This window comes from Lynx rufus, unplaced genomic scaffold (assembly GCF_022079265.1).
Source record: "Lynx rufus isolate CCGP_SWC_20201006 ecotype Redwood Valley unplaced genomic scaffold, mLynRuf1.p SCAF_3, whole genome shotgun sequence".
Taxonomy (NCBI): Eukaryota; Metazoa; Chordata; class Mammalia; order Carnivora; family Felidae; genus Lynx; species Lynx rufus.
Genome location: NW_025814845.1, coordinates 69609594 through 69681682, shown reverse-complemented (window position 1 = coordinate 69681682; position 72089 = coordinate 69609594). Strand labels below are relative to the sequence as shown.

Here is a 72089-nt window from a genome sequence, read left to right as displayed (position 1 = left end):
TGCTCAAGTGCAAGCTATTATTAGCTCTTATATCTTAATTATGATAAATGTTTTCATCTATTACAATAACTCACTTGGAAATTTTTGCCACGACTGGATTATGAGCTTCTTAAGACAGACGCTTGCTGCCTAGCACAGAGGATTCTCCAACAAATACTTCTTGAGCACCTATTATGTACCAGGCACAACACTAGGAGAGAATGCAGTTGGTGCAGCAGACAAACAGCCCAGCCCCGGGGGAGTTGCATTCCCTGTGGACTTGTTGAGGGACTGAGTGAACCTAGTTGGGTGTCATCATTTGCAGTCACACAGACAGACCTTTGATTAAGACTGGGTTTTCTAATTCTTCATGTAGAGTTCCTTTTTTTTTAATGTTTATTTTTGAGAGAGAGAGAGAGAGAGAGGGAGACAGGGTGCAAGCAGGGGAGGGGCAAAGAGAGAGGGAAACACAGAATCTGAAGAAGGCGTCAGGCTCTGAGCTGTCAGCACAGAGCCCCACACGGAGCTCAAACTCATTAGCTGTGAGATCATGACCTGAGCTGAAGTTGGATGCTTAACCAACTGAGCCACTCAGGCACCCTTTAGACAAAGAGACAATAAATTTGTGAGGAATTGACAGGATAAAGAAAACAGATGTTTAGGAACTTTAATTAACAAGGAATTCTAAGTGGAATTTGGGTGAGGTAGTAGATTAGAAAAAAAATAATGAGGTTTTTGCTACAGCTTTCTCAGCTTTAAAGTTTCTATCTCTGGTGATGTCTTTTTGCCTAGTACAGGAAGGGTACCCTTTTTTAAAAAGTTTATTTATTTATTTTGAGAGTGAGAGAGAGAGTGTGTGTGGGAAGGGCAGAGAGACAGAGAGAGAGGGAAAGAGAGAATCCCAAGCTGTCTCCATGCCACCAGCAGAGAGCCTGTTGTGGGGCTTGAACTGCGAGATCGTGACCTGAGCCAAAGTTGGTCACTTAACCAACTGAGCCACCCAGGAGCCCCAGGAAGGATTTCCTGCTTTCAGGGGATGGAGAAGTTTCTGAGTGTCCTTGTACCCTGCTTTTTATTAAGTAACTTTTTAAAAAAATAATCAGTTCTCCGAAGTGCACATTTTGGGGTGGCTTGCCCTTGGCCCCTACAGTATTAAGTCCGTATGAAGGCTTTCAACACAAGAAAGGATTGAGGCAGAGAGACTACTCAGGCTGGCATGAGAGAGGAAGGTAGGCAGGGCTAGATCATGGAAAGTCTCAGATGCATGTTCAAGAGTATAGCCTGTATTCTATAATTAATAATGATAATAGTGTGTCTTCATTTATAGTGTCATTCATTCATTCATTCATTTAGAGTAGGTTTCATGCCCAGCATGGAGCTCAATGGGGGGGCTTAAATTCATGACCCTGAGGTTAAAACCTGAGCTGAGATCAAGAGTCTGGCACTTAACCAACTGAGCCACCCAGGTGCTCCCCCCTCCTTTTTTTTTTTTTTTTTTTTTTTTTTGGTTACAGTGTCAGTTATTTAAAACAAAATCTGAAACATTCTTTTAAAGACCATACCATTGTCTCCAAAAGAATTCAGACGGACCAGGGCACCTGGGTGGCTCAGTCAGTTAAGTGTCTGATTTCGACTCAGGTCATGATCTTGCAGTTCACTGGTTAGAGCCCCACATCAGGCTGTGGGATGACTGACAGCTCAAAGCCTAGAGCCTTCTTCAGATTTTGTGTCTCCCTCTCTCTTTGCCCCTCCCTGCTAATGCTCAGTCTCTTAAAAATTAATAAAGATTAAAAAAAAAGAATTCAGACTGGACAAAAATGCATTCACCCATAGATAATTCAGAATTAAATGTGTGCTTAACACAAGTTTTAATTACAAATTATCACAAGAAATGTGATTTTTTAAAAATTCACAGAATTATTTGTGTAATATAACTTGGATGGTATTTAATGCACTGCATCCTAAATCCTACATTCTAGGACTTTCACTGCGAATTTAAATCTTCATCTTCATCAGCCCTCCACCAGCCATGCAATATGTTTCCTGCTCAAATACGCATTCACTCTTTCTGGCTTACTAATGTTCTCTTCTGTGCTTTGTCGTTGACATGTTTTTCCCCTTCGGAGCTCCTTGCCTTTCCTCTAGCAGACCTTGAAGCTATAAATTTCTCTCCCTTACCACAGAATTCCTTCCTTTAATATCCATCTTAAAACGCTGTTTTTCATAAGAAGTTTTCCTTTATAAAATAAATGAGGTGCACACACTCATAATTTTCTTCACCCAGTTGCCACAATCCTATTGCCTATTGCCATATTATAATATTATTATAATATTATATATTACAATAATCTACAGGGCCTGAAATATTGTGTGGGGCAGATAACAGAGCTGGATACTATTTGGTTTTATTTCATCTTCATGGTTACGTTCTTCTGGAACATGTTATACAAACCCCATCTCTGTCTCAGTGCCGTGGTGGCCGTTTAGAAAAGCCATTTAAAAGGCAACTTTACAAACAGTGCGGTCTGATTCAATGCTTAGTATTCCCCACACCTCTGGCTTCTGTATTATCAGCCTTGCCTGTTTGTTTCCTGTTTTGCTTTTATTTCCCCATGTGAACAGACGAAGCAGACACAGCAGAAGGACCGTTGGTCCTGCAGATTCCACCTTCCAAAGGAAATCCAAAAGGAGCCTCTGGCGTGTGTGGTGTTGCTTAGCAACCCACCCAAACAAACATGTTTCCCTCTCAATTTTTTCCCAGTCCTTATTTATTCAAGAGCACTGTAAAATAAATTTTTACCACTTGACATCTGAAATCATTAGAAAAAAATTTGGTGTTTTGGGCTTTGTGAGAACTGCTAAGCATACTGAAAATTTTACTTGCTTTTATTTCTCTATTTACTGCACTACTAATACAAGGCTAGGGTTTGTGCTATTCTTCTTCATGTCTAGAGTTTGGTTTGGATATGTCCCTTCTTCTGTGGGGGCCTGGTTACCTTTGCACTGTTGTTGGGTAACACTGTGATTTTGATGACCTAACTTCTCTATCTCAGTTGCCTTCTGTGATAATGTGGTTAAATATCTAATTTATGAATTCCCACAGAATTTTGCTGAACATATGATGAGGGAATATTGACAAGTTCATCCACTAGACACCAGGCACCATGTTACGGGGGAGATCCCAAGGGGGGAAAGGATAAGACATAATTCTACCTGCAAGGGGATAAAATCTAAGTCAGAGATGCCTGGAAACATCCTTACATCGTTCACAAGCCCTCTTCTACACCTTGTAAAGACTTAAAATCTTTCTGGACTCAGGCATCGTCTCCTTCTGGAAACTTATGTACCCATAATCCTGGCCCCTAGCTTGAATTTACTTGCCCCTCTACACTGTAAATCTTTATCTCAACATTTGTCATTTTATATTACAAATATCTGTGAACAGTTGTCTTCCTGAGTAGAATGTAAGTTCCTAGAGAGAAGAAGAGACCCTGACTTTTTTGGTTGGTTTTTTTGGCAGTTCAGCAGACGTTCCCCTTTCTTATCAAAACAGTAATCAGGTTTTCATGGGGGAACCACGCTCCCCTGTTCTGAGTCCATGCATGCCTCAGATGGGGCTGACACCAGCACTGGCTCCTAAGTGATGAACGTGGAACTCAGGCGTGCCAACCAGAGCGTCATGAACTCTTGGCCCCTGTGAATGGTATTTAAGAACAGGTGTGGGATCTGGTTCTGTTCAATGGAAATCAGGACAGAACTTTTTTTCAAGTTGTGGAAAAGAAAAGCTTTTCTTCCTGCTAGATTTAGAGTCAAAGGATATAAGTCTAGACAAGCTGGCAGCCAAAATGTTGATACTCATGGGAGAAATGGAGCCAAAAATATTATACATACATAAAAATAAGTATAGTGTGAGGGCCGGAAGAACACCAAAACTGATCTAGTGGTAATGTTTGGGTGGCCATGCTATTCAAGAACATTGTGAAATACATTTTTATCATTTGACATCTTCTGGTTTTGTCAGTGACAGATATGATATTTATCATCTATATCTTTATCCAAGTTCAAAAGAATTTTGAACCATGTAGGGCTAAGAATAGAATGCTTTGGAATACTGTGTGAAGCTTTTTTCTTTACCAACTCAAATTTATTCACTAATTCCATTTGGATGTAGTTGTTAAAAAACTTTGAATCCCACTGTATTTTCACTAGCCCAGATTTTCCAAAAGGATATCAGAATTTTTTTTTCAAATGCCTTTTGATGCTGACATGAATGAGACTTACAGCATCCCTAGATCTACCGGAATTTACAGATTACCTGTTAAATATCCATCGAGCACAATCTTAGATGATATAATTAGGGTGCAGAGGAAATTGTCCTTGCATGCAAGAAACTTGTAATTAAATTGCAAAGACAAGCTATTCACAGATAACACAATTACTGATAAGTGCTTTATGGTTCTCATCTGGAAAGGGTTTTTTTGTTGTTGTTTTTAAGATTCTGGAGTCCTAACTCCTAAGGATTCTGATTTATTATGTCTTATGTGGGTCTTAGGAGATGAGGAAAGACCAGCTTCTGATGGTATCATTTGAGCCCCTGAACCAGCACTAATTGAAGGCAGATCTAACCCTGGACTTCATTAGCCCTAACATTTCCTTTCTGATTAATTTATTTTAGGTTAGGATTTCTGTCCCTTGTAATTAAAAAATTAACAGATTTCAATAAAAGTGAGCCATACAGACTGTTAAGACTCATGTTAGTTATGTGCATAAGATGCTATATGACCACATGATCAGGCCCCTTTGTCTGAGCATATAGGGTGGCTTGTTTGGCTTCCCACTCTGCAAGAGTTAGGAGATTAGCAACTTTAGAGGATGTTAAAACTTACCTTTCTTTTTTTATATAATTAAATTACAGCTTTGAAATCTTTGCTGTAACATTCCAGAAGTCCTTTTAAAAATGCCTTTTCAGGGGTGCCTGGGTGGCTCAGTTGGTTAAGCATCCAACTTCAGCTCAGGTCATGATCTCACAGCTCATGAGTTTGAGCCCCTGTTGGATTCTGAGCCTGGAGCCTGCTTCAGATTCTGTCTCCCTCTCTATCTGCCCCTCCCTGCCCATGTGTGCTCTCTCTCTCAAAAATAAATAAACATTAAAAAAAATAAAAATAAATAAAAATGTCTTTTCATTCTCAGTATTTTTCAATAGCAGTTCTTATTTTTGATGAAGTTCAGTCTATAAATTGTTTCTTTTATGAATTGTACACTTGGTGTCATATTTTTAAAAAAATCCTTGCTTCAGGGGCACCTGGGTGCCTCAGTTGGTTAAGTGTCCTACTTTGGCTCAGGTCATGATCTCACAGTTTGTGAATTCAAGCCCCACATCAGGCTCTGTGCTGACAGCTCAGAGCCTGGAGCCTACTTTGGATTCTGTGTCTCCCTCTCTCTCTGCCCCTCCCCTGTTTGTGCTCTCTCTCAAAAAAAAATAAATAAATAATAAACATTAAAAAACAATTTTAAAAAATCCTTGCTTCATCCAAGGCCATGAACGTTTTCTCCTATCTTTTCTTCTAGAAGTTTTTCAGGTTTTACATTTAGGCATATAATCCATTTTGAGATAATTTTTGTGTCTGGTGGGAGGTATGAATCAATTTTTTTTTCTTACATATGAATGTCCTGTTGTTCTAGCATCATTGGTTGAAAAGACAATCCTTTCTCTCTTAAATCATCTTTGCACCATTTTTAAAAATTAATTGACCATATATGTGTGAGTTGATTTCTGCATGTTCTGTTCTAGGATCTAAGTGATCCTAGGTGAAATGATAAAAATTTTCACTACTATTATGGTTTTTCCCCCATATTTAAAGATTTTGCTTTTTTTTAAAAAAAGACATTTATTTATTTTTGAGAGAGAGAGAGAAAGAGAGAGAGAGAGAGCAAGCAGGGGAGAGGCAGAGAGAAGGAGACAGAGAATACAAGTGGGCTCAGCCAATGACGGCAAAGAGACTGATGTGGGGCTCAAACTCATGAACTGTTGGATCATGGCCTGAGCTGATGTTGGATGCTTAACTGACTAAGCCACCCAGATGCCCCCAAGACTTTATTTTTTTTAGAGCAGTTATAAGTTCACACAAAATTGAGGGAATGATACAGAGATTTCCCATGTCCCTCGTGCCCTCTCACATTCATAGCTTTCCCCATTATCAACTTTTCCCGCCTGAGAGGCACATTTGTTACATCTGATGAACCTACACTGACACAACATCATCATTCAGGTTACAGTTTACATTAGAGTTCACTCTTGGTGTTGTACCTCTGTGGGTTTGGGCAAATGTATAGTGACATATGTCCATTATTATAGTAATGCTGGCATTGTAAAATGAGTTTGGAAGTGTTTCCTTCTCTTTAATATTTTAGAAGAGTTTGAGAAAGATTAGCATTAATTTTTCTTTAAGTGTTTGTTAGAATTCACCCATAAAACCATCTGGGCCCGAGGTTTTTTTGGGGGGAGATTTTTGATTACTCATTCAATGTCCTTACTTGTTATTGAATTGTCCATATTTTCTATTTCTTTATGATTCAGTCTTTGTGGGTTGTGTGTTTCTCGGAATTTAATCATTTCTTCTAATTTATTCAAATTTGTTGGCATATAATTGTTGATAATAGTCTCTTATGATCCTTTATATTCCTGTGGTATCAGTTGTAATGTCTCTTTTTTCATTTATAGCTTTATTTTATTTGAGTTTTCTCTCTCTCTCTCTCTCTCTCTCGGTCAGTCTAGTTAAAGGTTTGTTGATTTTGTTTATCTTTTCAAAAAACCAATACAGTTTTGTTGATCTTTTCTATTGTTCACCTGGAGAGTATTTCATTATTTCTGCTCTAATCTTTATTATTTCTTTTATTCTGCTAACTTTGGCTTAGTTTTTTCTTTTTCTTTTTTTTCTAGTTCCTAGAGGTGTAAATTTGGGTTATTTATTAGAGAGCTTTCTCTTTTTCTTAATTCAGGCATTTTGCTATGAACTTCCTTCTTAGAATTGCTTTTATTGGATCCTATAAGTTTTGGCATGTTGTTATTCCATTTTTATCTCTCTCAGGATTCTTTCTGGTTTCTCATTTAATTTTTTCTTTGACTCATAAGTTGTTTAGGAGTGTGTTGTTTAATTTCCATATATTTGTGAACATTCCAACTTCCCTTCTGTTATTGATTTCTAGTTTTGTACCATCATGATTGGGAAAGATTGATATGATTTCAGTCTTCCTAAATTTGTTAGGACTTGTACTGTGGCCCAGCATATAATCTATCTGGAGAATGTGCTACTTGTGCTTGAAAAGAATGTATATTCTGCTGCTGTTGAAAGTAATGTTCTATAAATGTCTGTTATGTTCATTTGATCTATAATGTTATACAAGCCCACTGTTTCCTTATTGATTTTATGTCTGATGATTTATTCATTGTTGAATGTGGAATATTGAAGTCCTCTGCTATTGTTTTATTGCTGTTTATTTGTCCTTTCAGTTCTGTTAATACTTGTTTTATATGTTTAAGTGCTCTAATGATGAATGAATATATATTTATAACTTTTATATCTTCCTGATGAATTGATAATGATTTTACTTCCTTTGGATAAATATACAGAAATGGAATTTCTGGATCATATGGTAGTTCTGTTTTTAATTTTTTGAGGAGACTCCCTACTGTTTTCCCAATTTATATATTCACTAACAGTGCACAAGGGTTCCCTTTTCTCTGTATCCTCACCACACTTGGTATGTCTCGTCTTTTTGTTGATAGTCATTCTAACAGGTATGAGGTGGTATCTCATGTGGTTTTGATTTGCATTTCCCTTGATAATTAGTGCTGTAGAGCACCTTTTCATGTACCAGTTGGCTATCTGTATATCTTCTTTGGAAGAATGTCTATTCATTCCCCTGTCCATTTTGTAATTAGATTGCTTGGGGTTTTTTTTGATATTGCATTTTGTGAATCCCCAAGTATTTAGGTCATTTTTTTTGGTCAGCATTTTGTAACTTTTAGCATACAGATTTTATACATATTTTCTTAGTTTTATATCTAAATATTTCTCTTTTTTTGGAGCAAGTATAAATGGCACCATTTTCAATTTTGGTTTTAACTGGTTTACTGTCAGTATACAAGAATTGAATTGATTTTTGTATGTTAATCTTAAATCCTACAGTATTACTGAACTCATTGTTCTGGGAGCATTTTGTAGGTTTCTTGGTATTCTGTACACAGCAAATAGTAGTTTTATTTTTTCTTTTCTAATTTGCATGCTCTTTACTTTTTAATGTAATTTAATATTATTATTATTATTATTATTGCCTATTTTAGTGACTAGAAATTCCAGGGCTATATGTTGGATAAAAATGGTGAAAGGAGACATTCATTCTTTTTTTCCCATTCTTAGAGTAGAAGCATTCAGTGTTAAGCATTCCTCCTTAAAAATGGTATTAGCTGTAGATTTTTCCAGATGCTATTTATAAGGTCGAGGAATTTCCCCCCATTCCTGTTTTTCTGAGAGTTTTTGTCATTAATGAGAATTGGATTTTGTCAAACACTTTTACTATATCATTGATATTACTATGTGATTTTTTTTTCCCTTTGGCTTGTTAATATGGTAAAATACATTGTTTGATTTTCAAATATTGAACAAGCTTTGTGTACCTGGTTTGAAATGCACTTGGTCACAATGTACTATTGTTTTGTTTTGTTTTGTTTTTTTCTCAACTTTTTTTTTTTATTTATTTTTGGGACAGAGAGAGACAGAGCATGAACGGGGGAGGGGCAGAGAGAGAGGGAGACACAGAATCGGAAACAGGCTCCAGGCTCTGAGCCCTCAGCCCAGAGCCCGACGCGGGGCTCGAACCCACGGACCGTGAGATCGTGACCTGGCTGAAGTCGGACGCTTAACCGACTGAGCCACCCAGGCACCCCTGTACTATTGTTTTTACACATTGTTGTGTTTGACTTGCTAACATTTTGTTGAGGAGTTTTGTGCCTATATTCCTGAAAGATATTGGTGTGTAATTTTCTTTTTTGTGTGTACTGTCTTTGTCTCCTTTTGATATCAGGGTAATATTGGTCTTATAAGGTAAGTTGGGAGGTGTTCTGTCCTCTTCTATTTTCTGGAAGAGATTATGTAAAAGTAGTGTTAATTCTTCTTTGAGTGTTGGAGAAAATTCTCCAGTGAAACCATCTGAGCTTAGATATTTCTTTTTCAGGAGTTTTTAAATTGCAAACTGAATTTCTTTAATAGCTGTAAGAATATTCAGGTTATCAATTCCATCTTTAAAAAAAATTTTTTTAAGTGTTTATTTTTTGAGAGAGAGAGACAGAGTGCAAGCAGGGGAGGGGCAGAGGGAGAGGGAGACAGAATCCGAAGCAGGTTCCAGGATCTGAGCTGTCAGCACAGAGCCTGACAAGGGGCTTGAACCCGTGAACCACGAGATCATGACCTGAGCCTAAGTCGAATGCTTAATTGACTGAGCTACCTGGGCGCCCCTATCAATTCCATCTTGACAGAGTTTTGGTAGTTTGTTGATTTTGAGGAGTTGCTCTATTTCTTCCGAGAAATTTCTTCTTTATTTATTTCTTCTATTTCTTTTTTTTTTTTTTTTTAATTTTTTTTTCAACGCTTTTTATTTATTTTTGGGACAGAGAGAGACAGAGCATGAATTGGGGAGGGGCAGAGAGAAAGGGAGACACAGAATCGGAAACAGGCTCCAGGCTCCGAGCCATCAGCCCAGAGCCTGACGCGGGGCTCGAACTCACGGACCGCGAGATCGTGACCTGGCTGAAGTCGGACGCTTAACCGACTGCGCCACCCAGGCGCCCCTATTTCTTCTATTTCTTTACCCCTTAGGAAGGTAAATTGTTCATAGATGTGCCAGTTTGCTAGTGCTGTTGTAATAAAATATCACGATCTGGGCGGTTTAAAACAACAGAAATGTGTTGTTTCACAGTTCTAGAGACCAGAAGTGTAAAATTACGGTATCATTAGGGCCTTGTTTCCTCTTGAGCCCTATAATGGAACTCTTGCTTTCCTTTTGCTAGTTTCTGGTGGTTTGCTGGGAACACGTGGTATTCCTTAGCTTGCAGCTGTATCACTTCAATCTTTGGTGTCACAGGGTGACCTGTGACGTCACATGTGATGCCTTTGGTGTCACATGGTGTTCTCTCTGTGTGTCTCTCTGTCTTCAAATTGCCTTCTTATGAAGACATTAGTCATGTTGGATTAGGAACCCACTCTACTCAGTATATCTTCATCTCAACTAAACTAATGACATCTGCAATGACCCAATTTCCAAACAAGGCCACATTCATAGATGTAGGAATTAGAACTTCAACATACTTGGGGGGGGCACAATTAGCTCCTAACAGTAGTATTTCTTTATTACCCTTTGAATGGCTGCAGGATCTGTTGTAATCTCCTATTTGATTTTGACATAATTTATGTCTTCTCTTTTTTTTGTGTCCATCCTGCTAGAGGATTTTCAATTTTATTTCTTTTTCAAAGAATCAGCATTTTGTTTAATTACTTTTCTCTATTACTTTTCTGTTTTCACTTTCATTGATTTCTGCTCTTATCTTTATTATTTCCCTCCTGCTGCTTGTGTTGGGTTTGTTTTGCTCTTGTTTGTCTAGTTGGTTAAATTAGGTTAGATTATTGATCTGACACCTCCAGAAGGGCTTTGGACACACTGCCAGGGAGAGTCTGCCTGTATTCTGCTTGACCCATCTCAAAATGCTTTGAGGCTGGAGGATAGGTGCCACAAACCAACTGTTTGTATGCCTCCCTCCCTGACCAAATTCATATGTTAAAATCCTAATCCCAGTGTGATGGGATTTGGGAGATGTGATTAGGTCAGGAGGGTTCAGCCCAGAATGACCGACCTCATAAAAGAGGCTCCAGAGAGATCCCTAGTCCCTTTCACCACATGAGGACACAGTGAAAAGATGGCTGTCTATGAACCAGAGCTCTCACCAAACACTAAATCTTCTGGTGCCATGATCTTGGATTTCTCAGCCTTCAGGACTGTGAGAAATAAGTTTCTCTTATTTATAAACAACACAGTTTGTGATATTTTTGTTATAGCAGCCCTAACAGGCTAAGACAATGGGGGACTTCTTTTAGAAGAACATGTCAGCCTTAGCACTTAATCCCCTTCCTCTCTACCATCAGTATCTAGAATGAGGGGTGATGTGTGGAGAAAGTCAGGTATTTGAGTTTTACCTAGGGGTAGGCCTCCCCTCACCCTTTCTCACCTTCAAGAAGTTGGATATATCATTTCCATGCAAAACTTCTGTACTTTTACTCAATAACATCCAAATAATAACTTCAAAGTATCACCTTGATATGATATAATTGGTGGTGGTAATACTTAGGTCACCTTTAGGACACTTCTTTTGAATATTCCCTTAGGTCTGCCCCATATTCTTTTGGTAGTTTCTCAAAGGCAACTGAGCTTTTGTCTATTTAGTTGCTGACCTTTGCTTTCAATTTGACTAGGTGAGTATGTTCAGCCTCATGGATCTCCCACATTTATTTGTTTGCACTTGGGGGTCGGGGGGGCGTATATTATTGGAGATTTGGACCTAATATGCAATATGTAGCTGCACTTTGGATTAAAACAAGCAGATTAGCTTAGTCAGACATGAATCATTAAGGTGTTTGGAATAAAATAGATGAAGTCAAAGAGACCGCGTGGAAACAATACTGCAGTTGAACATGCGATGTGTTAGAGAATGTGTACTCTGGTTCTGGATGTTGCAAGTGGAGAACACAATACATAATGCTTTAGTACGTGAATTCACTAAATTGAAGATGTGTAAAAAACTGCCTCATGAAATTGTGAAGTAGAAAATAGTTTTTTCTTCAATCTCTACAAACAGGGTTTTAAAGTCCTTTTTTTGCCTGCTGAGTGCAGATCCATAACAGAACTGCTTTAGTTATTTGCCTGGGCCCTGCTCCACAGGGGAGACTGACCCCCCGGGGAGTTTTGTTGTTACCCTTATAATTACAATCAAACATTCTTTGCAACCACTGTTACTAGAAACCTGAAAAATTGAGTATGAGATGCAGGAAAAGGCTGTGCCAGGGACCAGTAAAAAATAGTTCCAACTCCTGGTTAGGTTATGCTATTGACATGGAAAAAGGATGATAAGATTGTCAGATTGCATCCGAAGTGAGTGTCTACAGGGTTATTAATGGATACGTATGTGATGGGACACAGTTTTAACAGTTTTTTTATTTATAAAAATGTATTAATTCCTTTTCCTTGACTTTATGTAAGAAGTAAGCCATCAAGGAATTGCTCTAAAACTTTTGTATCAATGTATAAGATATTAAAAACTTTTTTTAATATTTATTTTTTTGAGAGAGATAGAGAGCCAGAGTGTGAGTGGGGGAGGGGCAGAGAGGGAGGGAGACACTGAATCTGAAGTAGGTTCCAGGCTCGGAACTGTCAGCACAGAGCCTGATGCGGGTTTCGAACCCACGAACTGTGAGATCATGACCTGAGCCAAAGTCAGACGCTTAACAGTCTGAGCCACCCAGGTGCCCAAGAATTATTTTAAGGACATTATTCATCATAAATTTTTCTATTCTGCTAGCTCTTTCCTCCTACCCTTAATTTTTCAACATTTCAAAACCTTGAGAAAAATTGAAAGAATAATACATTTTACTACATTAGTTTCTCTATCCTGTGTACTGTTTTTTTTTTTCCTGAATCAATGGAAAGTAAATTACAAAAACCATGGCACATCACTCCTAAATATTTCATTTATACATTTCTGAAGAATATGGAAATTCATTTCATAAATATGATGCCATGATCACACCTAAGAAAATTAACAATAGTTCCTCAATATCATCTAATGCACTGTGTATATTCAAATTACTGTAATTGTCCCCAAAATGTATTTTATAGGCTTGTTTCTTTCTCAGTCCAGCTGCCAACAAAGTTCAGGTTTTGCCCTTGGTTATGCCCGTTTATGCTTTTAATCTCGAATAGTTTAACACCCTTCTTTTCCAGGATTGAAAGATTTAGAAAATAAAAATACAGAATGTTCAGTTAATTTGAATGTCAGCTAAACAATGAATCATCCCTTAGTATAACATATTCCATGCTTACACTAAAAGATGATCTTGTCATTCATCTGACATTCAAATTTTTTTTTATATATATGAAATTTATTGACAAATTGGTTTCCATACAACACCCAGTGCTCATCCCAAAAGGTGCCCTCCTCAATACCCATCACCCACCCTCCCCTCCCTCCCACCACCCATCAACCCTCAGTTTGTTCTCAGTTTTTAACAGTCTCTTATGCTTTGGCTCTCTCCCACTCTAACCTCTCTTTTTTTTTTTTTTTTCCTTCCCCTCCCCCATGGGTTCCTGTTAAGTTTCTCAGGATCCACATAAGAGTGAAACCATATGGTATCTGTCTTTCTCTGTATGGCTTATTTCACTTAGCATCACACTCTCCAGTTCCATCCACGTTGCTACAAAAGGCCATATTTCATTTTTTCTCATTGCCACGTAGTATTCCATTGTGTACATAAACCACAATTTCTTTATCCATTCATCAGTTGATGGACATTTCGGCTCTTTCCATACATTGGCTATTGTTGAGAGTGCTGCTATGAACATTGGGGTACAAGTGCCCCTATGAGTCAGCGCTCCTGTATCCCTTGGATAAATTCCTAGCAGTGCTATTGCTGGGTCATAGGGTAGGTCTATTTTTAATTTTCTGAGGAACCTCCACACTGCTTTCCAGAGCGGCTGCACCAATTTGCATTCCCACCAACAGTGCAAGAGGGTTCCCGTTTCTCCACATCCTCTCCAGCATCTATAGTCTCCTGATTTGTTCATTTTGGCCACTCTGACTGGCGTGAGGTGATACCTGAGTGTGGTTTTGATTTGTATTTCCCTGATCAGGAGCGACGCTGAACATCTTTTCATGTGCCTGTTGGCCATCTGGATGTCTTCTTTAGAGAAGTGTCTATTCATGTTTTCTGCCCATTTCTTCACTGGGTTATTTGTTTTTCGGGTGTGGAGTTTGGTGAGCTCTTTATAGATTTTAGATACTAGCCCTTTGTCCGATATGTCATTTGCAAATATCTTTTCCCATTCCGTTGGTTGCCTTTTAGTTTTGTTGGTTGTTTCCTTTGCTGTGCAGAAGCTTTTTATCTTCATAAGGTCCCAGTAATTCACTTTTGCTTTTAATTCCCTTGACTTTGGGGATGTGTCGAGTAAGAGATTGCTACGGCTGAGGTCAGAGAGGTCTTTTCCTGCTTTCTCCTCGAGGGTTTTGATGGTTTCCTGTCTCACATTTAGGTCCTTTATCCATTTTGAGTTTATTTTTGTGAATGGTGTGAGAAAGTGGTCTAGTTTCAACCTTCTGCATGTTGCTGTCCAGTTCTCCCAGCACCATTTGTTAAAGAGGCTGTCTTTTTTCCATTGGATGTTCTTTCCTGCTTTGTCAAAGATGAGTTGGCCATACGTTTGTGGGTCTAGTTCTGGGGTTTCTATTCTATTCCATTGGTCTGTGTGTCTGTTTTTGTGCCAATACCATGCTGTCTTGATGATGACAGCTTTGTAGTAGAGGCTAACGTCTGGGATTGTGATGCCTCCTGCTTTGGTCTTCTTCTTCAAAATTCCTTTGGCTATTCGGGGCCTTTTGTGGTTCCATATGAATTTTAGGATTGCTTGTTCTAGTTTCGAGAAGAATGCTGGTGCAATTTTGATTGGGATTGCAGTGAATGTGTAGATAGCTTTGGGTGGTATTGACATTTTGACAATATTTATTTTTCCAATCCATGAGCAGGGAATGTCTTTCCATTTCTTTAAATCTTCTTCAATTACCTTCATAAGCTTTCTATAGTTTTCAGCATACAGATCCTTTACATCTTTGGTTAGATTTATTCCTAGGTATTTTATGCTTCTTGGTGCAATTGTGAATGGGATCAGTTTCTTTGTCTTTCTGTTGCTTCATTGTTAGTGTATAAGAATGCAACTGATTTCTGTACATTGATTTTGTATCCTGCAACTTTGCTGAATTCATGTATCAGTTCTAGCAGACTTTTGGTGGAGTCTATCGGATTTTCCATGTATAATATCATGTCATCTGCAAAAAGCAAAAGCTTGACTTCATCTTTGCCAATTTTGATGCCTTTGATTTCCTTTTGTTGTCTGATTGCTGATGCTAGAACTTCCAGCACTATGTTAAACAACAGCGGTGAGAGTGGGCATCCCTGTCGTGTTCCTGATCTCAGGGAAAAAGCTCTCAGTTTTTCCCCGTTGAGGATGAAAAGCTGTGGGCTTTTCATAAATGGCTTTTATGATCTTTAAGTATGTTCCTTCTATCCCGACTTTCTCAAGGGTTTTTATTAAGAAAGGGTGCTGGATTTTGTCAAATGCCTTTTCTGCATCGATTGACAGGATCATATGGTTCTTCTCTTTTTTTTTGTTAATGTGATGTATCACGCTGATTGATTTGCGAATGTTGAACCAGCCCTGCAGCCCAGGAATGAATCCCACTTGATCATGGTGAATACTTCTTTTTATATGCTGTTGAATTCAATTTGCTAGTATCTTATTGAGAATTTTTGCATCCATATTCATCAGGGATATTGGCCTGTAGTTCTCTTTTTTTACTGGGTCTCTGGTTTAGGAATCAAAGTAATGTGGGCTTCATAGAATGAGTCTGGAAGTTTTCCTTCCCTTTCTATTTCTTGGAATAGCTTGAGAAGGATAGGTATTATCTCTGCTTTAAACGTCTGGTAGAACTCCCCTGGGAAGCCATCTGGTCCTGGACTCTTATTTGTTGGGAGATTTTTGATGACTGATTCAATTTCTTCGCTGGTTATGGGTCTGTTCAAGCTTTCTATTTCCTCCTGATTGAGTTTTGGAAGAGTGTGGGTGTTCAGGAATTTGTCCATTTCTTCCAGGTTGTCCAATTTGTTGGCATATAATTTTTCATAGTATTCCCCGATAATTGTTTGTATCTCTGAGGGATTGGTTGTAATAATTCCATTTTCATTCATGATTTTATCTATTTGGGTCATCTCCCTTTTCTTTTTGAGAAGCCTGGCTAGAGGTTTGTCAATTTTGTTTATTTTTTCAAAAAACCAACTCTTGGTTTCGTTGATCTGCTCTACAGTTTTTTTAGATTCTATATTGTTTATTTCTGCTCTGATCTTTATTATTTCTCTTCTTCTGCTGGGTTTAAGGTGTCTTTGCTGCTCTGCTTCTATTTCCTTTAGGTGTGCTGTTAGATTTTCTATTTGGGATTTTTCTTGTTTCTTGAGATAGGCCTGGATTGCAATGTATTTTCCTCTCAGGACTGCCTTCGCTGTGTCCCAAAGCGTTTGGATTGTTGTATTTTCATTTTCGTTTGTTTCCATATATTTTTTAATTTCTTCTCTAATTGCCTGGTTGACCCACTCATTCGTTAGTAGGGTGTTCTTTAACCTCCATGCTTTTGGAGGTTTTCCAGACTTTTTTCTGTGGTTGATTTCAAGCTTCATAGCATTGTGGTCTGAAAGTATGCATGGTATGATTTCAATTCTTGTAAACTTATGAAGGGCTGTTTTGTGACCCAGTATATGATCTATCTTGGAGAATGTTCCATGTGCACTCGAGAAGAAAGTATATTCTGTTGCTTTGGGATGCAGAGTTCTAAATATATCTGTCAAGTCCATCTGATCCAATGTCTCATTCAGGGCCCTTGTTTCTTTATTGACCGTATGTCTAGGTGATCTATCCATTTCTGTAAGTGGGGTGTTAAAGTCCCCTGCAATTACCACATTCTTATCTATAAGGTTGCTTCTGTTTATGAGTAATTGTTTTATATATTTGGGGGCTCCGGTATTCGGCGCATAGACATTTATAATTGTTAGCTCTTCCTGATGGATAGACCCTGTAACTATTATATAATGTCCTTCTTCATCTCTTGTTACAGCCTTTAATTTAAAGTCTAGTTTGTCTGATATAAGTATGGCTACTCCAGCTTTCTTTTGGCTTCCAGTAGCATGATAAATAGTTCTCCATCCCCTCACTCTGAATCTAAAGGTGTCCTCAGGTCTAAAATGAGTCTCTTGTAGACAGCAAATAGATGGGTCTTGTTTTTTTATCCATTCTGATACCCTATGTCTTTTGGTTGGCACATTTAATCCATTTACATTCAGTGTTATTATAGAAAGATACGGGTTTAGAGTCATTGTGATGTCTGTATGTTTTATGCTTGTAGTGATGTCTCTGGTACTTTGTCTCACAGGGTCCCCCTTAGGATCTCTTGTAGGGCTGGTTTAGTGGTGACAAATTCCTTCAGTTTTTGTTTGTTTGGGAAGACCTTTATCTCTCCTTCTATTCTAAATGACAGACTTGCTGGATAAAGGATTCTCGGCTGCATATTTTTGCTGTCTAGCACCCTGAAAATCTCGTGCCAATTCTTTCTGGCCTGCCAAGTTTCAAAAGAGAGATCAGTCACGAGTCTTATAGGTCTCCCTTTATATGTGAGGGCACGTTTACCCCTTGCTGCTTTCAGAATTTTCTCTTTATCCTTGTATTTTGCCAGTTTCACTATGATATGTCGTGCAGAAGATCGATTCAAGTTACGTCTGAAGGGAGTTCTCTGTGCCTCTTGGATTTCAGTGCCTTCTTCCTTCCCCAGTTCAGGGAAGTTCTCAGCTATTATTTCTTCAAGTACCCCTTCAGCACCTTTCCCTCTCTCTTCCTCCTCTGGGATACCAATTATGCGTATATTATTTCTTTTTAGTGTATCACTTAGTTCTCTAATTTTCCCCTCATACTTCTGGATTTTTTTATCTCTCTTTTTCTCAGCTTCCTCTTTTTCCATAACTTTATCTTCTAGTTCACCTATTCTCTCCTCTGCCTCTTCCATCCGAGCCGTGGTGGTTTGCATTTTGTTTTGCATTTCATTTAAAGCGTTTTTCAGCTCCTCGTGACTGTTCCTTAGTCCCTTGATCTCTGTAGCAAGAGATTCTCTGCTGTCCTGTATACTGTTTTCCAGCCCAGCGATTAATTTTATGACTATTATTCTAAATTCACTTTCTGTTATATTATTTAAATCCTTTTTGATCAGCTCATTAGCTGTTGTTATTTCCTGGAGATTCTTCTGAGGGGAATTCTTCCGCTTGGTCATTTTGGATAGTCCTTGGTGTGGTGAGGACCTGCAGGGCACTTCCCCTGTGCTGTGGTGTATAACTGGAGTTGGTGGGCGGGGCCGCAGTCAGTCCTGATGTCTGCCCCCAGCCCACCGCTGGGGCCACAGTCAGACTGGTGTGTGCCTTCTCTTCCCCTCTCCTAGGGGCGGGATTCACTGTGGGCTGGTGTGGCCCATCTGGGCTACTTGCACACTGCCAGGCTTGTGATGCTGGGGATCTGGCGCATTAGCTGGGGTGGGTAGGCAAGGTGCACGGCGGCAGGAGGAGCAGGCTTAGCTTGCTTCTCCTTAGGTGATCCACTTCAGGAGGGGCCCTGTGGCCGTGGGAGGGAGTCAGATCCGTTGCCGGAGGTTTGGCTCCGCAGAAGCACAGAGTTGGGTGTTCACGCGGAGCGAGCAATTTCCCTGGCAGGAACCGGTTCCCTTTGGGATTTTGGCTGGGGGGTGAGCGGGGGAGATGGCGCTGGCGAGCGCCTTTGTTCCCCACCAAACTGAGCTCTGTCGTCCGGGGGCTCAGCAGCTCTCCCTCCCTTTGTCCTCCAGCCTTCCCGCTTTCCGAGCAGAGCTGTTAACTTATGACCTCCCAGACGCTAAGTCGCGCTTGCTGTCGGAACACAGTCCGTCAGGCCCCTCCGCTTTTGCAAGCCAGACTCAGGGACTCTGCTTGGCCGGCGAGCCGCCCCTCCGCCCCGGCTCCCTCCCCCCAGTCCGTGGAGCGCGCACCGCCTCGCGCCCTTCCTACCCTCTTCCGTGGGCCTCTCGTCTGCGCTTGGCTCCGGCAACTCCGTTCTGCTAATCCTCTGGCGGTTTTCTGGGTTATTTAGGCAGGTGTAGGTGGAATCTAAGTGATCAGCAGGACACGTGGTGAGCCCAGCGTCCTCCTACGCCACCATCTTCCCCTCTTAACTCTGACATTCAAATTTAACACAGTGTCCTGTATTTTATCTGGAAACTTAACTTTTTGGAAAGTTCAGACCAGTTGCATTGTAGAGTAACTCAAACTCTGGGTCTGTTTGTTTTCTTATGGTTTGATTCCGTTAGACATTTTTCTACATAAACGTTTCACAGGTGATGGCGCATGTTTCTTACTGCATGACATTAGGACACATACCCAGTCGTCCCATTTGTGAAGCTAAGTTTGATTCCTGGATGAACGTGGTGACCACCAAATCTCTTCTTCCTTTGGAATTACTAATTTGTGGGATGATCTTCTAAGACCAGGTGATAATCTTGTTGCCAGTGACATTTTGTGCAATTATTTTAACCTTCATTAGAGGTCATTTCCTGAATCAATAGTACACTGTGGGTGGCAAAATGATTTTCAAATTTCATCATCCTGTCTACATTTACTATTAGCTGGCATTCATCTGTAAAGATCTTTCCTTCTTCTATGCGTACACTATAGACTAATGAAACTAAAAAAATTTCGGTCTGTTAGAATTCATTTTTGCCATTATTCTTTTTATTCTCAAATTACTCCAGTTTTGGCCAATGGAAATCCTCAAGTTGGGTCTTGAGTCCCTTGCTTGTGACCCCATTTTGTGTCTGAGGTCTCCCTTGCATTCTATCCTTGAAGAGATTTCCCTGGCTCATTTTTTACTCATTTTACGCAAGGAACAGGAATCAGCTTCCCGCCACCCCCCCCCCCCCAAGCCTGTGACAGCTATCAGTTTACTGCTGTCCTGCTTTGTAATACTAGAATTGGACCCTATAAACATGCTTCCTTTGCCAGCTGGCACAATGGGAAGCTTTGTCAGTAGATGGCACTGGAGGGACACTGCAGGGAACAGGCTTCTCTTGCTGGCCTGTGTCCTCTCTTTTTTGCTCCTCCTGTGCAAGCATTGTGCAAGAACGCCCAGTGGCAGTCACTCTCCAGTTAGTTTTTCTGGCACCTTGGCCTGCAGTATTTTGCTCTGCAGTGGTGGCCCGTGGTTTCCTGCTTGCTGGCATCAGTCTCCTGGATCTCCAGTGGGAAGTGTCCTGTTTGCCAACTTCAGCCCACCAGCTATGGATCAGCTGTAGCAAACTTCTCTACCATCTCCTGGGCTATAGCTACATTCTCTCTAATGAAGTCTGAATCTCAGTTTTAGGGAGAGGGCCCCTCTTTGCAAATTGTCCCTTATTTGGGTACTGTTAGCCTTGTGATGCTGTTAAGGCTCCCTTTTATCTCATCTGGTTAATATTCTGTTTCTAGTTAATAATGTTTTATGTTAAACTTTCCCTGTTCAAATTACTAGTCTGTTTCCTGTTTTCTAATTGAACCCAGACTAGTAGAGTTGAGAGAATAGTCTTTGAATGATGCCACCATTCAGAGATACAGTTTCTGAATTAAGTCGGTATGTGTTTGGATTTGAGCATAGTGTTAAGCTGCTCGCCAGTGGGAAAAGGGATGCTTGTATTTGGTCAGGCAGGGACAACACAATTAGTAAAGCTATTACCTGTGGTTGATTGTGATGAAGTGCTAAATGAAGCAGGTTCCAAGGGACTGCTGTACCTCACTAATGATGGCTTCAAGGATGGTGGGGTCTTAGCCTGTTTGAGCTACTGTAACCAAAGTACCAAAAAGACTCAGTGCCTTATGAACAACAGATATTTACTTCTGACAGTTCTGGAGGCTGGGAAATTCAAGATCAAGGCATCAGTAGAGCTGGTGTCTGGTAAGGGCCTGCTTCCTGGATCATGGATAGCAATTTTCTTCCCTTGTCCTCCCATGGTGAAAAGGGCCAGGGAGCTCTCAGGGGTCTCTTTAATAAGGACATCGATCCCATTCATGAGGACTCTACTCTTATGACCTAATCACCTCCCACAAACCCCACCTCTAATACCCTCATGTTGGGGATTAGGTTTCAACAAATGAATTTTGGAGGGACACAAACATTTAGTTTATAGCAGGTGATAGGGGATTGGGTCTTCTCATAGTTAAAAAGCTTTTCCCACACCCAAGTTATAAAGTAACTCCCTCATGTATTTGTCTAATGGTTTTATAGTTCCCTTTTATTTATTTTTTTAATGTTTATTTTTGAGAGAGAGCGCGCACACACTAGAGAGAGAGAGAGTGAGTGTGGGGGAGGGCTAGAGAGAGAGAGGGGAAACAAAAGATCTGAAGAGGGTTCTGCGCTGACAGCAGAGAGCCTGATGCAGGCTCAAACTCTAGAACTGCAAGATCATGACCTGAGCTGAAGCTGGATGCTTAACCAACTAAGCCACCCAGGTGCCCTCTATACTTTCCTTTTAAATTTACATCTCTGGTCTATTTGGAGATTTTTCTGATGTACAGTGTGAGTTATGGACCCAATTTTATCTTTTCCCAAATGGGTATCCAGTCACTCAACATCATTTATTTAAAAGTCCATCTTTTCCCAAGTGATCTTAGATGCCATATACTAATTTTCATAGGTACTTGGGTCAGCTTTTAGATTTACTACTCCCTTCCCACTCTATTTGTTTGCCAGTACCACAGTATTTTTTTTTAATGTTTATTTATTTGTGAGACAGAGAGAGAGACAGAGCATGAGTGGGGGGGGGGCAGAGAGAGAGGGAGACACAGAATCTGAAACAAGCTCCAGGCTCTGAGCTGTCGGCACAGAGCCCGATGCGAAGCTCGAACCCACGAACCGTGAGATCATGACCTGAGCTGAAGTTGGACGCTTAACCAAATGAGCTACCCAGGTGCCCCAGTACCACAGTATTTTTATTAGAGAGGCTTTATAGCCTGATTTAATACTTGTTAGGGCTAGTCCTCTCTTACTGCTTTTATTTCTCTTCCATTATTGTATGTTTATTTTTCCACATGAACTTTAGAATTAGTTTGCATAACTCTAGGAAAAAGTTCACCTTCATTTTAATTGGAATCACATTTATATATTGCATGGGGAGGGTTGTCATCTTTGTGGTATTCAGTTGTCCTATATGAGAACAAATGATGTCTTTCCATTTATTCAAGTCTTTTTTGGCTTACAGAAGTGTTTCACAGTTTTTCTAATATAGTTTTTTTTATTTTTTTACATTTATTTATTTTTGATAGGCAGAGAGAGACAGAACACAAGTGGGGGAGGGGCAGAGAGAGAAGGAGACACAAAATCCGAAGCAGGCTCCAGGCTGTCAGCGCATAGCCCGACGCGGGGCTCAAACTCACAAACCGCAAGATAATGACTGGAGCTGAAGTTGGACGCTTAACCGACTGAGCCACCCAGGCGCCCCTGGTTTTGTTCTGATATTAAATGACATATCTTTAAATGGTTACTGTTTGTATTTTGGTATGTGTGTTTCAGGTACATTTTATATTATGGTACCTTACAGAAATTGTTCAGTACTGGTTCTGTTTTCTAGGTGTAGTATTACATGATCTATATAGAGATATAATTTAATTCTTTCTCAAATCTTATGCATCTATATACTTGTGATCATTGGCTCTTATCTCCAATGCTGCCTCTATTGTTTCTCCATTAAGTGTGATGCTGGTTTTTGAGCTGAGATGTGAAACATTTCATCATGTCAAGAAAGTATCTCTTAATTTTAATTTTATTTTTATGAAATTAAGAATGAGTGTTAACTGTTGGTGGGAATGCAAACTGGTGCAGGCGCTCTGGAAAACAGTGTGGAGGTTCCTCAAAAAATTAAAAATAGATCTACCCTATGACCCAGCAATAGCACTGCTAGGAATTTACCCAAGGGATACCGGAGTACTGATGCATAGGGGCACTCGTACCCCAATGTTTATAGTAGCACTTTCAACAATAGCCAAATTATGGAAAGCCTAAATGTCCATCAACTGACGAATGGATAAAGAAATTGTGGTTTATATACATAATGGAATACTATGTGGCAATGAGAAAGAATGAAATCTGGCCTTTTGTAGCAACGTGGATCGAACAGGAGAGTGTTATGCTAAGTGAAATAAGTCATACAGAGAAAGACAGATACCATATGTATTCACTCTTATGTGCATCCTGAGAAACTTAACAGAAGACCATGGGGAGGGGAAGTAAAAAAAAAAAAAAAGAGGTTAGAGAGGGAGGGAGCTAAAACGTAAGAGACTCTTAAAAACTGAGAACAAACTGAGGGTTGATGGGTGGTGGGAGGGAGGGGAGGGTGGGTGATGGGTATTGAGGAGGGCACCTGTTGGGATGAGGACTGGGTGTTATATGGAGACCAATTTGAGAATAAATTTCATATAAAAAAAAAGAATGAGTGTTAAAATTTTCAAAAGCTATGCTACATTTTATTATGTGTTCACAATTATTTCTTTTTTCCCTTCTTCTATCATGATATATATTGTTGGGAGAGAATACTTACCTATACACTGGTTTTGGGTTTGAGCATGTGACTTGCTTTAAATGATGGAATTTGATCAACAGTGGTAGTTTGTCAAGTTCAGATTCCAAAGCATCATATGTTTCTACTCACCCCTTTTGTGTTTCTGTCTCTACCATCAGAAAGACATGCCCTGAGTAGTTGATGATCCAAATAGAGGAGCATATGGAGTAGACCTGAATCCGTCCTGCAGCCTCAAGCATAACCACCCTTGCCAACCCACAGACTGGAGAGTGAAAAAAAGAAAAATATTTGATGTGGTAAGCCACTGAGATATGGGGGGTGTTTGTTACTATTTTCACAGTAGTAGTAGCTCACTAACACAAAATCCTTTCTATCATCTACACATCTAATCAACATTTTTCTCCTTAGATCTAACTACATGATGAACTGCTAATGTATTTACTAATATTGAAGCTTCGTTGTCTGGGAATAACCTCACCCCTCAATTATGATACACTCCTTAAACTTGATTTTAGATTCTGTTTGCTGACATTTATTTGGGATTATTCCATTTCTAGTCATGAGTGAGATTGCTTTATAGTTTTCTCGTGTGTGTCTATGTGTGTTTGCGTGTGTGTGTAATATTTACCAGGTTTGGGTGTTAAAATTATACTTGTTTCATAAAGATCATATGAGAGTTTTCCCTCTGTGCTACTATTTAAATGATATTGGGCTTATCTGGACTTTGAAAATTTGATAGAATTCCCCTGTAAAATCATTTGGGTCTAATTTTTACTGTTAGTTGTTTGATAACTTCTTCTCTTTCCTTTATAGAAATCTGTCTATTTATGCCTTCCATGTATAGCAAGGTCAATTTTGGTAAATTGTATTTTCTTAGAAAATAATCCAATTCATGTAGGTTTTCCATTTTATTTGTATGAGTTGTAGTCTTTTGATATTTAAAAACTTACCTTTCATTGGTTATCTCCTTGTTTTTATTTCTTATTTGTGCTTTCTTCCTTTATTGGGTTAGTTAGTGGTTTTTATTTTTTTTTACTTAAAAATTTTTTTTAATGTTTATTTTTTATTTATATTTGAGAGAGAGAGACAGAGTGCCACCAGGGGAGGGGCAGAGAGACAGAGACAGAATCTGAAGCAGGCTCCAGGCTCCAAGCTGTGAGCTGCAAGCTGTCAGCACAGAGCCCAACACAGGGCTCGAACTCCCTAACTATGAGATCATCACTTGAGCCGAGGTCGGATGCTTAACTGACTGAACCACCCAGGCGCCCTGGGTTAGTTCATGGTTTATCTATTATGTTGTTGTTGTTTTTCACAAACAGAAAACATTTTGATTTATTAGTTTCTACTATTTTTCTGTTCTCTACCTCTTTACCTTTGCTCTTTTATTTATTATCTCCTTCCTTCTGGTTTCTTTTGCTGTTTTCAAATTTTGAAGATGGGAGCTCAATTTATTTTCTTTTTTCAAATGTGTTTGTAGCTGCAGCAATTTAAGGCTATGGATTTTCTGTGATCACTGATTTAACTATACTCTATTGGTTTTGTGTTTTCATACAATTCTTTTTTATAAATTCTTAATTTTTCCTCTTTTGTCCTAAAAATTACCTAATAAAGAATTTTTAAATTTCCAAATGGGATTTCTAGTTTCAGAAAGAGCAGAGGAGCAAGCCATGGAACTAAAAATGCTCAACTTCAGGTTTCCAGAACTTTTAGTTTTGAATGAAATTGAAAATCTTGATTATTACCTGAAACTGCATTTAAGAATTTTCCAGTACAAGGGAACTGATTGTTATCTACAAGGGATCAAAATAGCTATGGGAAAAAATAGCTATGGAATCTATCAGGGTTTCTTCCAAGGGCAAGAAAGCAATAAATTTGCTGAGCAGATTAATGGTGAGTGAGAGAAACAATAAAATTGATTTGTGATTGCATATTGCATCCAGGCTTTCATTAGCTTTCGTATCAGCTTTGTGAAAATTAGAAAAAGGTGCTCCATTGGGTGTATGTGGCCTGTGGAGTCCTGCATAGTTGGAGAATTCCTGGCTGAATATCACCCCCCACTTGAATTCTGTTACCTTAACTAGGAACTTTAGCTCAGCCAGGAACTGTACAGTTAATCCAGAAGACCCTAGATTGCTCTCTACTAAGTTTAGCAGGTTCATTAAAATAGTTACACTTGTTAACGGCTAGGCAATTGTGGGAAAAAATAAAAATAAGAAAAGCAACCGATTGCTAAGACAGTGCATCTTAAACGCTCTCACCCAAAAAAGTGATGATTATGTGATAGGATAGAGGAGGTGACGAGATAGAGGTGTTAACCAATGTTATGGTGGTCATCATTTTTCAGTATATAAGTGCATCAAATCATCACGTGGTACACCTTAAACTTACACAATGTTATATGTCATTTTTATGTCAATAAAGCTGGGGGGGGGGAGAAAAGCCACAGATACCACCAAACTCTCATTATACTTGAGGTATAAGATTTATTCACACACACAAAAAATAATCACAACCAAATGTACACTAATTTAAAAAACAAAAGATTATAGTGACATAAAATTTTATATTCTCTTTTATAAGTGTGTAAAAGTATTTTGTTTGCTTCTACATAAATTTCCATTCATAAAAGAATAGCAAACATTAAAATGCGGTGATAGTTTGCATTTCTTACATGGAAAGAACATAGACCAAACCCTGGAGCTTTAGTTTACAAGGATGTTACCATGAAGCGACACACTAAACTAATGATCAAAAATAGTATCTATTTCCAGATCCATATACATATACATTCACCAACTAAGCTGAGAAATAAGCATTTCATATTGTCTCCCATCTTGCTATCATGTATTTTTCTTCTTTTTACTAAAAGCAGAGTAAGAAACTGCATTTTCTCCTTTTAATTGACCTCAGAAGATGCACTATCTAATTCATGAGAAACGCGAAATTTCAGGTGTTTATCTTGTTCCTCACTCTCAGGGTGTTGGACTAGCTCCTTTTCATTGCTTTGAACTGTTTGGCCAACAAGCTCACTGCTGACATCAGAACTTTCCTGACTACCAATCTCATGGGAATGCTTATTGTTCTCATCACTTGCCTTCAGCTTATACTCTTTGGAGTGCTTGCGGCTCTTGGTTTCCATACTGTGGTCATCCACCTGACTCGTTTCCTGACTGTCCTTCACATGGCTGTCCCTGTCAGCAGACCGCCGCACGGTGTGGGAAAGGAGGACGGCATTGAAGTCATCTTCCATACTCTGACTTTTCACAAGTGATGTGAAGTCCTCCTCTGTAGAATCAGGATACTGAATCACAGAACAAATGGAAGAAAGATGAAATGAATAGTCAGGGATGGGCGCGTTGTAATTCTGCTTCCTAACTTTTAGGCCAATTTATACTGAAAATTGTCTAAATTTGGCCAAAGCAAAAACCGGGACTAGCATGTTACTTTGCATTTTGCCAAGCCTTTTCACATATTCATCTCCTTTAATTTAACAGGTACATCAATTATGCATATGATGAAGACTATGAATTAGGTCTCATTATCCCTGTTTTACATAAAGGGAAAATGAATTGAAAGTTAAAAAGTAAAATGAATAGTAAATGGCAAGGCTATGTGTCAAATACAGATTCTTCCACTACACATTTAGTGTCATTTGCCACTCTCCAATTCATCTTAGGTATTTAGCTTCAAAACATGACCATTATATTGTGAAGATAATTGCTGTTTTCCAAAGTTTTTTTTTCCTTTAATCTAAAAAAGTGAATAGAATAAATGCTTTATAGCCAGGATTTGGAAAAAGAGCATTGTGATTGAGAGGCAAAATTAGGGAGAAATAAGCATGGCCTTAAACATAAAATCACCAATGGGAAAAATATTTGTGTTCTAGAGTCATAAATTAATAATGCTAACTGAATGAATGAATGTGCATATGCACAGCTGGAGTTCCTAGAACTGGGCTCTAATCATAAATATCTGATGTGTCTGTTAAAGGATTTACCTGGTCTTCATATCTGTGGGACTTCTTAGATTTGGACCTCAGTCCATAAGCCACACTATCACCTCGGCCATCATATGAGTCTCTTGTGGGGACAGCTGGGGTGAAAAATTGGGTTGCTGGAACATCGGTGGGAAAGTCAGTGACCAGTTCATCAGATTCATCAGACTGGTTAGAGTCGTCATCTGTGTCATGGGAATCAACGGAGTCCTGGCTATCTACATCGTCTTCATCATCTTCATCATCCACATCATGGCTTTCATTGGACTTACTTGCAAGGGTCTAAAAATCAAGATGGCCAGAAAAATTCGGGTAAAGGTTTTTATTTTCCCTTAGTCTTTACAGTGTCTTTCAAACTATTTTGTTTTCAGAATCTTTGCATTCAGAACAATGTACTCAGTGACTTTTAGGAGCAAATGTGAGTATCTTCCAATTTTGTTTTAACACAAGGATAGTGGAATCATAATTTGAGGTGTGTTGCTTGATTTTCCATAAACAATTATTTTCATAGACAATTTCAAGCAATATATGTGAGTATGACATTTAAATTAATAACATTGCTTTTCCTCGTTCATATTAGATATTATTTAACTGACCAAATTCAATGATGAAATAAATACAGATACATAATTGTGAGGTTATTTGTTCTATTTGAAATAAGAATTCTCAGGATATTGGAGCACCCATATGTTAATGCATGCACCGAAACCTAAAACCACCTCCTTATTAGCATGGATAAACAAAAGGTGGATAAATTGCAGCTCAAAGCTGTCAATTAAATTAACCAGTTAATGTCTATTAAACTTCTGATTCGCAAATATACTGGGTTATTTATGTAGCTTTCCTAATTAGAGATTCTTAACATATTCAAACAGATCTTAAGGAAAACAAATTTAACTTATCTCTCTGTTTTGCAAATATATTAATAGTCCTAATAAAAAGAATAGTTCTCACATAAACAGTTATGTTAGGAACAGTAATGTTCCTAGAGACAAAATCTTGGCTTTCATAGGCATTAATTAGGTGCTTATCAGATATTGGAAAAAACATCTTCAAAATACCTTAAATAAAATGTTAAGAGGCTTAGTATTTCAAATAACAGACATTGGCAAACACTTCCTGCCACCCTAAACTTATCTGAAGAAATCCGATATTTCTGCCATTTGGTAAATACGTGTTTTTCTTCTGAGCAAGTTTTAGATTGGCAATTTACTGGGAAATTTGCTAACAGAATCTTGTCAGACTTGAACCTGGGCAATGTCATTCAGAGGAAGAGTGGCTTCTTTCATCTCTCTAAGGCATGGTCAGCCTCTGATTCGAGGTGAGAACTTACCTTTTGTTTGAAGTCATCAGTTTCTTCAGAGAGCACAGCATTCTGAAGAAGGAGGGACACATATCAGGCAGTGAACATCAAACGTGCCTAACATTTTAATTCAACAGTCAGCCTTTGCTGTCCCAAGCAGTTCTCAGTTTTCAGCCTCAAAAGTGGGTGGCTTAAAGTGGGAGGAAGCCACTTGACCAGATCAATTGCTAGCCGAAGCTCACATGTACCCAAGGGCCGGAAGGCTCCATTTAACTGGCCCAAATGGCCTGCATGATGGCTACTTCTTGTTGCTGTTTTCTAATTGTGAAAAATTTAATTTTTACAATTAGTTAAAATTAAAAATACCTGTAGTGCTAGGAAAGTCTGCTTCTGAGATGGGTCAGGCTTTGGCCATGTAGCTACAGCACCTGGGTATTTGTTGTAAAGCTACAAAAAATGTTGCATATTTGTCATTATTAAAAAAAGAAACATAAAGGATCTCTAAGAGATAAGCTGAAAAAAACAACTACACTTCACTGACCTTGATGGATAAGAATAATATGCATGTATATGGTCAACCAGAGCTTTAGATACCTCTTTTAGCATTTATTTGCATTGCAGATTCATTTAATATACTCTTTAAAAAAAATTTTTTTTAGTGTTTATTTATTTTTGAGAGAGAGAGAGAGAGTCCAAGCTGGGGAGGGGCAGAAAGAGAGGGGAACACAGAATCTGAAGCAGGCTCTGAGGTGTCAGCACAGAGCTCGACGAGGGGCCGGAACCCACGAACCGCGAGATCATGACCTGAGCCAAAGTCAAATGCCCAACCAACTGAGCCACCCAGGTGTCCCGAGATTCATTTAATATACTCTTACATAGCACTTACTGTGGGCCAGGCACTCTTTCAAAGTGATTTACAAATATTTATTCATTTAATCCTCTCAACACCCTGTGAAATGAGTATCATTATTATTCCCATTTTACAGATCAGGAGAAACTCAACCACAAGGAAGGTTAGTGGTAGAAAGTGGCAGAGCCAGGGTTCAAATCCAGGCAAACTGGCTCTTTGCACTGATGCATTCTGTGCATACTGAATACTGCGCAGTCCTGTGCTTGCTAGCTGAAATTTCCTCTCAGATAAAGCACAGCTAAAGCAGAAGTTCCTTAATTAGTGGTGATCTTCATTGTTTCCTCTATGGAACAAGGGGGAACTCTCTAAGGCTGTGCTGTCTGATATGGTATCCTCCAGCTATATAACATGTGGTTATTTAATTAAAATTAAGTAAAATAAAAATTCAGTTCCTCAGTTGCACTAGCTACATTTTTCATTCAATAGCCACATGTGTCTAGCTGCTCTCTGAGTGGACGGTGCAGAAATAGAATATTAACATCATCACACAGTTCTGTTGCTCTAAGGTGCCAGAGACATGAATGGTTTTTCCTCTAGCCAAGTTATTTATCTGGAAAATGATTATCCTAGTGCAGAGGAACGGAAGTTGCTCTGAATAAGTGTCATCTGATGGGCTGTATCACCCAGAGCCAATCCCTTCACATCCCTGTCATTGAGAATGAGAATCCTGGTGGTTCCACAGAGTCCCTTTCACAGCCAGCCACCGAGTGGGGGAGGGGCGGGGAGGCAGCCAGTCAGGGGCACTTGGGGTTTCCCCAAGGCCGGCTGGCTCTAACCAGAGCAGATTCACAGTGGGCTTCTCTCAAAGCATTTGCTGAAAGAAGGGGTTCCTTGCCTAAAAACGATATGAAAACTACCGGTCTAGATGAGTTCAAGTTTCCCTCTTGGAAAGATTATATACAAATATGTATATAAAGATTATATACAAATATGTTAGAACTTACATATAATTAATAATTAATATATATATTTCCTGATGAGACATGTAATATGGGCTCATAGAGAATGTATTTATAAGTTCAATTTATGATTTAAAACAAGGTAATATGGAGACAATATAGATGAACAAAGTAAGGAGACTAAACCCCCTAATAGTCCTAACACTCACAAATAACCAGTGTTCCTCTCCAGAGGTGTTTCCTATTAACTTTCCCATATTTCCTACTAGTTCTAAGGTTCTAGGATTCTGGAAGTTTGAATCCCCTGACATTTAGTAATTTGTACTGTCACAGCTTCATGTACCATATTTGTTCTCTTAAAAGCACTAATTCTTGCCTCAAATAGTGTGACCTTTATCTTTTCTGGAAATGTTAATTTTTCTGGCTTATTATTGTAATTCACTACTTGTTTTCTTAAATCAATTGGACATGCCTATAACACCTACTTGCACACCCAAATGTGCATACAGCAATATTTCTCTAAATGTCTTCATTAAGCAATCTATTCTCAGTGACCCCAGGCAACTCTCTACGGCCTTTATTCTGTTCATCTGGCATTGAGCTCTGTGCCTTTTTGTCTGAGCTCCTCAGGACAATGCCCATTTGTTGTTTGGCTGGCACAGTTTCACCTGTTTTGGAGAGGCACATACATCTATGGTGCTGGTCAAAAAGCTATAATAAAGGGTTTGATTTGGTCTTCTGTTTGGGTAGAGAATTGTTATCTAAAGTCAGCTGACAAGATCTAAACAGTGTAAACGACTTTCTTTTTATAATGGGCTTCTTAGCAAATATCTTAGAAGATATTTTGAATATTAGAGTCACACAAACTATCCAGTATATGAGACAAATTTTAAACTTACTAAAGGGTGGAGTTTTCTACGTCTAGCATGGTATGTTGACTCATGGAAAGAAAGTCACATGACTTCATAGAATTCATCTTACATAAGTGATAATGGCCTAGAGCATTATTTTATTATATAAAAAAAATCTAATTTGATGTTAAGAGCATATACTTACTAAAACCTATCCAACTCTTTCTTAACTTGCAAAAGGGCTATGTCCCAATAAACCCATTGCAGGTTGAAATATGGTGGGTCATACAGAGATGCATTGAATACACCTAACCTACCGAGTGTCATAACTTAGCCTAGCCTACCTTCAACTGCTCAGAATGGTTACATAGCCTGCAGTTGGGTAAAAGCATTTAGCACAAAGCCTATTTTATAATGAAGCGTTGAATATCTCATGTGATGTATTGAGTACTGTACTGAAAGTGAAAAACGGAATAGTTGTATTGGTGCAGAATGGTTGAAAGCATATTGGTGATTAGCCTCGTAATCATGTAGCCGGCTGAAGGCTGCAGTTCACTACCACTGCCCAGCATCACAAGGGAATATTGTACCATGTATTGTTAGCCTAGAAAAAGGTCAAAATTCAAAATTTGAAGTATGGTTTTTACTAAATGCATATGGCTTTCTCACCGTCATAAAGTTGAAAACTTGTAAATTGAACCATCATAAGTTGAGGACCATCTGTAACTGTACTTAGTACTGGCCTAGGTTGAAAGCAGGCAGTCAGTACTTACCAATTAACAGCATGACTATGAAAATAAGTAAAATGGCAACAAATATGTTTGTGGTGCCTCCTGTACAACTGCATAAGTAATTTAAGGACATGATAAACCTAAAAGATGCTTACCTGCTTTTCCTCCGAGCTCCCAGAATCAGTCTGTTTAATCTTTGAAACAGAAAAGATGAAGAAAGATTACAATGTGAATGTGTTCTTAGCACATGGGAGCACACAATTCATGTATTTTGAGAAATTTCCTTTAGATTCAGCTGTACTCACTGGAATGGCGTAGGCAATGCCCAAGAGGCAAAAGCAAATCACTGCAATTCTCATGGTTATTTTTCCTGCAAAACATTTTGTAAGGAATATTTAATCTCTTTGTAGGGTAAAACGGTGATACCTTTGTTTGCTACCACATTACAAAATAATTACAAATAAAATATATTTTTTGTAGAACATTTTCTTCCTTTTGGAGAAAACTTTTGTTTCATTCACTATGGTCTTTTGAGTTAATATTTGTAATGCCACCTCTATTCTCCATCTCTCACTATTAGGTAAGGGAGAGAGGAATGTTACGAGTCTATATTTAACTTTAAAATTTAGAGTTCCAGGGATTATACTAATACTACCTGATATCTCCAGCTGTCTAAACCTACAAACAGATCATTAGTAATTTAATTAAAATAATAAGCTAGTGTTAGTATACTCATTTCTTAGAGAAGAAAAACACAAAAAGAACATAACACTACAGAAAGAAACTTGCTTTCTCCATTTTTCAAGCATGCATGTTAAATGTGATTCTTAAATTATTAAAAAGATACTACTTAGGTAGAATGAAGCCATCTCAAAACTCAGTTATTTAAGAAAGACATTCTAGAAATTTGAAACAAAAAACAAAACACTGAAAACAGTCAACAGCTTTTCTATTCATGATAACAAGTCTACATAGTGTCATACAAGTATTTTGGTGAAAAATTTAACGGCTAAATACAGAAGTAAAATATTCAGGGAGGTTTTTTTTCCCCCTTGAAAATAGGATGGATACATTAAATCATCAAAAAATAGCATTATTATTAGCTTACATTACCACTAAAGATCCTTTTCCTTTTAAATGCTTCCACAACCATCTATCCATTAAAACTAATGTATATGTAATCATTTGAAAGGGGCATAGAATGTTTATTTTTTTCTGATTGGAAGAAATAGTGTTAGTTCTTTTGAGGATTCAAAGTGCTTCTGAGTTATATATACGACTGGCTTTCAAAACAGCCAGTCACCTTTCCTCCAGGAAATCTGTAATGTATCTGGCATGCTCAATGAAAAGACAAGAACAAGTCTGCATAACAGCTTTACAGTTAAACTCTTCCTTACCACTTGCCCTTCGCCCTGAAACGAAGCTGAGTATATAGGACAGTGCACTGCGGGCTTACCTTGGTCTGTGGCTGCTGAGAAGAGAGCCCGGTCCCGGACAGTGTGGCAGTCCTGGCCTTCTCTTCTTGCTGCTGACAGCCAGGACCTCCCAGAATTTAAATGCTGCTCCAGACATTCTCCACCAACACAGGGAGGCGGAGAAATGTGTCATGAGGTTTTTTTGCCACTGCCCCACCCACTTGCTCCCACACTTCCCCCTCTGGTTTTGTGGTTAGAAAAACAAAGAAACAAACACACAAACTACTCTGCAGTTAAAACATTACTGACGTACAATATCATTAACTAGATTTTTCATTTATGGGATTGTCATTCAGCGTCGTGGAAGGGCATTGAGGGGTCCTCTAAAAAAGTGGGGAGGAATGACTAGTTCTTTTAAAGAGTTTTATCATTTCTAAATTAGAAGAAAAATTATTAATATGAATCAGTCCTAAATAAAATGAAATGGAATAGATTTTTGTTTCTTTTGGGGTAAACAACAGATTAAGGTAATATATACAACCACATGTGCCTCACAATTATACTTGTTTAACAGCTGCAAGGCTACTGTTGAGGTGTACGAAAAGTTCAGAGAGGCTCCTTCCATCCTTCAGTACTCAAGCTCGGTTCTGTGATTTCAAGTATGTCACAACTTGTCATTTAGACAAATGACATTAATAACATTAAAAACTATGTTTAGAAATCTATACCCATTAAGTTGGATTCACAATGACCTTTCAAGGACGTGAATTTTTGTCGCACTGTTTGAATTGTTTGGAGGTGACGAATCTCATAATTCAGTAGATAAAATAGAGGAATGGTAATTTACTCTATATGCTACAGAAGTAAGGCAGTTTCTGACTGGGAGCAGTGTTACTGCTTGAGAATGCTGCTTCTGGGGCCAGAGTGTGGCTTTAACTGCCCCCTGCCACCAGTTAGCTGTTTGGCCTTGGGCAGATCACTTAGCCTCCGGGATTTGTTTCTTCATCTGTCACATGCACACACTATTACCTAGCTCATGGGGGTTTTGAGAAGTTTAAATGAATTAGTATGTGTAAAACTAACAATGCTTGTCACATATTATATGCATATTTTAAACACTTTGTGTGTTAACTATTACTGAAATGTTTAGGAAGAGCAAGGAGTCATGATTTTAATGTCTTTAAGTGGAATCAGTTATTAGAATGAGGCTAGATGTAAGGTCTTTAAACTGTGTACATCAATAGGGTAATTTGCACATCTCTACAGGAATGGGTTGACTTATGAATTATCTTTTTCTAGTTTTTCTCCCAGGATGTATAAAGTCGGTTACTTAATAAAATTAAAAACATTTTTTATATTAAAAAAAAACTTTACTGGGTGGGTATTTAAAAGGTGTTTAAATGAAAGAGAATTACAGATGAAGCTTGAATATTGGAACAGAAATGAGAGGTAGCAAAGCTTTGAGTCCATTTTAAATATTTAATATTGCTTTGAGATTACTTAACTACTTCATCTGCCTTTCTCCCTTGTGAAATGGGGATTGCACTATTCATTTATCTCACACCTCCACTGTAAGAATTATGTGTGAAATGATATTAATGATAAATGGTCCTTTTTATTATTAGTTCTATCTAAGGTATCAGCTCTTATTTACTAAATGCTGCTTTTAATATAAATATGGATTAAGTACTTTCTTGCAGTGTTATTAGTATAACCATAATCCATAGGTTTTGTGGACATTTGGTGGGGGGGAGGGTATGTCTATTTTGGATGTCTCCCAAATGAATTGATATTATTGATTTGTGGGCTCTAATCACACATTTTAATAATTCAGCTGGCAGCTATCTCTATAAAATATAAAGCACACAGCTTATAAAGTTTCAAAATAGACTTCTTATTCCTGCTTTTAAAAATTGTTTTTTCCCTTTAAACATATTACACACATAAATTTGTCATATTGTCAATTTTGTGAGGGGAAGTTCACAAATTCTAAAAACAACAAGATTTCCACAGATTTCACCATGGTTTACTCTCTGCCCACGGGGATGATTTAATATGAACTTAGAGAGTTATAGGAATAGATTTCGCTGGAGACTAGCCAGGTTGAGATGAACCATATGACCCACCACAGGACTCTTCCGGTCATTGCTCCAAAGTGCCACACGATGGCGTTTCTAAAAGGGATTTCAGACCACAAATCTGGTTCTATCAGTTTTCTTATTCTGGCTGGCTAGGACATTCCCGTATTTAATGACAGAACTATAAAACAGCTGTGGGGCCTTCCATTTCTTGGAATGCCAGACGAGAAAATATTTCCCAACAATGCTCTGCGACACAATAACCAGGAACACAGAGGCCAAGAGAACTGAAGCATTCCTGTTCTGCTCTGTCATTGCTTTCTGCAGCCCCAGGTAGACACTATTGTCTCCTTCCCCACTTCCCACACTCACTCAAAAGGTTACTGATTCCGAGGAAAGACTAGTGAATTCACAGTTAAAGAATGCGTCTGGGATGCTCCAGAGATGAGAAGATAAAGTGGTTTGTAATGGAGGTGAAGTATGAAGTGGATGGTGTGCCATTCCGACTTTTGAAGAGGCTCGTTCTTCTTGCTTTTTGCAATTAAACATGCTGCTGATGCTTATTTTTTCTGAATAAGATTTTTCAACTATCAGAATTAACATGTTAAATGATTGAGGTCAGCGAGGCTTGATCTGTAGGCTTTATCTATTTCCGTTCTTGATTAGGTTAATGCCTGGTTGTTAGAATCAAAAGGTCAAGTTGGTCAAATTCCTTGTAAATCTTGTATGTGGAAAGGAAAAACTTTAGTTGTTAAACTGGAATGTAGACAGTGATTTGTGATTTTAAGATATAGACACTATAAGAGGACATATAAAGACTATAAGAGGAACATATAAAGAACGTGATATTTTTTTCTTGAATTACATGAAAATTCCCATATAATGGGAAAATTTAAGTGTCCAGATGTCACTGTTTTGTGGAATTTTTTAATACTGACTTCCAGCTTATTTGGATATTTCTAATTATATTCTTAGAAGGTATAATCAACTATTTAAAAATTTTCAGCTCTGCAAATATTTTTTTTCCCCCTGAATCAATGTTCAAATAAAAATCTGATATCTTGGTACCATCATTAATCTGTCATAGAGAAGTTGGGAACTGTAGCCACAATATTCATCATTTTTAGTCTAAGGAAGAGGGGCATTATTTACTAGAGGAGAGGACACAAGGGTGGAAGATAAGAGGAAGCTATTTTTAAGTTCAGATATGAAATGAAAACATTTCATAAATATAAGAAACAAACATCATAAAACTTTTAGCCCATTGCTCAATAACTTAAATAACGAAATTCAGCTCCTGAAAAAGTGGTCTCACTATTGTCAAACGTTAGTTTCACTTAAAACAAAAGAAAAATTTTCATTTTAGATGCACAGAATTGTTATAGAGTAAATAAACATCAATAAGTTGTTAGTGATTAACTATTCAAGTCTCCATCCTTAATAAATTCTGAGCACATAGTTTGTGCTTCTCAATTCAATGCACTATGCTTGCATTCATAGTATATCGTATACTGTTATCTAATATTTGCCAATACTCACCAATCAGATAGTGTTTTTCTGTTAAAGTGTTATCACAGACTCTGAGGGCATTCTAATACTCTTTAAGTGATACATTCTTTAAATTTTTTTTAGTGTTTATTATTTTGAGAGAGAGAGAGGGAGACACAGAATATGAAACAGGCTCCGGGCTCTGAGCCTGTCAGCTCAGAGCCCAACATGGGACTTGAACCCATAGAACATGAGGTCCTGCCTGAGCCAAAGTCGTATACTCAACTAACTGAGCCACCTAGGCGCCCCTAAATGATACAGTGTTTAAAGTGGACTTAAATTATTGATTTTTTTTTTCTTAAAAAGACACCATTATTACCCTCATGGAGCCTCATGGAGACTTTTATTCATGAGAATCAACTAAAAAATTTGGAACTTGTTTAGCCAATGAGATTAAGGGAGTGAGGTTAAATAGTAAACTCAGTGGGACCGTGGCTAGGGAAGTCATATGTTGGAGACCCTGTGTCTACACTAGAATAGGATGGGTATTTTGGGATTGGTCTCAAACAGGAAGTCTCTCTTTCCAGCCAACCTCAATCACAGCAGCATTGAAGGCTATACCTGCAGCAGTATGGGGAACAATATAGAAGCTTGTAGTTAGAGAGGACCCAAAGAGGGCTGGGGACAAAGCTGCAGAAATGTACAAATAAAAAGTCTAGCAGCTTAGGTTCCTGTTGGTATGGAAGATGCATTTTGCCACAATTAGCAACCAGTAATTAGCATTCTGCAGAATGAATGTGAGGGGAGAAAAGCATTCTTTGAAATCGGTTTATGAAAATTTTTATTTAAAGTAAGGTATTTGAGTAAGCTTTGGTAGAAAATCCATTTTAAGGTTAATATGAAAAAGTGACCATTTTAAAATAGAACAGAAGAAGAAAATCTGAAGAAATAGGACAAAAGCTGGACAACAAAAAAAGCAGTTAAGGGGCACCTGGGTGGCTCAGTCAGTTGAGCATCCGACTTCGGCTCAGGTCATGATCTCACAGTTCTTGGGTTCAAGCCCCACCTCAGGCTCTCTGCTGTCAGCACAGATAAGCTGTCAGATAAGCTCCCCTTATCTCTCTTCTCCCCCCCCCAATAAATAATACTTAAAAAAAAAGGAGTCAAATCAGTTATTTTTCTAGCCACACCTGACTAAGGTTTTTTCTTTTGTTTGTTTTGCCAATTCCTATTAAGGAAGAGCTCACACTGATGTTTCTATTCCATGGCATAACATTTATGGTTTAAAAATATAATTTAAAATAATTAGTAATTAAAATATGGTCCTTTAATGTTTGAATTCTATAATAAAATGAAAATCCATATGTCATCCCATAGTTTTGTGCCAACAAATATTTATTCAGTGAATGGAAAAAAAAACTCTATTGTAAAAAATATATAATTCTCATGTAAATTGAGTCATTCCTGATTATTTTCTGTTGCCTTTTTTAAAATGTCTATTTGTTTATTTTTGGGAGAGAGGGAGGGAATGTGAGCAGGGGAAGGGCAGAGATAGAGAGGGAGACAGAGAATCCCAAGCAGGCTCAGCACTGTCAGCGCAGACAGAGTTTGATACAGAGCTCAAACTCACAAACGGTGAGATCATGAGCTGAGCTGAAATCATGAGTCCGATTCTTAACCGACTAACCAACTGAGCCACTCAGATGCCCCATCTGTTGCCTTTTTAAAGTCCCAAGTTGAACATCTCTTCTAGGTCCTATTAGAAGTCACTATCAGGCAGAATGGATTACACCTAACTACAGGCAAGATTCCTATAGTTAAAAAACTACAAAGAGGGCCAGCCAGGTGAATGCTATTTTTTACAGACCATGAGGTCCTCTGAGGACTGGCGTTCTCCTGCCTCTACAGCCTTATCTTTCACTGACTCCCTTCCTTATACTCCATGCAACAAGCACACAGAACCCATTGGAGCCCCTAAAGTACTATGCTAGGTATAAATTTCCACACCTTTGCTCACACTGCACGGCACCCATGTCTAGAGTATCTCTTTAGTCCCCTCCACACCTGCTTGTGAAGTATTTTCTTTTCAGACTTAATTCACATTAAACATCAAGGCATCCCCTATAACGCCTTTTTTGACCTGAATAGAAATAACCACTTCCACTTTTGTACCCCTAATGCACCCTGCTCATGATACTTTATTGCCATTACATGCTTGTCTCCTTACACTAAGTGAACTCCCTCCAGGCAGGGGCTTGGTCTTATGTTTGTATCCACCATTTCCTGCTAGCAACTCAGTGAATGTTTGAGGAACAAGTGAGCAAAGGGGCACACCTTTAATATAATGCTTAATCCCAAAGGGGCACCTGGGTGGCTCAGTCAGTTGAGCACCAACTCTTGATTTTGACTCAGGTCATGATCCAGGGGCATGGAATTGAACCCCACATCTGGCTCTGTGCTGAGCATGGAGCCTGCTTAAGATTCTCTCTCTCTGTCTCTGTCTCTCCCCCTCCCCCCCCGTCCCTCACCCTGCTCGTGCTGTCTCTCTAAAATAATAATAATAATAATAAAATAATAATGCTTAATCCTATAGATGCTACATATAATACTTGCATTTAGCATCAACTCTAAGGAGCTAGAACAACTGCTGGGTTCTTAGAAAAATATGAACAGTAATCCCCCTTTATCTGCAGTTTCTCTTTCCACAGTTTCTTTTTTTTTTTAATTTTTTTTTTTAAAGTTTATTTATTCTCGACAGAGAGACAGAGCATGAGTGGGAGAGGGGCAGAGACAGGGAGACACAGAATCTGAAGCAGGCTCCAGGCTCTGAGCTGTCAGCACAGAGCCTGACAAGGGGCCTGAACCCACAAGCCATGGGATCATGACCCCAGCCGAAGTCGGAGGCTCAACCAACTTAGCCACCCAGGTGCCCCTCCATAGTTTCAATTACCGGCTGTCAACAACATCTGTAGGCTGATAAGCCTCTTTTTGACGAATCATCAGAAGGTCAATCGAGCCTAACTCTACATCATAATGCTACGTCATTCCCCCCGTGTACCTCATCTCATCTCATAGGCATTTTATCATCTCCCATCATCACAAGAAGGGTGAGTACAGTACGAGATACTTTGAGAGAGACCAATTCACGTAGCTTTTATGACAGTATTTATTATAATTGTTCTATTTTATTATTATTGTTATTAATTTCTTACTGTGTGTAATTAAATTAAACTTTGATCATAGGTATGTAAGTATAGGAAAAAATAGCCTTTTTATAGGTTTCAGTACTATCCGCAGTTTTAGGCACCTGCTGGGGGTCTTGGAGTTTATTTTTGCGGATAAGGGAGGGACCGTATACACATTTAAAGACACCGTTGCAGAATCTGAAGAGCCAGGATCTTCCCCCCTTATCTGTGGGGTTGTTATACCTTTAACTTGTCTGGGTCTCAGGTTTCTTGATAGAGTTAATCTAGATTCTTTTTCAGGTCAGTTCCAGCTCTAAAATTCTGTGATTTTATGTATCTTTTTAAAATTCATGAGAAGTAAAATATTGACATTGTAATAGGAAGAGAAAACAAGTTGTAGACATAGAGACGACACTGAGATTGTAAGAGAAGTTCAGATGAAATACCAGAAAGGGAAGATTTTGACACAAAGCTTCTCTAATAAACTGGCAGTCAGGTGAAAGTTGAAGAGTCTTTAATATGTTTTAAAGGAGACTATCATGTATTTTTTTCCTATATTTTAAATCATAGATAAAAAGTTAAGAACAATTTTACAATAATGTTAGTAAAAATAAAACTTTTTCTAAGAGGGCAATCACTTCCAACCAATGATTCTAATGACTCAATCTTTAAGGTTCTGTGAATTTTTTATCCTTACCTCCCCAAATATGTGTTTTCTTGAGGCGTATTCTCAGTGTGGGTCACATGAATTTGTTTCAGATTCTGTTACACTGAGAGTGGGAGATTGAAGAGAAAGTGACTGAAGAGGTTGGCTTGTTTCTTTCCTGGAAAATGCCGCCTGTGGTTTTAGGAGGCAATTTCGTTGCCAAACAGATCCAGAATATCAGGCTTCTCCATAATCTGGAGATGTTTTTAGATTTTTCTTTCCCGCACTCACATCCTCTTCATTTCCAAGCATCTGTAGATGTGACTGGTCTAGACAACCTGTTAATTTCAATTTGAGATGAAATCATCTAAGAGTTATCTAAAATCAAAGTTTGTGATCACATTTTGTCCTCTTTTAACCCATTCACTCATAACAAATTTCTACTGCTTATTTTTACCCTAAGAAACACTTCCTCATAATTATTATGCCCTCAGCATTTACCTTTTCTATCATAACAAAGAGTGAGCCCAGAACTTCTGCCTTTGCTTGTGAAAAGGAAAAATATTCAAAATAATAACAATAACAACAACAATAGTAGCAGTAATTGTATGTTTCATGGGAAACCTATAATATCTAGATTTTAAAATACACATTATATCCAATATTCCTAACAACTGCATGAATTCAGTATTAGGATCTCAATTTTTCAGATAATTAAATGAAAGCCAATTACTGTGCGGTCATATCTATATACATGATTTCATTCACTCCTTGCAAAAACCTGAGTATATATTTTCCAGGGTCAGTAGAGGCCCAGCGAAGGGAGTGACTAGTTTCACCTGTCTAGGTTGGAAAGGCTTTCTACGGGATGCTGGGATGCAATACGGAGGAGGAACTGGTGTTTAGAGACTAACTTCTAAGATGTGAATCAAAAGAATGAGCATCCAACTTTGACCAAACTTGGTTGAAAACAAACAAGTATGCAGCGAAAGCTCTAAGTTACCATGATATTGGTGAGAAATCTTATAAAGAGAGTGAATAGTTTTGTTTCTTAAAGGCTCAAATCTAATAAAAATGCAGAGCTTTATTTACCTGCATGCCAACCAGCTAGTGTCATGCTATGATTATGAGCCATACAGTGTCAGAGGATGTCAATACATCTTGGCTAGTCTTATGCTGCTACGAATCACCAATTCAAAACACACAGATTAGTGATTATGGGTTAGTATCATTAGCTTCATGCTTACTACATACAATGGCCTAAAATATTAGTTGTTTTCATTAGCTAAACTTTGAGTGAATTGCTTGTCATATTTTAACAGTCACCATATACCTAGATAAAGGGAAAATTCAAAGGCACAATTTCATAGCTAGCCTTATGTCTTGCTACCTTTCGATTCATTATAGCACCTACCATAATTGGGACAGGTATTGCTGGCTGTACACCAAAAATTCATCTTCTTCAGAGTAGTTGCTGGGAAGCGGCTGCCCAGTTGAAACTACGTTTTTCAGCTTCCTTTGCATCTAGGCATGGCCATGTGACTAGTTCTTGCCAATGGAGCATAAACCAACTGACATGCTTTACTTTCAGGCTATGGTGCCTGAAATGTTAATTGTGCCTCCTCCACAGTCTGCCTCCTCACCTTTTGGCTGAATGAAGAGGACCATGAAGCATTTTTGGAGGGCAGAGACCCAAGGAGGAGATAGCTTGAGCTGTCTGGTGACCAGGAACCCTGACATAAATATTATATGAAACAGCGATGTGCTCTATGACCTCAAGTCCCTGACATGTCTTCCAATAGCAGGTCTTACCTTAATTAATGCAACCCCTTCCATTCCATTATAATGATCAACCCATAGTTTTTGAATGTTAGCAGCTAGGCTCCAGACCACTAAACTCTTGAGACTGGATTTACATTATCATGCCCTAACTTTATATATATAATTTTTGTAGTATAATTTCTACCTATATGGAGAATTTTTCATTCATTTTTGCTTCCCCATTCCTAAAACTCTAAATTAGTCCATGTTACATTACTAATATGTTAAAATTTGATTTGATTATTTTATACAATAAGGATGTGACCACTTAACTCCAGAAGGAGATGGTGTATATCTCAATTCCAGAGGGAGTATCAATAGATATTTTAAGTAATTTGGATAGCAGGTTTCTCTTGGGCCTCTGTTTTTGTTTTTCTCACTTTTACCCAAAGAGAATTAGCTTTGGTATAGATTTTTGTGGATAGCATCAAATGTTGGTAACCAGGGAACCTGACTTTATCTCGACTATTATCGACTGTTGACTATTATCTCGACTTTATCTCGACTACAAACTCCATTAAATATTGTCAAATTAGCTTGCCTCTGAGAAGAAAGAGGCTAAGCTATCATCAAATAAATGACAAACTGACCTTGCAACTTCTCATTATTCACACAACATCATTTACTTTTATTTCTTAATTAGGCCATTTGTTTTTCGGAGCACCTTTTGCTTTTCACCAGGGGCCAGACAGGGGAAGGTAGAGATGAAGTTAAAATCAACCTACCTAGTTATATTTGAAAATTTAAAGTCATGTTCTCTAAGGGTTTTGGATGACTTCTATTTCCTGGAGGGAGTATGTTTTTGGATTAATTTTAGTCTTAGGTGACTTTTACCAGATCAAATATTGTGGGTGGTAAATTCTAAGGCACTTGAAAAATTTTAAGGCACTCCACCATGGTTCCTAATATGGACATAACCATAATTAGAGGAAACATAGATTACATTAGATACTGTTTATGGTGGGAAGCTGCAGTTTTGACCCTGTCCTGTATATCTCACTGATATTCCCCAACTTATAACAGTCTTTTGGTTCTGTGGATCGTAGCTTGGCCAGGGGGTTAGCCAGAGTTCTTAGTGAAGTAAAGAGGTCATGTACAATGTATCAGCAAAGCTGGTACACCCACTTGTCTGGGTTGGGGAGGAAGTGGAGGCTGGGGTCAGGCAAGGGGCCTTTTTCTGCTTTTAGACAGTGGCAAAGCATCTCAGACTGGGGTTTCATTTTATTTTTGTTTATGTGGAGTTGGTCCAGACACAAGTAAAATTGCGGTGTCTTAACCTCTAGTAAGATTTCAAACATACATCTTGCTTCATCAAGGTTGGTCTCTTAAGAATGCAGTTTGTATCTCAGAGATGATGGCATTCTAAATTTAGAAGGTTAAAAATGACACACTTTCATTTAAATCTCATAATCTTTGGGGACGTAAATTAATGAAAAAAATTTTATTTTTCTTTTTAAGAAGAAGGATAAGAATCCTATACACAGGAAGTTAATTTGCCTACAACACATTTTACCTTCATAGTATTTTTGTAAAATTGGGCAACTGATTTATCTCTTATGATTCTCTCATGTGTTCCAAGTTTTATCCATGTAAGCCAGAAGACAAGAACCAGGAAATAAAATCAGTTAAATTTTATCCCATTGTACCAGGTATGTGTGAACACATGGCTATCTGTGTGTAGATCTTTCTCTCACACAAAGGATTTGAGTTTGTTTTTTTTTTTTAACAAAATCCATGAAACATAAAAGCATATAATACATAGTTGAGAGATTTGGGAAAGAATGCTAAGAAATCAATAAAATTTATAACTTTTGGAGCAAATTTTAGTATAAAAATATAAAATGCCTAGTTCTATACATTGGTTAATAAATATTCATTTAGTTTCTTTGAAACAACATAATTTAGTATCAAATGCTTAAAAACATTGATTGCACTCAATATAGTTAAAAATATATACTGTGTATATCTGTTTGGCTATTAAGGATGACATTTCCCAATCTGGTACTATTGTCCTCGTCCTGGAATCTCCCAAGAAGCTGGAGGAGGGATGGTAAGAAGGCAGGGCATTCAGAAAAGAAGGGGTATTCTTGACCTGGCTTTATTTTAGCTCCAAGGCAACTCAGGTTCTGGATGGGCAGAAAATCACTAAGATTGGAAATCAGAATAGAAGTTTTGGTTCAAATAAAAACCAGTGTCTTCAATAGTAGTCAAATCAGTGTGTTCAGAACGCAGCACTGGAATTGGCATTATGAGCTAGGGGATTTCTTCTTGGCATCTGGGTCTTCTTAAAAAAATTTCTTGGGGCGCCTGGGTGGCGCAGTCGGTTAAGCGTCCGACTTCAGCCAGGTCACGATCTCGCGGTCCGTGAGTTCGAGCCCCGCGTCAGGCTTTGGGCTGATGGCTCGGAGCCTGGAGCCTGTTTCCGATTCTGTGTCTCCCTCTCTCTCTGCCTCTCCCCTGTTCATGCTCTGTCTCTCTCTGTCCCAAAAATAAATAAACGTTGAAAAAAAATTAAAAAAAAATTTCTTTATTAAAAGATTTTTTTAAATGTTTATTTATTTTTGAGAGAGGGAGAGACAGAGCACGAGTGGGGATGGGGCAGAGACGGAGAGGGAGACACAGAATCTGAAACAGGCTCCAGGCTCTGAGCTGTCAGCAGAGCCAGACGCGGGGATCAAACTTGGGAACAATGAGATCATGACCTGAGCTGAAGTTGGATGCTCAACCAACTGAGCCACCCAGGCGCCGTGGCATCTGGGTCTTTTAATCAGGTGCCAAAGTGAAAGACTTCAGCTGTCTTGGATATCCTTTGTTTTAATTTTCTAGATAAGGGCCCAGTAAACTCTTGGACCAAATCCACCAAAGTTTATTTTTGTAAATAAAGTCTTGTTGGAATATAGCCATGCCCATTTATTTATATAGCGCTACAACATTAGAGTTGAATTGTTGGGTCAGAGACTATATAACCTGCAAAGCCTAAAATATTTAGTATTTGGCTCTTTACAGAAAAGGGCTCACACCTGTTCCAGATGAAAAGCCTTTCTTATTTTAGTCTATTCTTTAACTCAAGCATATGAGTCAGACTCTCATCCTAGTTCCCACCCTGTCATTTCTGGCTACACCAAGTCATTTTTGAGTTGTGATGAACAGTATTCCATGTACAGTCAGTGTCAGATGCATAGACATGGCTTTGAACCATGCAATACAATGCTTTTTGTTTTGTTTTCACTCATCTTGATAATGTTCTGATTTACAGTCAGCATAGGACACTGAACCAATGATATTAAGGTTAAGTGGTTAATGATTTTGGGATCTCTTCCTAGTCATAAGCAATAGCTCACTAGATACAGTTTTGTAAATGTACTTGTTATTTCTGCCAGATATAAATATCCCTATTTATTTATTTATTTATTTAACGTTTATTTATTTTTGAGACAGAGAGAGATAGAGCATGAACGGGGTGGGTCAGAGAGAGAGGGAGACACAGAATCTGAAACAGGCTCCAGGCTCTGAGCTATCAGCACAGAGCCCGACGTGGGGCTCAAACCCACGAACTGCGAGATCGTGACCTGAGCTGAAGTCGGACACTTAGCCAACTGAGCCACCCAAGTGCCCCTAAATATCCCTTTTTATATGGGCTCATCTGTCACTTTATCTGTCATTTATCTGTCACTTTTCCTGCTATTTCCATGTAGTCCCATGTAAGATAATTCTGTAATTATTCCTGTTCTTGCCTTCCTCAAAAATCTTAGTATCATTTATAAATCTGGGAATGTTAGTATGAATAATTCTATTAATACTTTATTTATTGTCTTTTAAACATTTAAAGTGCTTTCAGATTGATGATCTGAATTGATGGTTGTAACAGGGTTTTCCTCTGGGAAAGGGATCTGATTGGCTAGAGATAAAATGGGAAGGAAACTTAAATTTAATGGCTTTTAAATTTTGCATGCAACACATGATGCATTTGTTATCTATTATTACATAGCAAAATTACCAAAAACTTAGCAGCCTAAAACAACATACATTTATGGACTCAGAGTTACTGTGGGTCAGGGATCCAGGCCTGGTTAACTGGGTCTTCTGTGTCAGGGTCTTAATACAGCTGCAAGGGAAGTGTTGGCCAAGGCTGGAGTCTCTCCTAAAGGGCTTGCTTGTGGAAGAATCTGCTTCCAAACTACATGGTTGTTGGCAAGATTCAGTTCCTTGAGTACTATTGGACTAAGAACGTCAGTTCCTATTTGTTTGTTGGCTGGAGCCTTCCCCCCACCCCCATTCGTCTCCGACATGACAGCCAGCTTCATCAAAGCCAGAAAGCCAAGAAGGCAGTAGAAGTCTGCTAGCAAAATGGAAGTCAAATTTTATGTAACCTAATCATGAAAATTACATCACATCATTTTCGTCCCATTCTGTTTGTTAAAACAAGTATTTAGGCCATTCTACAGTAAAAGGGAGGGTATTACACAAGGGCATGAGTACCAGGAGTTGGGAATCGTAGGAAATACATTTTAGAGTCTGCCTGCCACAATGTGTGTGTTTTAACTATTTAGAAAAATTAAGTAAATAAAAGTGTTTTTAGGCATCCGAGACTAAATGAAAATGAAAGTCTTAGTGTAATATATGGAATGTGGTTCATTTTTGTAAATAAAAAATAGCATGTGCATACATACATATATACATGTGTGTGTATATATATATATATACATATATGTATGTACAAAATGATAACAATGATACAAATCAAATGGTTAGTGTCTTTATCTATTCAGGCTTCTATAATAGAGTACCATAGACTGATTTATGAGTAACAAATACTTTTATGTTTTATGAGTAACAAATACTTTTTAACAAAAGTAACAATGAGTAACAAATACTTTTTAAAAGTTTTTATTTAAATTCCAGTTAGTTAACATACAGTGTAATATTGTTCCAGGTGTACAATTTACTGATTCAAGACTTAAAACACCACTCAGTGCTCTTCACAACAAGCACACTCCATGAATAACAAATATTTATCTTTCGCATTTCTGGATGCTGGGAAGTTCAAGATCAGGGCATGGGCAAATCTGATGTCTGATGAGAGCCCACTTCTTATTTCACAGACAGCCATTTTCTTGCTATGTCCTCACATGAGGACAGGGGTGAGGGAGCTCTCTGGAATCTCTTTTACAAAGGCATTAATCCCATTCGTGCAGGCTCCACCCTTATGACCCAAGCACATCCCAAAGGCCCTAACTCCTAATGCCTTAACTTTGGGGATTAGATTTCAACATATGAATTTCAAGGGGGCACAAACATTCAAACTATAGCAGTTAGCAATAATTGCTTCTGTGGAAGGAAATGAGAAGAAATGGATGTAAAGGAATTTTATAGTTTAACCTATCTCTTTTTCTTCTCAATATGACAAGAAAGTGATTAGAATCATTTTATAAAGTTGCAGAGGATAAATGGCTTTCCAGTGCCATATGGTAACTTAATTGCAGGATCAAGATTCAAAACAGTTCTCCTGAACATCAAAGACTTTTTTTCTCCTATGTATTAATTATATTATTTATTTACTTCAAAACTAACTTTTTTTGTTCAGAAAAATTGTTAACAATTTTAAAAGCTACTTTTACGAATTATGGGTATTTGTTCCTTTGGTGATGCATGGCTATCTTCATTGGATGGCCATTTCTGTTCAATGTATCTGGTAAGTAAGCCGTTTTTAAGCCATGATAAAACAGAAATTTGTATTTAATTTTTTAAAGTTTATTTATTTATAAATAGAGTGAGTGTGAGCAGTGCTTAGCATGATTCTCCTTTATTGTTTTTTAAAACTTATTTATTTATTTAAAAGTTTATTTATTTTAAGAGAGAGAGGGAGAGAGAGAGAGAAAAAGAGAGAACTGGGGAGGGGCAGAGAGAGGGAGACAGAATCCCAAGTAGGGGCTCAATCTCATGAACCATGAGGTTATGACCCGAGCCAAAACCAGGAGTCAGACACTTTACCAAGTGTCTGGTACCAACACAGACACCTCGGTTTATTTATTTACTTTGAGAGAGAGTGTGCAAGTGGGAGAGGGTCAGAAAGAGAGGGAGAGAGAGAATCCCAAGCAGGCTCCATGCTGTCAGTGCAGAGCCCCATGCACGGCTCAATCTCATGAACTGTGAGATCATGACCTGAGCCTAAATGAAGAGTTGGATGCTTAACCAACTGAGCTACCTATGCACCCCTGTATTTTATCTTATGCTATATTTGCCAGATTAAGCAAATGAAAATATAAGATGCCCAGTTAAATTTGAATTTCATATACACAATGAATAATGTTTTATTATACATATGTCTCAAATATGCACACATTTGTAGAATTTGGACATACACTACAAAATTGCTCATTGTTTATCTGAAACTTACATTTGACTAGATGTCCTGTATTCTTTCTGGAACTCTATCCTCTGGGCAATGAAAAAAGCAGTGTAGGTTCTCAAGCAGAAGGATTACATAGTAAAAAGGAATTTTAAAAGGATCACTCTCTACTTCATGACTGTCTGTGATACCCGAAGATCTTCATTCTTCTCTTTCTTACCAGGGCCCAATCCATTCAACCAACATTTATGAATGCCTGCTGGGTGTGAGGTACTGCACCTGCTACTGGAGATACAAAATCAAACAAGCTTCCATTCTCACCCTCAAAAAATTCAAAGCCTTTTCTTTTTAAAATGTTTTTAAATGTTTATTTATTTTTGAGAGAGAGACAGAACGTGAATGGGGAAGTGGCAGAGAGAGAGGGAGACGCACAATGTGAAGCATGCTCCAGGCTCTGAGCTGTCAGCACAGAGCCCAGCGCAGGGCTCGAACCCACAAACCATGAGATCATGACCTAAGCAGAAGTCGGATGCTGAACCGACTGAGCCACCCAGGTGCCCCAAACTCAAAGCCTTTTTTGGCCAATACTTGTTATAGGATTTGGGGGGAGATTATTAAAGGTAAGAATATAGCAAATCTGAAAAAAACAGATCAAAATGTTGTGAATGTCTCTTAGCTCTCAAAATTTCGTACTTTGGGGTGGTTTTAACAATTATAAGCACAGTATGCTTAAGACAATATTTTTGAAAATTGAGAAATTAAAAAAATAGTTTTAAAGAGTTTTTGTTTTCTTTGAGTCCTTATCATTATTTCTATTCTTCTGAAATAGTCACTGAAATATCTCTGTGGAAGTATAAAGAAGTAATATAATTTTGTAGAATGTGATTAACCAACATAAGTTTGCCAAATTTGACTTTATGATTATATTCCAGGAAAATAGAGAAGCAAAACTCAATAAGGAAATAACGTGCAACTAAATTTTAATAAACGTCCCAGAGATGGAGCTTTGTGTCAAGGTCCTTTGTACCTTGATTTAGTGGATTTTTTTTTCTGTTTTAAACACATTATTCCTTGAAGTTTATTCCAGTGATGTAACATAGTTGGATGACTGACCAGTTAGTTACTGCATGACTTCTAAAGTTTCATGTTTTTAGATTGAGTAACAGCCTTCTGGTGGGGAAAGGATGACTATGTGTAGCCACAGAAAAATGGAAGAGAGAATTGGAGTGTGTTGTCCAAGGCCTGATTGCTCGCAGATCCAGGGCTCACATCCTCCTTGCCTGGCTCTGGGTCAGAGGGAATGACCTTGGAGCCTGCATTACCAAGCCCTCATGTCAGCTCACCTTTGGCTAGTTTTAGTTAATGGGAAGCCAGGTCCCCCCTCCCCCACTGCCACCCCTTCTCTCTTGTCCTGCATAAGGCAGCATCTCTGACAGTGCCTGTGCCTTCCTCAGGGTCCCAGCTTTCATGTGGTGTCCCAGGACCTGTGCTATGCCATTCCTTTTCCCTCCCTTGATTTAGGGAGAGCCATGGCTACCTGATGTTTTTGCCTCATGGAGACTATTTGTCTTCTCAAGTCTTTCATCTTCCATAGTATCAATTCCCTGAGTTAAATTCTTTCTGTTATATGTACTTCAAATGGCTTCTAGTTTTCCACATAGATTTGGGGAACATGAGAGTTATTAGAAGAATATCCAGAAATCAAGGATCCACATTTCTCTCCTTGGCATCATCTTCAGGACTTTTCAAATAACCAAATAAACACCTGTTCCTTTGTCACTAATGCTTTCTCTGTTTCATGGATCAGAGATTGCTCAGGGTCTTCCAGAGCAGAGGATTCCTGAGAGTTTTTGGCTGGTAGAGCATGAAACTGTCTTTGCCTCAAACCAAGTTTTCCTTTATTTTGTGAACACATACAATTTCCTTTTTTTTCCTTCAATAGAGGGGGGTTAGTATCATTTCTAGATCAATAAATCTTAAAATAAATATATAAGTGAAAGGAGAATGAAATGGGAAAAAAAGGAATTTTGAGATAAGGGAAAGACTATAGGAAGATGAAATGAAATCAGATAATATAACTATTTTCTTTGAGAAGGGCAATAACTTTAATTAAAAGGGGATTAAAAAATCTATTTTCTCAGAAATGTTACTCAGAATCCTGAAGTTCGTTAACACATTGCAGATATTTGTGTGAAATCATAAACTGTACTAAATATAGGAAATGATGTTTGCTATAACGTTGTAAATAGTAGCAATCACAACCTCTCAGTGAGCTGTGTTTGCTGGCAAAGGAAAGGAAAACATTTCATAGTGAAAGCAGTGTGTTTTGTCAAATGGGCAGCAATAGCACAAACCTGATGAAAGGGAGAAGGCAATCGCATGTCCTTGGTTTAATATACAGGTGTAAAATGCCTTACTCCAGAATACTTACATCCTGGTGAGCTAAGGGCCTTGTTAGCTAAATTGTTTAAAAAGATCAAATGTTGATGTAGGATTTGAGTAAATCATAGTTCCACTCACTGCTTTCTGGCATCAAATATAAAGAAGACAAGGTCTTTCTTAAATGTTCCAAGGCTTGACTGTTGTACAATATAGCATTACCCTGAAGGGCAAGGGCTCTGCAGTCAGGCTGCCTCAGTTCCAACGCTGCCTTGCTCACTTCCTAACTGAGGCATCTTGAGCTAGTTAACCTTTCTGGGCCTCTTTTGTAAGATACAGACAAAAACAGCGTCTCTTACATAATGTTGTTGTGAGAATTAAACACACTCATAAAACTTAGGCCAGTACCTGGAACTTAGTAAGCCCTCAATAAAGGTTAAATGTTAGTATTACTCAGAGATGATCCCTGTGATTTTAGAGCTTGTGTTAAATTCAAATATGGGAAATACATTTGAGATAAATGCATAAAGTCATGTATTATATTAAATGTAAGAAATTCTGTTGGCTTGTAACTTGTTCTATCTTACAAGAAGACAAAAAAACAAAAACAAACACAAAACAACAAAACAAAACAACAAAACTCAACAGTGATAGGGAGAGTTGACAGACAGGAAGAAAAACATTTAATATGAAATTCCTTTCAGGCACATTCTGCACATGTATGTTGAAAAGAAATGTGTCTATATGCTCTAGTAGCAAAAAAGCAGAATAATTGGGACTGGGAAATCTGCAGCAGCATAAAGTCACTGCATTTAGATGGACAATATGTAGGAAATATTAGGTCTGAAACTGTAACAATTAGCATATGTACCCTCTGTTTCCTGAGAGTTTTTAGGTTACTGAAGTCAAGTGACATTTTTTGACAGATGGAAATTTGTAAGCTATTTAGGGAAATAACCACGTGTCTTAATGGGCAACATCACCTTTTCCATAACTGTAGATGAAACTTTGAAAAACAGTTTAGATAGAAAACAATTGATAAAAACCTTCTTTCTTTTCCACTCTTTCCTGCTCTCTTTCTCCCTTCTCTCTTTCTTCCCTTCTTCTGATGGATAGTGGTCCCAATCTTCATATTAACAAATATCAACCCAGCAATAAAGGCTGCCAGCTTCATTTTTAAGTGGACATCCATTTTGTCACTGTCATTGTTAGGACACCAGTTTTGTAGCAGGCGCTGACCAAGTCCTGCTATGACTTGGATGGTTGATAGGGTCCATGTAGAATTTTCAGTATGAGAACTCTGGAAACAAAAGATTTAAACAGCACTATTTATAAATGCAGTCAGGTTTAGGAAAGTGTGAATGATCATGCACACGCTTTCAGGGAACTTATGATCACACTCTTCCCCCTCCAGAACAAAGTTAACACTTGTTGACTCAAATAAGTTGGCATTCCCATCTCATCCAATTCATTTGGCTGGGACAAGTCTATATGCCAGTGTGGGGATGGCCACATGATTCTTCTAGGAAAGATAGGAGTATATCAGTGTGATTTTGAGTTCATAGGCATTGAGCAATCCTTCTTCATAGTGGATTCATTGACCTACCTATGGCACTTTATGCCAAACACACAGTGTTTTGACACCAATCCCTCCTCTTTAGCATTTGGAAACATCTGTGGTTTTTGAATAGAAAATTAAATACTCAAGTGTGCAATGGTAGCACAGAACATTTATTAAAGATGACCTTAGAACAACATTTACAGAACTAGAAATAAGAGCACATGGATGTGAGTAAGATAATAGTCACCATGTGCCCAGTCCTAAAGGGAGATGAGTGGGAGGCTCCAAAACCCAGTTTTCTGTCTTTCTCCTGATTTTGTTTGTATATTCTGTGGAATTGCTACCACATCACTGCTCCTTGACTTCCTCCTACCATGAGACTCTATACCATTTTGCAAACACTCAGAGGGCCCAGAGCAGCTAAGGTAAATGTAGTTTATTACAATTTCTTAGTTACTAGTTTATGAGCAGAGGAGAGGCAAATGACTGTAGTAAAAGCAGTGAAGTTTGACAATGGACAACAATAGCACAAAGCTTACAGAGGACAAGACGCTGGACTCAAATGGGGCAACTGTTCCCTTTTTTCTAAATAGCACAATAGTGCTATTTAATTATTTAATTAATTATTTATTTATTCGGTTAACAAAACCCAGTGAAACAAAACCCCTGCCTTCCAGGGGTTTGAATTCTAATGGCAAGGCTAACTATAAAAAAATTATAATAACTTCTAATATATATAACATATATTTAATATAATATATAATATATATGTTTAATAAATATAATAAAATATCATGTAATGATAAGTGTATTAAAATAGTGAATTATGGGGCTCCTGGGTGGCTCATTCGGTTGAGCGTCCGACTTCGGCTCAGGTCATGATCTCACAGTTCGTGGGTTCGAGCCCCGCATCAGGCTCTGTGCTGACTGCTTGCTCAGAGCCTGGAGCCTGCTTCAGATTCTGTGTCTCCTTCTCTCTCTGCCCCTGCCCCTCTCACGCTTTGTCTCACTCTGTTTCTCAAAAATAAATAAATGTAAAAAAAAATTTTTTTTTTTTAAATAGTGAATTGTGTTCATAGTGTTGACTATCAAAATACTTACATTCAAATTTGGCCATTATAGAATCTTTTATTTTTGCCTTTTTAGAAAATCATGGAAAGAATGCTTCTTTGTAAATACAATCAACATAGTCTGCTTACTGTAATAAGGAATAATTTGGAAGGTAACTTGGATCTAAAGAAAAAAGGTATCAAATACCTATTTTGGGTTCTAGTTTATGCAGTTTTTTTCCAATATGCAAAGTTAGGTTTGTGAATAAAGCTCTCATCTCTTTAACTTCCTGTTTAAGTAATAAAACAGAAGTCTAGGAAAGTCCATTATGACCAAGCGATAATGACAGTTTATTCATTGGAGAACTTTGTTTTTCCCTTGCCCGTAAGCATAGGCTTAGGAAGATGAAACCCTCACCACAGCACATGTGTACATTTTGCTGAATTGACCAAAAATTGCATAATCCAAGTCCCAATCTAGAAGTTGGGAATTACACTGGAAAACCTAAATGAAACTCACAAAAGACTATAATTATAAAAGGATTAGTATTTGAGACCCCAAAACTCAGTTGTTTAAAATAGTAATTACTAGAAGCAAAATTCAATAATATTTTTAAAATTTATTCTTCAAAAACTGGTCATTAGAGGGAAAATTCTATACCTGTTATGTAGAAATCCTTCTTTTAAAAAAATTTTTAATGTTATTTTTGAGAGAGAGAGAAAGAGCATGAGCGGGGGAGGGGCAGAGAGAGAGGGAGACACAGAACTTGAAGCAGGCTCCAGGCTCTGTGCTGTTAGCACAGAGCTCGGCACAGGGCTTACACTCATGAACCACGAGATCATGACCTGAGCCAAAGTTGGATGCTCAACCAACTGAGCCACCCAGGCACCCCCATAGAAATCCTTCTTTAGCTGGCTGGAAAAATAAAGTATTAAAAAAAGTAACCCTGTTCCATTGTATTTGTTTTGCATGTTAGTTAAGACCTTTAGAGGTACTGAAGTACTTAGAATATCCAAGAAAAAACTTTTTAGTCTACTTTCATTCTTTCCAGTATCTTTCACATTAATGTACTAGGGTATTTTTTCTTGATTATATACCAGGGTATTATTATCGATTATATGGCAATCTATCAAGACAAAGATGCAGATTGAGACACTAGTCTAATCAGGATTACTCGCCATTAAATTTAGGAGCGTAGATGCAACACATACCTCTAAGTTCCTGTTTTCTGCTACTGTTAAATCAGCACAATATTGACTACGTACTTCATTGGACCTTTACAGAAGGAATCGGTGTGAAGTCTCAGTGAGTCTATGTAATTGTCTTGCCTTAATGTGAGATTCAGTGTAAACTAATATGCCAAGTGCTAACTATCTATTGTGAAGTTCCCTCCCTGGATGGGTAGAGTTGGCTGAGATGCCTGGTTTTCTTTTTTGAGCTCATGTATTTTCTCTTGAGTTTACTCACTTGGCTTGCAATAAGAACTTACTGAGATATTAATTCAGAGACAGGAGGAAATATCCTGTCAGGAAATATCTTGTCAGTTGTTAGTATATAGTCCTCAAGATTTTTTTTCAAACAAAACGTATCCAGTACATAACTGTTAACCTAACATTAACAAGCCAGAGGAATGAACCTGACTCTCCATACCTCTCCTTTCCCAGTCTCTCCCATTCTGAAAGCCTCTCCTTCTTTTTCAATTGAAGTTCACTCTCAGCACTCAGTCATTCAAGAAATTCTTATTAGCAATTGGTCTATATTGTCTTTGATCTTTTTAGATATTTTTGCAAGATAGGCATTATTAAACATATTAGGTAGTTGAGAGGTTATGGGTTAGGGCCTCATAGAATGTCTTAGTTTCACGCTGTTTATTGACAGAGTGTGAATTTGACCTAATGTCCCTGCTCTTTTCATTCCACAAGAAGAGCAGATATAAGAAACTTCCATTTTTGAAATTGTCATGAGATTTTAGAATTCTCAACATTCTTAGTCCTCTCTTCAAATATTTGGATACTGTAAGGTCTATCCCTATTTATGCTCCTCTTTTCCTCTTTTAAAAATTAAAGAATTTTTTTTTTTGGATAGGATTATCCCAAATCTCATAATCCCCTAAAATTAGTCTCATTAATTTTGCATTTTACCTTACCATCCTGATTGACCTCAGTTAACATATTGACAAGCCTCCTTGGGCAGCCCTTGGCACAGGGCTTGCACTCATGAACCACGAGAAATTTTCAAGGAGAAAATTGAGTCATGCCAGTCAAGGTCATACACAGCAGGAGGAGGTGCATAGCAGTTGGTGGGAGGCACTGAAGGGAAGGAGTCCTGCATCAATGCAAACGAAAGTAAATTATTGAGACATTGTTCCAGGAAGCAGAAAGCTGGTGAGAGTTTCGGGAAATATATGCAACTCCATGAACCAAGAAATAGTTCAAAAGGTGAATCAAGATGAAAAGCCCAGGAGAAGAGGCAAGGGACTAAAACAAGATGGCCAAGGGCCAAAAGAAATAAACATAAGGTGAAGTGTGGTTCAGGAACAAAACCTTCGATTGTGGTGACATTATCCTTTATGCATTTCTTAGCTATATCCTTAAGACCCAGTTAAAATGTCACTAAGACTAGAGTTTTGGGTCTACCTCTCTATGATAAGAAATTCTTGTGTTATAGATATCTGAGTTAACTGCTTGGTGAGTATTATGTGGTTCTTCTGAATTCCTTTTTTTCTAAAGTCATCATGATGGGGAAAAGAGACACAAATATAATCATAGGAAATTTTAATTGCATGCTTAAATCCTCCTAACACCTCTATGAGTGAAGTATATTATTATTTTCATTGTACAGATAAGAAAATGGAGGCAGAGGAATGCTGAGTAACTTTCTCATGTTTACACAATGGGTAAATGGATTAGCAAGGATTTGAATTGATTACTATGCAGTGTTTTAGGAGATAAAATAATGATACAGTATAAACAAATGAGGATCCAGTGAATTATTCTTGGATGAGGATCAGAGAGAGTTCGGCTAATGGGATGCCATATCTCTTATGGGTCATCTCACAACTTGGTGCCCATGCAAACATTACCTCTGATTGTGCTGTAACATTAATATTACCCTTGATAGTGTTCTCATTACCCAGATACTAAAAGCAATACATGAAAAAGGATTCATCCTGATTTTTCTTTTACCAACCCTCCTCCAAGTTTTAAAGACATTCTCATTCCACAGGGCTGGGGTGTCCCATTCAACTTAACATTTGTTACAGAAATTCTAGATGTGAATAATTTTTCATTGCCTGAGCTGGACATTTTGTAAGAAATAGTAGAGTCAGATAACATGTTAAAATCCACACGACAATTTTTATGCTTCAAGTGGTTTGGATAAAGGGAGAAGTTGCTTTCTGAACAAAATGTTTCCTGTGAATAGTTCTTCCTGTAATCATTATCCCAAGCATAAGAGTAGACTGGGCTAGAAATATTAGTTCAATTTCCTTTTCATGGTCATGGGTCTTTAACAAAACGTCCCATAAGAAAAGTTCAACAGGACAAGGAAAATTATCTTCCCAAGAATTTGTCAGTTAGTGTGAAAGGTCTAGTTTCTCCATAGTTTTCACCTAGTTTTAGGTTGTATGATCATAGGCTTAAAAAATTTCTACAGTAGTGTACACAGCAAATGAATTTAAGGGGAAACCATGGCTAATTCCAGTGCTCAGGAAATGGAGATTTTTGAAAAGTGATTTTGTCATTCTGAATAATTCCGTAATTATCATTACACTTACTTCTAGACGTGGAAAGTAATGACATTGAAGGGATTAATTATTAATACATCACATTTCTGAACAGGATTTTATTAAAACACAACAGAATAAAAATATAAAAAAAATAGACTTCTGGGAAAGATGGCAGAATAGGAGGATTAGTATTCTAAACTCATCTTGTCCCATGGATACACCTAGATAACACCCACATCACATAAATACCCATCACATGTAAATAACCCAGAGAACAGACTCTCCATAGCTAAATGTAGGGGAAAGGCCACACTGAAGAGGGTAGGAAGGGTGGAGATGCAGTGGGGAGCCAAACTGATCCTTGGGACTGTCCACTGGAGGGAAGGACGCCATAAGCACAAAGAAAGGGGGACCCACACTGGAAAAACAAATCCCCATAACATTTGACTTGAAAACCATAGGACTTAACTTCATGAGATCTTTGCAATCAGTAGGGCTTAAAACCTGGAACTATAACAATCAGTGGCTCAGCTCTGGGAGAGCTGGAGGGTGATAGGACACTGAGTCCCTACTCTTGAAAAGGCAGCATGACAAAACCTCCACTGAGATACACCATAGAAACAGCAGTTTGAAAAATGTCTGGGATATAAGGGAAAATTTACTTACTAATCTCAGAATGTGTACTGGAGGGGCAGGGATGTTTGAGAGACTTCTCTAAGAACAAAATTGCTGGTGGGCACCATGTCCTTCCCCAACACCCCAGAATAGATATACAGACACCGGCAGGAAGCAGCACAATGTGAAAACTCTCCACCTAGCTTGCTAACAACATGCCCTACCCCCATATTCTCCTATGGACCTGTCCCCTCCAACCTGGCCTCTGCAGGAATCCATCCAAAGTGGCACCACACTTGTGGTAGAGCAAGCAGCCCCAGCACTCCAATACTACTCCAAAGTAAAAAAAAAAGACAACCTGCTGAAGGGGAGAGGATATTTGCAAGTGATATATCCAGTAAAGGGTTAATATCCAACATATACAAAGAACTTAAACAACTCAACACCATAAAAACAAATAACCCAATTAAAAATGTGCAGTACATGAAGAGTCATTTCTCCAAAGAAGACATACAGATGGCCAACAGACACACAAAAAGATGCTCAACATCACTCATCATCAGGGAAATGCAAATCAAAACCTCAATGAAATATCACTTCACACCTGTCAGAATGGCTAAAATAAAAAACACAAGAAAAAAACAAGTGTTGGCAAAGATATGGAGAAAAAAAGAACCCTCATGCACTGTTGGTGGGAATGCAAACTGGTGCTACCACTCTGGAAAACAGTATGGAGGAGGTTCCTCAAAAAATTAGAATTACCATATGATCCAGTAATTCCACTATTAGTATTTACCCAAAGAATATGAAAACACTAATTGAAAAATATATATGCACCCCTGTTTATTGTAGCATTATTTATAATATCTAAGATATGGAAGCAACCCAAGTGTCCATTGATTAATGAATGGATAAAGAAGATCTGGTATACGTATATATGTATGTATATAGGAATATTACTCAGTTATAAAAAAGAATGAAATCTTGCCTTTTGCAACAACATACATGGATCTAGAGGGTATAATGCTAAGTGAAATAAGTCCGTCAAAGAAAGAAAAGTACCATATGATTTCACTCGTATATGGAATTTAAGGAACAAAAACAATAAAGAAAAAAAGAGACAAACAGAGAAACAGACTCTTTAATGTAGGGAAAAACTGGTGGGTAACAGAGCAGAAGTAGGTTGGGGAATGGGTGAAGTAGGTGAAGGAAATTAAGAGTATATTTACTGTGATGAGCACTGAGTAATGTATAGAATTGTTGAATATTGTACATCTGAAATAATATGACATGTATGTTAATTATACTTGAATTAAAAAGATAGAGTTGTTTACTATTTCTATTTTTCTCATGTAATTTTTCTAAATATGTAATATACTTTCTATCCATTGGATATTTTTTGTTGTTTTTTGATTTATTAAAGTTTTATATTTTAATGATACCACTATTAGAATTGGCAGAAGCTTTCCACTACAAGTTACTTTAATTCTCTGAAACTTGGTTTCCTCCTCTGGAAAATGGAAAAATTAGTAGTCTCTACCTCAGAGAAGTGTTGTGAAGATTAAATTAGACATTTTAATCACTTTGAAAGTGCTGGGAACATGGTAAAGGCCCAATGTATAGGATCATTCCTGAAACAGGATATGAGTGGCACAGAAGTCATGTCTGTGTGTAGCATAGCTGTGTTGTTCTGTGTTGCAGATTGTATTTTCTGGAGATGATAATAACATCTCACATCCAAGTGTTCTTTTTACAGTGTGACCTTGACATGCCTCTCATCAAAGCGGGCCTAAGTTCCCTCTCCTCAAAGTTGGGGGACCTCTGTGACTACCTTGATGAAGAGAGTATGATGGAAGTGTTGCTAAGTGACTGATGAGACTAGGTTATAGATGCCTCATACTTCTGTCACACCCTCTTGGCAGATTTGCTCTCAAGGAAGTCAGCTGCCCTTGGGCCTGAGGCACCATACTGTAAGGAAGCCCAAACTAGCCCAGGTAGAGGAAACATGAAGAGACCCCGAAACCAAATGAAGAGAGAGAAAGTGTGAGAAAGAGAGGGAGGAGGGAAGGGAGGGAGGAAAGGGGGATGGGGGAGAGATAGAGAAAGAGAGAGAGAGTTCTGACCATCACCCAGCTGCTCCACTTCCCATGAATTACACCAGCTCCAACCACTGTTTGCCTACATCAACCTAAGAGCCCCCAAGCCAGATCTACCTAGTTGGGTCCTTTCTGAATTCATGACACAGAGATACCAGGAGTGAAAAAAGTGTTTTGATAGTAATTATTTGTTTTGCGATAATAGTAATGAAACATTCTGTTTTTATCACTTGAATCTGCTTAATGGGAGACAGAGGTTTTCTGTAAATTATAAAATAATAGCGTAGATAACTTCATATTGAACAAATTTTAAGTTTGCTTATAGAAAAACACTAAAATGTGAAATGCTTTTAGATTTGGAAGGGGCTAGGGCTCTCAAAAGCATGAGCTTCCATTGAACACCCATATCACCCATATAGCAAAGTATAGTTACTCATGTTTTAATATTGTTCTTCAGCTCATTTTTCTTCTCAGAAGGGAATGATTATTTATTATATTTCTGAATATGTGAAGAAGTTTGAAGTCTATGGGCTAATTACTATTGAACACTTAAAAATCTTCAAAACTTAGTAACTGTTACACTAAAGAAGAATTTAAAATAGAAGTCTTAGCATATCACCACCCAGCTCAACATCCTTCTGGGGCTTTCCATTCAATTTTCCACTTATATTTAGAGGTGGATGATGATATATGTCTTCTTCCCCATAGTTTCCCTTCCTAGTAGGATGTTGGGAATGTTTGGAAGCATTCTGCCACATGTATAAACAGTTATTAGCAAACAAGTATAAAAGCAGTTATTTAATCTCATTTAGTTTTTATCCTTTTGCCACATTGCAAGATTCACTTTAAGGCAGCCATGTCACTATTTCAATGTAGGATGAGCCAGACTTCTAACAGGATCAGGCAACAGAGTCCTTTGTTTGGTTTATGTGGTGTATGTGTACCCATGGCAGTAGGCTATGGGAGGGGGTAGGGAGACACAGGACCTTGTGGAACTCCAGGTCAAAAGCCTTGCCCTGTAAAAGTCAGATGTCTTGGGCTTGCCAGACTTTTACACTTTTTTCATGCAAGGACAATAGTGCTTATACAGACTTTCTAGTTAAATGTATTTATTAAATTTTACCAATCATACAATGAAAGATTATTTCTTTTTTAAATGTTTATTTATTTTTGAGAAGGGGTGGAGAGGGACAGAGAAAGAGGGAGACAGAGGATATGAAGCAGGCTCTGTGCTGACAGCAGAGAGCCTGATGCGGGTCTTGAACTCACAAACTGAACTGTGAGATCATGACCTAAGCTGAAGTTGGATACTTAACCAACTAAGCCAACCCAGGTGCCCTGAAAGATTATTTCTAATATCTTTAATGCTGTTTTGTAACACTTTGTGTGGAGATTTAGTGTGGAGATATTTGAAGTGCTTGCTGAAACAACTCTGGAATGTGGAATCCTGATTATGGTCTTCTAAACTCTTAAAGCACCTGAGTATAAATTACTGCTCAGAGTATATTAAGTAACTGCCTCCAGGGTGACAAACACACACACACACACACACACACACACACACACACACACTCTCTCTCTCTCTCTCTCTCTCTCTCTCTCTCTGCTTAGGTGAAGTATTTTAAACTGTACTTCTAACAACTGAATGGTATCACATGCACGATATAATACCAAATCCTTTACTTGACCTGTAGGTCAAGACTACCTGTCTTCTATTACTCTCTTATCTCATCTATCCTCCCCCATAGCTTACTCCACTCCAGGCATACTTACCTCTGTTCCATTTCTCCAACATGCTCTGCCTAATTTTGCACAGAACCTTTGTATCTGTACTTTGCTCTGTCTAGAATGTTTCCTCAGATAGTCATATGGCTCCTTCACTTCACTCAAGTCCCCTGAACAGATGTTACTTCCTCAAGAGAACTTTGGTGATCATCCTAGCATTTCTCACTCTTTATCCTCTTCCCTATTTTTCTTTTCATAGAACTTACCCTCACTTGAAATTTTGTTATACACTAATTAATTAATTTGTTCATTGTCTGTCTCCTTCACTAAAATGTAAGGTGTATGAGAGTAGGATATTTCCCCTTGGGTTCACTATTTTATCACTAGTGCCTCAAAGATGGTAGGTGCTTAAAAATATTCATGGAATGAATGTGTGACTCTGTATTCATTCAAACTGTAATATCTTTACTTATATTCAATTATGCTATAGATTTCTTAACTCATTGAAAATTGGTTAGGTGATGCTTAGCTGATTCTTTGAAACGGGATCCAAATCTCAGGGTACACTGGTGGCAGCTGGTGCTGAAAGTGGCCCAGTGTGGTACATGTGGCATTCATTTTTCCATTTTGTTTGTTCATACAACACATATTTCTGGAGCATTATGTGGCAGGCACTATGGTAGCCCACCAGCAAATTAGGAGTCTGTATTTATCAGGCAAAAAGTCTATGAAGGAAGACAGACGATTAAACAAGCAATTAAAATCAACAATGATAGGTGCTATTATAAGTAAGAATAAATTCAGGATGCTGTGGCCTGTGGTACATTGACACTGGTTCCTATCTGTTTGTGAGAACTGATTATAAAATTTCTAGGAACTTTGCAGGCTGTTATTAAATACAGCCATTATTAAAAATTAAATCATTTAGGGGCGCCTGGGTGGCGCAGTCGGTTAAGTGTCCGACTTCAGCCAGGTCACGATCTCGCAGTCTGTGAGTTCGAGCCCCGCGTCAGGCTCTGGGCTGATGGCTCGGAGCCTGGAGCCTGTTTCCGATTCTGTGTCTCCCTCTCTCTGCCCCTCCCCCGTTCATGCTCTGTCTCTCTCTGTCCCAAAAATAAATAAACGTTGAAAAAAAAAATTAAATCATTTAAACTTACGATTAAATAAATTACATTAAAAGCAAAGGTAATAAACTCTCAAAATTCATCATTTCCTAATTATCTTGAAGTTATTTACATCTATTATAAATCTGTTTGATGGAATTGTCATATAATGATGTGTTACTGTGCATCTTTCTCCAACTCTGAACTTAGTGACATCACACCATAGTGATGTATATATACATGTATTTATATAATACATGAGTGGGTATGTGTTTATACCACTGAAATTGCTGCAAGTCAAATTTTTTCCCTCAGAGAGCCAGCTGTAAACATTTGCTAGCACACCATTGCTATAAAAGCACATAAAAGGGGCACCTAACCTCATTTGGTGACACCAGTCAAGGGACCTGAAAGGTAAAGCAGGAGTTAACCAGGTCAAAGTTGCATGAATGGTGGAGAGCATTCCTACCAACATCAAGCCAAATAGGTGAGATAGCTCAAATTCTGATTAATATACACTGCACCTCTCTGTGACTTCTATTCTCCATGTTATCCTCTCTAGAATCATAACCTTGTTCTATGAAAAAACAGGTACACAATGCATGGTCATTGGAAGTGCACTGTGTGGTTACAGAAAGAGGACTGTCTCTTGAATTCTTGCTCCCTTTCTCTGTCTTCTGACTCTTTATGTTTGTCTTTGTTATTGGACGGTCTTCTGAACTGGTTGCTTCCTGTAATGGCATCATAATCTGCCACCTGGTTAACCTTGCCTGGTGTTTAATAAGAGTTAGTTTGAAAAGAGAACAAATGTGGATCAGTTAGGGTGGTCTTGGAACAGTTAAATAGGAGTTGAGGTGGACAACTTCAACTGTGGAAATCCTTGAAAAGTAGCATATGTGGCATTTATGGGTTGTTTGTTTCTGAAGGAAGTATTTTTTCAGAAAATTGATGTTGGAGATGACAGAGGTTAGTTGGAGGAGGAAAAATGCTTTAGTTAAGGTATATTCTGTGAAAAAAGAGGAAAACGAAGCAAGTTAGGGAAAGAACAGATGAAGAAAGAACACTCCAAAATTCTCATGTGTGGGACTTAGCCTGGGAGAGGAAACCCGAGTCAGGGGCTTAGGAACAGTACAGTCAAACAGGGCCCTGTGTTTGGAAGGTATATGCTTGGTTTAATGCTCTACTATTGTTACACTGAAAGTCTTAATACTCTTTGAACAGGAGACCCCACATTATTATTCTGTGCCAAACTCTGCAAATTATATGGCCAGTCCTGCTGGAATTTAAATAGGGAAGGCACATGGGTTTCTATTTTTTCTTTCCAAATTTTATTAAATTCTAGTTAGTTAACATACAGTGCAATATTGGTTTCCGAAGTGGAATTCAGTGATTCTTCAATTACTTACAACACCCAGTGCTCATCATAATAAGTATCCTCCCTAATATATGTCACCCATCGAGCCCATCCCCCACCAATTTCCCTCCATCAACCCTCAGTTTGTTCTCTATCTTTAGGAGTCTTTCATGGTTTGTTTCCCTCTCTTTTTCCCCCTCCTGCTCCTCCCATACATTCATCTGTTTTGTTTCTTAAATTTCACATATGAGTAAGATCATGTGGTATTTGTCTTTCTCTGACTGACTTATTTTGCTTAGCATAATACACTCTAGCTCCATCTGTGTCATTGCAAATGGCAAGATTGCGTTCTTTTTGATGGATGAGTAATCTTCCATAACACACACACACACACACACACACACACACCCCACATCTTCTTTATCCATTCATCAGTTAATGGACTTTTGGGCTCTCTCCATAGCTTGGCTATTACTGACAATGCTGCTATAAACATCAGCGTGCATGTACTCCTTCGAATCTGTATTTTTGTATCCTTTGGGTAAATATCTAGTAGTGCAATTGCTGGATTGTAGGGTAGTTATATTTTTGACTTTTAGAAGAGCCTCCATACTGGTTTCCAGATTGGCTGCACCAGTTTGCATTCCCACCAATAGAGCCAGAGTGTTCTTTTTCCTCTACATCTTTGCCAACACCTGTTGTTTCTTGTGTTGTTAATTTGAGGTATTCTGACAGGTGTGAGATGGTATCTCATAGTAGTTTTGATTTGTATTTCCATGATGATGACTGATGTTGAGCATCTTTTCATATGTCTTGTAGCCATCTGGATGTTTTCTTTGGAAAAGTGTCTATTCATGTCTTCTGCCCATTTCTTAACTGGATTATTTGTTTTTGGGGTGTTGAATTTGCCAAGTTTTTTTTTTTTTATAGATTTTGGATACTAACCCTTTATCAGATATGCTATTTGCAAATATCTTCTCCCATTCCATAAACTGCCTTTTGGTTTTATTGATTTCTGTGCTGTACAGAAGCTTTTTATTTTGGTGAAGTCCCAATAGTTCATTTTTGCTTTTGTTTGCCTTGTCTTTGGTGACATATCTAGTAAGAAGTTGTTATGGCCAAGGTCAAAGAGGTTGCTGCCTGTGTTCTCCTCTAGGATTTTGATAGTTTCCTGGCTCACATTTAGGTCCTTCATCCATTTTGAATTTATTTTTGTGGATAATGTATGAAAGTGGTCCACTTTCATTCTTCTGCATGTCCTGTCCAGTTTCCCCAACACCATTTGTTGAAGAGTGTCTTTTTTCCATTGGATATTCTTTCCTGCTTCGTCAAAGAATGATAAATGACTTAGTTGACCGTATAGTTTTGTGTCCATTTCTGGGTTTTCTATTCCATTCCATTGATCTATGTCTGTTTTTGTGCTAGTACCATACTGTCTTGATAACCACAGCTTTATAATATAGCTTGAAATCTGGAATCACGATGCCTCCAGTTTAGTTTTTCTTTTTCAGGATTGCTTTGCCTATTGGGGTCTTTCATGTTTCCATAAAAATTTTAGGATTATTTGTTCCAGCTCTGTGAAAATGCTGGTGCTATTTTGATAGGGATTGCACTCAATGTGTAGATTGCTTTAGGTAGTAGAGACATTTTAACAATGTTTTTTCTTCCCAACCATGAACAGAAATGCTTTTCCATTTCTTTGTGACTTCTTCAATTTCTTTTAGGTGTGTTTTGTAGTTTTCAAAGTCGTGGTCTTTTACCTCTTCGGTTAAGTTTATTCCTAGGTATCTAATTGTTTCTGGTGCAGTTTCAAATGGAATCAATTCCTTGATTTCTTTTTCTGCTGCTTCATTATTGGTATATAGAAATGCAACTGATTTCTGTACATTGATTTTATATATTGTGACTTTGCTGAATTAATGTATTAGGCCCAGTGATTTTTTGGTGGAGTCTTTCTGATTTTCCACATAGAGTATCATGTTATCTGCAAATAGTCAAAATTCGACTTCTTCATTGCTGACGTGGATGTTGTTTATTTCTTTTTGTTGTCTGATTGCTGTGGCTAAGTCTTCCAGTACTATGTTATATAACAATGGTGAGAGTGGACATTCCTGTCTTGTTCCCAGCCTTAAAGGAAAAGCTCTCAATATTTCCCTATTGAGGATGATATTAGCTGTGGGTCTTTTGTATATGGCCTTTATGATGTTGAGATATGTTCCCTCTATCCCTACTTTGTTGAGGGTTTTGATCAAGAATGGATACTGTACTTTGTCAAATGCTTTTTCTGCAGTTATTGAGATAATCATATGGTTCTTTTCCTTTCTTTTACTAATGTGGTGTATCATGTTGATTGATTTGTGAATGTTGAACCAGCCCTGCAGTTCAGGGATAAATCCCACTTGATCATGGTAAATAATTATTTTAATGTACTGTTGAATTCTATTTGCTATCTTATTAAGAATTTTTGCATCTATGTTCATCAGGGATATTGGCCTGTAATTCTCCTTTTTAGTGGGGTCTTTGTCTGGTTTTGGACTCAAGGTAATGCAGGCCTCATAGAAAGAGTTTGAAGTTTTCCTTCCATTTCTATTTTTTTGGAACAGTATGAGAAGAATAATTATTAATTTTTATTTAAATATTTGGTAGAATTCTTCTGGGAAGCTACCTGGTCCTGGACTTTTGTTTGTTGGGAGATTTTTGATTACTGTTTCAATTTCTTTGCTGGTTATGGATCTTTTCAGATTTTCTATTTCTTCCTGTTTCAGTTTTTTTTTTTTTTACGTTTATTTATTTTTGAGAGAGAGAGACAGAGCACAAGTGGAGGGGCAGAGAAGGAATGAGACACAGAATCTGAAGCAGGCTCCAGGCTCTGAGCTATCAGTACAGAGCCTGACGTGGGGCTCGAACTCACGAGCCATGAGATCATGACCTGAGTTGAAGTTGGACGCTTAACCGACTAAGCCACCCAGGTGCCCCCTTCCTGTTTCAGTTTTGGTAGTTTGTATGTTTCTAGGAATTTGTACATTTCTTCCAGATTGCCCGTTTTTTTGGCACATAAGTTTTCATAATATTCTCTTATACTTGTTTTTATTTCTGTGGTGTTGGTTGTAATCTCTCCCCTTTCTTTCATGAATTTCATTTAATTGTGTCCTCTCTTTTTTCTTGTTGATAAGTATGGCTAGGGGTTTATCAACTTTTTAAATTCTTTTGAAAAACCAACTCTTAGTTTCGTTGATCTGTTCTACTGGGGGCTTTTAGTTTCTATATCATTTGTTTGTCTTCTTATTTCCCTTCTTCTGCTGGCTTTAGGCTTTATTTGCTGTTCCTTTTCTAGCTTCTTTAGGTGTAAGGCTAGGTTGTGCATTTGAGACCTTTCTTGCTTCTTGAGGTAGGCCTGTATTGCAATATACCTTCCTCTTAGAACAGCCTTTGCTGTATCCCAAAGGTTTTGGATTGTCGTGTTTTTCATTTTCATTTGCTTTCATGTACTTTTTATTTCCTCTTTAAATTCCTATTTAACCCGTTCTTTCTTTAGTAGGGTGTTTTTTAACCTCCAAGTGTTTGCGGTCTTTCCAAATTTTTCTTGTGGTTGACTTCAAGTTTCATAGTGTGTGGTCTAAAAATATGAATGGTAGGGTCTTGATCTTTTGTACCTGTTGAGGACTGATTTGTGACCCAGTATGTGATCTATTCTGGAGAATGTTCCATGTGCACTTCAGAAGAATGTGTATTCTTCGGGTTTTTCTAAATATATCAGTTAAGTCCATTTGGTCCACTGTGTCATTCAAAGCTATTATTTCCTTGTTGGTCTTCTGCTTAGATGATCTACCCATTGGTTTGAGGTGTTAAAGGCCCCTATTATTATTGTATTATTATCAATGAGTTTCTTTATGTTTGTGATTAATTGATTTATGTATTTGGGTTATTTCAAGTTGGGGCATAAATATTTACAATTGTTGGGTCTTCTTGATGGATAGACCCCTTAAGTATGATATAATACCCTTCATCATCTCTTGTTATAGTCTTTGGTTTAAAATCTAGTTTGTCTGATATAAGTATGGCTACTCAGGCTTTCTTTTGGCATCCATCAGCATGATAGATATTTCTCCATCCTCTCACTTTCAATCTATAGCTGTTTTTAGGTCTAAAATGAATCTTTTGTAGGCAGCATATAGATGGGTCTTGTTATTTTATCCAATCTGATACCTTATATATTTTGATTGGAGCATTTAGTCCATTTACATTCAGAGTGATTATTGAAAGATAGGAGTTTAGTGCCATTGTTTTACCTGTAAAGTTGGTGTTTCTGGTGATGTTCTCTGATCCTTCTAGTTTTTGTTGCTTTTGGTCTTTTTATTTTCCCCACTCAAAGAGTCCCTCTTAATATTTCTTGCAGGGCTGGTTTAGTGGTCATGAACTCCCTTAGTTTTTATTTGTCTGGAAAAATCTTTATCTCTCCTTCTATTCTGAATGACAGCCTTGCTGGATAGAGTATTCTTGGCCGCATATTTTCCCCATTTAGTACATTGAACATATCCTGCCATTCCCTTCTGGACTGCCAAGTCTCTGTGGACACATCTGCTGTGAACCTGATCTATCTTTTCTTGTAGGTTAAGAACTTTTTTCCTTTCCTGCTTTCAGGATTCTTTCCTTGTCTGTGTATTTTGTGAATTTGACTATGATATGTCTTGGCAATGGCTGGCTTTTGTTGAATTTAATGGATATTCTCTGTGCTTCTTGGATTTTGATCTGTCTTCCCCAGAATAGGGAAGTTTTCAGCTCTAATTTGCTTACATAAACCTTCTGCCCCTTTTTCTCTCCATTTTTTGGGACTCCTATGATATGAATGTTATTCCATTTTAATAAGTCACTAAGTTCCCTAAGACTACCTTCATTATCTGTTACCTTTGTTTCTGTCTTCTTTTCAGCTTCATTATTTTCCATAATTTTATCCTCTATATCAATAATTTATTCCTCTGCTTCATCCATCCTCACTGTCATGGCACCATTCAAGTTTGTGTCTTAGTTATAGGATTTTTAATTTTGGCCTGACTAGATTTTAACTCTTTTATCTCTGCAGTAAGGGATTCTCTAGTGTTTTCTATGCTTTTTTCAAGTGCAACTAGAATACTTATAATTACTATTTTAAATTCTAGTTCAGATATCTTACTTGTATCTGTCATGATTAAATCCCTGGCTTTCATTTCTTCCTGCTCTTTCTTTTGAGTTGAGTTCCTCTCTCTTGTCATTTTAGAGGAAGTAAAAGTAATAATAAAATAAAGTAAAAATTTAAAAATTAAAAAAAATCATATAAAGGAAGCTAGATCCTAAATGTATTTGGTCTGCTAGTTAAGAGAAGCTTAATTGAGAAAAGAGAAAAACAATTAAAAATAAATAAATAAAATAAAATAAATAAGATAAAAAATGTTGCTCTTTCTGTATCCAAGGGGGAAAAAAACCCACAAAAATAAAAACAGAAGTAAAAAAAAAAAATGAGCAAACAAAAAACCCAAGTGAAACTAGATCCAGTTTCACTTAGAGCTGAAACTTTGCAGCACTCTATGATCAGTAGACTAAGCACGTGGAAGGGATTTATGCTGGTCTTCTGAGAGAAGGGCCTGCTGCTGTGATTCTCAGGATGACTTGCCCTAGTGGAGATGTGCCTGCAGGGCACAGGGGGGCGGGGTTTTGTGTAGGCTCCATTCTCGACTTGTTGGCGCTATTTAGTTCACTGGGGTTTATCAGTGTTGGTGGGCTAATGGTGAAAATGACTTCACCCCACTCTCTAGTCTTCAGAACAGGAAGTTCATGCCCTGACAAGCATGCAATAAATCACCCCTCTTGTGTCTGCGGCTTCTGTCAGTTTCCTGTCTTCCCCCTGTCTGTATCTGAGCTGTCCACTTGCCAGGCAGCACCTCCCTCCAGAGTTTTATCTCAGATTGTGTTTCAAAAACCCCACACTTCAGAGACTCCAGAGGCTCAGACAGCATTAATCCTCCAGGGGAGGGTCTTGCTGCATGGTGGCTTGTACCGGCTTGTCCCAGAAAACATCCGGAAACCACACAGCAGCAGTGGCTCAAAGTTTATGGTAAATCAAAACACATAGCTGGTGCCAGGGTTTGCTGCCCTCAGCTGACATCTTTGTTCCTCTATCAGTGAACAGGGCATCTCTATGGTGTCTGCCAGGACTTTTGCTCACAGAAAAGCTGTATCACCTCTATCAAATGCACTCCAAGCAAAGGAACAACTTCTCCTCATGCAACCCAGGGAATCATCAGATCTTGCTGCCCATTCCAGGGGCCCTACCCTGCTTCTTCACTGCAGCACTGCCAGGCTGATAGCACAGAGCCTGCTGCAGATCCTCTGTGCCCCCCTCTCGCTGCCCCTCCCCCACTTGTGCTCTCTCTCTCTTTCTCTCTCAAAAATAAATAAACATTAAAAAAAATGGCCGCATTGAAACTCTCTCTTTTTCCCCATCAATGGTTTTTGGAAAATAGTTTTATTGTGCAGTTCCCCGTGCATGTTTTCACTCTTTCTCTCTAGCTACTTTCAGGGAGAGTGCTTTCCTTGTGAGAACCTGACACACTGCTCACTCTCCCCTCTCTTTCTCCTCTCTGTGAAAAGGGCTCCCACCCCTCTGTGGCACTGTGGCTCTTCTCTCCCCCAATTCACCTCTCTGCACCATGTACTTGCCATGTTCTCTCCCTCAAATTATGCAGACTGTTCTGTTAATCCTCAGATCAATTTCCTAGATGTTCAAAACAGTTTGATGTTGATCTAGCTGTGTTAGAGGTATGAGGCAAGCCCAGGGCACCTTACTACTCTGCCATCTTGACCAGCACATGGATTTCTAATAAAAATAAAATCCTTATGAGCAGCTTTGTATGTCATGCATGCATGCACTGACAAAATATAATTTCTTTAAAGTATTTAATCTATGTACAATTTAGTCATGGACTACAATAAAATTGATATGATAAAAGAGCACTTCAAACAAACCAGGTTTCAAGTTTTGAATGGAAATTTTTGTTTCATAAGATTAACAAGACTGGGCCCATTTCAACATATTTCATGAATTTTGTCATGATGTGAAACTCAAGTGTTTCTTCTGACAAGCAAAGTTTTGGTAATATCAATTTGATGAAAAACATCATCAAATGAGAAACCGTAAAGCTTTTTCAAACACAAAATGCCTTAGGCTACAACAGCTAAATACGTAGATGATGCAACATCAATATTGTTAAGATAAATATCAAAGGAACCATGCACAAATGGTATTACAACTGATCAGTAGCATCTATTAATTTTTGAAACTTTGTTTTAACGAAATTCTTATCTGTTTAGAATTGAA

At 38.1% G+C, this 72089-nt stretch overlaps 1 protein-coding gene across 2 annotated transcripts; it reads right to left on the bottom strand.

The window, feature by feature from the left end:
* Positions 1 to 25970: 25970 nt before the first annotated feature.
* Positions 25971 to 33724, bottom strand: SPP1 (secreted phosphoprotein 1). 2 transcript variants are annotated; one of them, XM_047091164.1, is made up of 7 exons: positions 33603 to 33724; positions 32452 to 32516; positions 32302 to 32340; positions 29122 to 29202; positions 28786 to 28827; positions 27456 to 27734; positions 25971 to 26759 (listed from the first exon to the last, which is right to left on the bottom strand). In XM_047091164.1, the coding sequence occupies exons 2-7, from the start codon at positions 32503 to 32505 to the stop codon at positions 26355 to 26357; spliced, it is 900 nt and encodes a 299-aa protein (XP_046947120.1). In that variant the 5' UTR covers positions 32506 to 32516; positions 33603 to 33724; the 3' UTR covers positions 25971 to 26354. The 2 variants fall into 2 exon arrangements, with proteins under 2 accessions (XP_046947120.1, XP_046947121.1); XM_047091165.1 differs by lacking the exon at positions 29122 to 29202.
* Between the last annotated feature and the right edge of the window lie 38365 nt (positions 33725 to 72089).

What these genes read in the sequence shown, in the direction of transcription:
- SPP1 (XM_047091164.1), bottom strand. Translation starts at nt 32,505, where the DNA reads ATGAGAATTGCAGTGATTTGCTTTTGCCTCTTGGGCATTGCCTACGCC. An exon ending in CTGATGACTTCAAACAAAAG is followed by an intron (nt 27,735 to 28,785) that starts GTAAGTTCTCAC and finishes CTTGATTTTTAG; the next exon opens with ACCCTTGCAAGTAAGTCCAA. An exon ending in CCCACAGATATGAAGACCAG is followed by an intron (nt 26,760 to 27,455) that starts GTAAATCCTTTA and finishes TCTGTGATTCAG; the next exon opens with TATCCTGATTCTACAGAGGA.